Source organism: Bacillus rossius, chromosome 10 (assembly GCF_032445375.1).
Source record: "Bacillus rossius redtenbacheri isolate Brsri chromosome 10, Brsri_v3, whole genome shotgun sequence".
Taxonomy (NCBI): Eukaryota; Metazoa; Arthropoda; class Insecta; order Phasmatodea; family Bacillidae; genus Bacillus; species Bacillus rossius.
This window is the reverse complement of record NC_086337.1, coordinates 29818162-29890250: the sequence shown is the minus strand read 5'-3', so window position 1 is coordinate 29890250 and position 72089 is coordinate 29818162.

Genomic DNA, 72089 nt, shown 5'->3' with positions numbered 1-72089 from the left:
TACTAAGGAGTTTGAATTTATGCTGAACCCTAAAAATGTATCTCTCAATTCAGAGCGAAACATCGGTACACATTTCCACTGCAACGCTGCTTAACTTTGAAAGCCAACATTGTTTGTAAAACGCACGTGTACAAAATGATCGGTCTTATATAGTTTTTTTTTTTCTGTAGCATGCCTTTCATGGAGTACTGGGTCTGACACGCCATTTTGACAATTTCTCCTTTCTTTCCGTCACAAACAATGTAAATGTTATTTCTAAACAATTTTAATTAATGCATCTCTTGCATTTGTTGTTCTAATACAAATATTTTCACCAAACGTGTATTCACTTTTTTGTAGTATCTTGGATGGAAAAAGTCGCGCAAGTGATGATAATTATGAATAACTGCACGCATTTTTTACGCCCATCACGTTACACTAAGTGAATATCCGTTAAGAATATTTGTGGCAGCAGAAAAAAAAATGCACGAGGGACAAAGTGTAATCTTTGCAAGCTCTCTTGAGCTCTGTCGATATCTGATGAGATTTGTTGAGCTCTGTCAAGCTCCGTTGAGCTCTGTCAAGCCCTGCCAATCTCTGTTGAGTTATGATTCTAAATTTACAGAAATAGCACATAACTATTAGTATAACCAAAAAAAAATTTTAAAAGTTAGCGAGTGTATGTATAACAAGTTACCTCGGTAATAAGCAAATCCATGTGTTCTCATGTTACAAATACACGTATAATACAAAATTCGGACACAAATTTAAAAGCAGAATTCTTTAAAATAATGCCGAAAGTGATAAATATACGAAAATTGTGTTTTCAACAACATTTCTGCTCGCAAATCACACCTCAGTTTCCACACCCACCGCTAGAATTCGCTGCAGGAGCAGCTGAGTCGAATATAGAATCATTCCATTTGCAGACAGAGATTTTAAACTATATAATTAAAAGGCTCATACAAAAGCGAAAACGACATGAAAACAAAAAAAAAAAAACCTAACCCCTGGCTTTGGAAAGGATTTTTTTTTCGACAAGGAAGTTTATTGAAATACTGCGCATCTTGTTAAAAAGTTAATAATATAAATTTTCCCTTTGGCTTTGTGAACTTTGGTTCACGCCATCCGCTTCAACACCGCGACTGTTACACACATTTAAGTTCCTTGACTTCCGTCGCGTTCCCCGAAATTTCTCCCAAACAAATGTATAGTACCGAGAGTTAAGATGTTACACGTCCAAAATAAAAAAAAAATCAACATGGCGTGTTAAAACCGAGTCTTTAAAGGTGCCTGGAAACGAAATTCGATCTTCGCTTCACCCCCCTAGCACAAGTGCGGACGTGAAAGCGCGCGGGCACCCGAGGTCATCCCTGGCCACGCGACAGAGGTCAGAGTTCGAGGGGCGAAGGGTCCAGTCATGGCGCGGACCTGCCGGGGTCGGAGGGAACAAACAGGTCCAAACCTGTTCGCGAGGGTCGCTCCCGCGGAGCACGAGAGCTGCTGTCGTCGCCTCCCGAGGGAGAACACAGTGCAACATCTCCGAAAGTGGGCTGGCTGGCAGCCGACTAAAGTCGCCCCCGAAACAACCAGTGCCACCCAAACCATCGCGGACAGCAATGACCAAGCCCCCAAACCCCCCCGAATGGTAGACTTTTTCTACTCTGTCCAACTCTTCTTCCAGATCCATCCTTCTGTTTTCCCGTAAGCCTCCTGCTTTGATAATAATGCATGAAATTTTGCGTCCCGCATGTCAGAGCCCAGGGTTTTCCCTGTGTCTATGCAGGTTTTACCTGGGGCCCAACTTATCTAGTTTTTAGTCTAGTATTGTCAGTGAGGAGAGTAAGTCATGGCGCCAATCGCTGCCATGGCTGGCCAATCCCCCTCCTAGCACACGATGCATGCTACCTCTCCAAGTCTGCAGCATGGCTAATACCCTGCATGGTTAGAGCTTATGGGCTTGGGCCTGAGACACAGTCTCCCTCCCTAACCCGGAACGCTCCCCAACACACTTAGCTTTAGTTTAGGTTAGGGAAAAAAATCATCTCCGACCCCAACCTGAAGGCACCTCCAAATCCGGGCACTTCGTGACAACGTGGTTTCAATTTACACATAATCACTCCCCATTTCGAATCTTCGGAATGGTGAGACTATATCCTTAAAAATTCGTTCTAAATTCTAATTTCGTTTATTTCCTGCCAATTTATATTTTTATAAATTATAAAAAAAAAAAACACCAGTGCATGACATTTCCTTTGAATCTTATTACGAAATCAGGCAGATACAAAATCAATTAAAGTAACAAAAAGCATGAATATTCACTTCACATTTAACTGATATTCAAGTTCGAATCGAAAAATAAACACAAATGTAGTTATCGCTGTTATTTGATACGACATTTGACAAAAATTCTCATAATAACCAATGCAGAAAGTCCTGCAAAAATGAGTGACTGCAGAAAGTAAACTTATGTTACAAATAATAGCCTTTTATTATAAAAACATTAAAATTAAAATATTTTTGTGGTTGAAAATTATTTACTTCAAATTGTGGATTTTGCAGTAAAATATTATTTATTTGCTGAATCCTTAAATAATTTAAGATATTTTTGTGGTTGAAAAATTATTTCCTTCAAATTGTGGATTTTGCAGTAAAATTTAATTTATTTGCTGAATCCTTAAATAAATCATACAACTCGTATCATTGAATAAACACACGTATCTTTAAAATCATGATTATGTGAATTCTCGAGCAAAAAAAAAAAATTATCTTAACAGAAGTTGCGTTGCAAGTTGCGTTGCATAAATTTTAAGATAGTAGATGGTGCAAACATTTCCCAGCAAAACTTGGACCACAAAGTCCAAGTATATGAGCTTCCACTTGTGAGACTCCAATTGCTACAATTGTGTTTAAATTATTTTTAGACGGTTTTCCTTTCAGACAGGCAATCAAGTGTCCTCCCTTTTCACTGTGGCCATACCATTTTGAAGTAGTTTCATGTTTAGCTCACGCAAATGTTCGAGCTCTCTGTGTCAAGGTTACTGAGTGGGTATTTCAGTTAAGAGATTTTCTTTCTACGTTTCTGTAGGTATCATATCCAACTTGTAATTATTACAATTTCTGATGCAGTCACTTATACATCGCCTATGATTTTATCTCGATTTATTCGATAACCTTCTGCGGAAAATGTTAATACCATTTTTTTTATTATTCATTGATCTAACAGGCAACATAATGGTTGAAAAATCTGTACTTAGTAACATGTTTTTATCTTTCTGAGCGATTTTTGACGCGCAGATTTACATTGCTTACACAAAGGCTAAATGTTTTTTTATTATTATTTGCACATTAAACTGTTCAGGCTATTTGATTTTGCTACACTCGCACTAAATAATAGAGCTTACTTGGAAATTATTTACCAGCACATAATTTACGACTACACGCTTTTATTTATTCATACACTCCTCTGAGCGCAGACATGTTTTAATTCTTAACTTTATTTCAGCTCTTACCGGAAAGTAATTAGCTCCATTCCTTTTCAATATACATATATCTATTAGTTATAACCAATAATTAACATGTTCTGTGCCAGAAACCATAGAAAATTAAATTAAATTTGCTGACCAACACAAAGTATTTTCTTTTTCCTAACGGAAGCCATAGTGTGCCTTCCGGATTATCTTAATTATTTTTCGTTTTAGTGTCCACAGACACCAAACCATTCTTAACGCCAAAATTATACATACTCGATAACTGCCGTAATTTGGCACAAAGCATTCTCAAACTTGTACATTTAACATAGTATTAGATAATCTCGCTCGAGTTCAATAATGGGAAAAATTCCACCAAAGGGGTAAAGGTATGGAAGATTTTTCGAAAAAATAAAATCGCATTAACTTCCAAAATAAGACAAATATCGCATCCACTCGAACGTATTATAAATTGTAGGAGTAACACCAAAAAACGTTTGTCTAAATAAAATGTTAATACGACCAATCATAACTGCAAGGGCTGAAAAAAATTCGTAGCTCTCTTAGTAAGCACACTATTGACTCCTATCAAACGGTATAATTTTTATCTAAAACTTTTGTCTGAAACAAATTTTTATAAAACGAACCTTTGCAGAAAATGCGAAAAAAAGACGGTAGAATAATAATATATCGTAATTCCCGTACTACTAATCTATCAAATCCTTTCTTATTTATGGTAAAGTCTTAAAATATTATCAACAACTTTCGTTCGAAATAATTTTTTAATGCAAGTGGTAACAAAATCAAGGGCTGAATGACAAATTTTATAACTCCCTTTGTAGACGCACTATCGAACCCATTCAAATAATTTGTAAATCGCATCAATATTAACTAAAACTTTGGCTGAAAATTTGTTTGATAAAACGAACCATTGCAGCAAGGGGAAAAATCTCTGGGGTAAAATAAAAAAAGTAATAATTTCAGTGACTTGTTCACTAAATATATCCATTAGTTTTTATTCTAAAACCTAAAAATATTATCTACATATTTCTTTCCGAGTAATTTTTTATTCGAAGAATTATTATAGAAAGGGATGGTAAAAATCAAGTGTTGAAGAATAAAATAATTCAAAACTCCTTTAGAAGGCACATTATCAAATCCGTTCAAATTGTTTGTAAATCCTTTATTTTTATTTAAAACGGTTGTCTGAAATAATATTTGATAAACCAAAACAATTCAGCAAAAACAGTGGTAGAATAAAAAAATTCATAATTTCCGTACAATGTACACTATTAAATTCGTTCGTATTTATTGTTAAACATTTCAATTTTTTTTACAATTTTCGTTGGAAATAATTTTTATAAGTCCAATAATTATAGCTAGGGGTAGAAAAAAATAACGGTTTAATGTAAGAAAACATGCATAACTCCCTTAGTAGTCACGATATTAAATAAGTTCAGATTATTTATAAACCAAAATACTATCAAAAACATTTTTTGATATAACCAACCATTGCTGCAATGATGCAATGAACCAGAGTTAAAAAACGAAAAAAAATTCAGAATTCCCCTTGTAAGCATACAATGAAATCCTTTAGAATAGTTTGTAAATATTATAATTTTAATCTAAAATATTTGTCTGAAACAATTTTTGATAAGACCAACCATTTCTGCAAGAAATTGACATAAGAAACCAGGGGTATAATTAAAAATAAATAAAAAATTTTACAATTAAAACTTTTAATTCTATTTTTATTTATTGTGGAACCTTTAAATATTGTCTACAGCTTTCGTCTGAATTAATTTCTCATACGATTAACTATTACTTCAAGGGGTGGAAAAAAACAGGGTTTGAATAACAATAAAATTCATAACTCTCTTAGTAGGCAAAATATCAAATCCGTCCAACTGTTACTCCCTTATTAGGTAAACTATAGAATCGGTAAGAATTGATTGCAAATCTTCTAAAAATTATCTATTCTTTGTTCTGAAACATTTTTGGTTGGACGAAACATTAATGCAAGAAGCTGAAAAACAGGTGTTGAAATTAAAAAATATAAATTAATGGTCCGTACTGTGTTCACTACTGTAACCGTTCTTATTTTTTTAATTTCCTAAATTTGGTTAAAACATTTGTGTAAAGTAAATTTTTATGTAACCAACAATTACTTCAAGGGGTGGAAATAACAAAGATTTAAAAACCAAACAAATAATATTTTTCTAGTAGGTAAACTATAAAATGTGTTATAATTTATTGTAAAAACCCTAAGCATTATCTGAAACTTTTAGCTGAAAAATTTTTGATGTGACTAACTTTTACAGTAAAAACCGAGGGAGAGTTAATTTAAAAAAAGTTAGCATGTACTTATTAACGCATGTTAGAAGCTATACTTACTTGGCGTAGTAAACGATATCTTTAATTATGTATGTAAATAATTAATAGAAATAAAATAATACAATTCTGGAATTATATATTAATTATATTGGTAAAGCATAAATTCGATCAAATTAAATGTTTTATATTATATTGTCCAGTATTCAATATCAATCACTAAAGTATAAGATGTAACCACATATATAATTTTTATGTGTATGTAGATTTTTTGTATGTAGCCTTTATTTTATCCTGTGAAACTTTCGTTGCATAGTGCGCCGCAGTTGTAAAATTTCACTCTCATCTTTTTTCATAGCGCGTACAAAGAAGTAAAATTGAAAAAAAAATTAAACTTCCTTACCATTAAATTTGTTTGAATTTTTTTTAAAGCAGTTTAGTATTATCCTAAGTCTTGGCCCAAAGCAAATTTTAATAGGCCACGTATTAGTGCAAGAGATTGAAAGATTTTGTTTGAAGGTCAAAATAATTCACTACTACCTTAGTAGCCATAATATTAAAAATCGTTCTAAACTATGCAATGCGGGATGCATTGAGTTAAAAACATTCGAAATATTTTCGTTACATGTAATATAAAACAAAGGTTTTAAGACCATTTTTGAATATTGTGCAGGAAGTTTTTTAAATGTTCCAGAAAATTGACGGAAGTTTCCAGACAATTTTTAAATAAGTAGGTACTTATAAATATACCTATGCCTGTAAGCTGTGCCGGAAGTATTTTTTCCTTCAATATAAATTCACATTAAAGTGGTCATTTTTTTGTCATTTTCAGGATTTCTCGAAAATTAACCATTGCACCTTCTCTCTAAATCATTCCCATTTGCATGTTTCCAGGTATTCACCTTCGATGGAATGGCCACGGTAACAATGTATACTCGCTAAGGAGATAGCAAATGTGTCATCAAGGTTGCAATATTGGGCCTTAGCTACGGTAAGTTTTCTTAATTGGCAGTCTGTTGCAGCATTGCTAAACCACGTAACACTTTTTTTTGATAAAATTTTTGGAAACGTTTTAATTAAAATTGTCCTTAATATTTAGATATGGCCATTGAGTTGGTGTAAGAACCTATATATATACATAGTCCTTTATATTTAGATATGGCATTTGAATTTGTGTAAGATCATATATATATAATATATAGAGGTTCTTAAGGGAGAGTTTTAGACAGTTGTATGCATGTGTTTAGTCTGTAAATATTTTAAAGAATTTAAACATAAAACAATTGGTATAAAAAAGCAATAATTTAAGGCTAAGAAATGCTCTAAAAAAAATTAGCATGCAGTTTTTTTTAAATAAATAAACAATAAATATAAGTAATTTTAACTGCCTTTGAGATATCACGTTGTGCTACAATTTATCATAAATTTTCGTATAATTTCTTATTATTTATCAGCCTACATGAGTGCAATAAATTTGAACTTTTATTTAGCTAAAATATGTAGAATAAAACAATTAAGTTATAATTTTTTTTATCTAACTTGGTTTTCATAATGGTTTCTCTATACGTACAAATTAGTAAAAAAAATCGTTTCGCAGAAGTATTGAGAAATTTTCTGAAAGTCTAATTAATATTGTAGCTTCACTTTCTGTATTAATTTGAGGGAGTTTTACACGTGGTTTTTAACGCCTGGACAGTTTACATTTTTTAAATGAACAATGAGAATTTATAACGTGTTTGTTAAGAAGATTTGTTGTGTACAGTACAATATTATGTTATTTAAACAGTTTTGAAACTAGATATGCAAATAAAAATGTAAACTTAGGGTCTGTTATAAATTTCATCTGGAAAGGATTTAAAAAATTAAGAAAACGTTTTAATTTTAAGTCTCAGTTAAGAAACTATTTAGATAGAGACAGCGGACTTTAACTTCATTGCTATTGCTAAAAGAGTCATTAAAATACTTTTGCGTTAGCACAATAGGGTATTAGAATGATTTAAAGATTCCACTACTCAAATTGTTTTGCTGAGCTCTCTCTCTTTTACACAGTATTTAAGAAAACAGTGTCATTTGAGCAACGCGTAAAAAAACATTTATTATGTTTATTCATTGCGGTGATGAAATATCAAGTTTCGCATATCCTTCTTAATAAATTATTTTCTGTACTGTTGTAGATGTTATAGAAAAACCATCAGCCACAACACTTTCAATGGGACACATGTTATCAGTATTAATTATCACCATACTTAAATAAAATATTTCCACCTTATTATAAATATGAACAATATTTAAAAACTAAGTGAAATATTTTATTGTAGATACAATAGTAGTATTATACAGTATTTTAGATATAAAGTTATAAAAAGATTAAGCCAAAAGCTTTCAAAAAGGTTTTTAATAAATTAACAAAGTATTATTCTTGCAATAACAAAAAGTGGCGAGACATATATGTTCTATACACTGCTTTCCTAAATTTAGAAATATTTTTAATATTATTAAATACACTAGACAGTACCTGTTGTTAAAAATATAAATTTTGAAGGTAAAATATTAAGCAAAATATTAGCTTGAATAAAGATTTTCCTGAAGAAAGTCAGATTTTTAATTTGTTAGACATGTTTAAGTATCTTCAGTAGTGAAGCAATTTTATTAGTTTAAAAATTATGAAGAAACTAAGCGTCAGACGTAACGATTCACAGCGTAAACGAATATTATTGTACAATAAAACTTTATATAGATTGCGAATACTAAACTAAACAAATAAGGTTTTTGGATCCATAAGATTGTTTTTACTGACGTGATTTTTTAAAATATTATCAAAGAGAATTTATATTTAGCTATTAGAAAAATTTTTCCTCATTTTATTTTTCAAAAATGTTTTCATATTTTATGTACATTAATGCTACAGGAACATGTTATCATATTTTAAATATAGGTAGTTTTTTTAATGAGTGATTATAATTAGCAAATACGTTTTTTTTTCTAGTTGTATAAGGCAAAGGAAATTTACGTAGACATTTTGCCAGAGGAATTAATTGTGTATTTGAGCAGTCTTGCGGCTTGAAATATCAGCAGTAATTAAGATTTTAAAAGAAATTACTGCATGTATGATTCAAATAATGTATTTTATTTAGTAAACTAGAATACTGTGTTGATATTTTAATCAACTACAAACACTTTCAGAAAAGATTTTCATAGAAAACTTAAACCAGCGGTATAAAATTATATCAATAATTTTGCTTTCAGTGAAATCGTCAATCTTGCCAGTATTGGAATTTGGTTTAAAAAATATCTTGAGAAATCCAAGATTGAGGTTTTACCTATTATAATATTACAAGTAGCTTTAAGTTTTTCAGCCTGATGCCAACCAGAACTTGGCCAAGTCACATACTGTGGGATTGTATAAATACATATTAATCAGTAAAATCGAAAGAAAAACTACATCTATATATATTTTTTGCAGTATGACAATAAAATTTATCTCTCGATTGAGACACAGATACATATTCTGCTTTTGTCTTTGCATTTCTAAAGATTATTTTGATGATTAAAAGAAGTTATATCAAATAAGTAAACAAAGTTTTGTTTTGGTACTACAGTAAAATTATTCATAAAAGAATTTTTCTTATTCACAGAGGCTTTTCCAATAATTGTTAGTAAATTTTTCTTTCTCTTTTTTAATTTTTGATAAACAAAATATCAAAAAAGTTGTTACATTACTGAGCACGGCAAATTAAATACTGTATCTTTCTCTATTATAGTAATTGATAGTTGTGCATACTCGTGTACTTACTTCGTATAATTGTTTATACTTCTGTACGACTTTACAATGCACGAAACCATGTGAAATGTCTAAAGTTCAGAAAATTCTTCGTCTGTAGTGATCTTAATAACAACTATTTTATTTATTTACTTATTTATTTATTCAACTTAATTTTAGTACTTACAATTAAGGCGTGTACGACTTCTCTAAAACTGTACCACGGGACAAAAACAATGGTTATTAAATTATAACTCGGAAGAAAACTGAAATTACATACTACCAAAATATAAATTACTGCAAATACTGATGAATCATGAAGCTGCATACGTTTTGGCTAATAAGATGGGCTCTTTTGTATTTTATAATTTTTTGTGTTAGCAGTTTTATCTGAAGTAGGCTAAATTGTTAAAAAGTAGGTGGTGTGTGTGTTTACTTAGCCACAAATATTTTTGGGCGTTAATAAAATTTGGCTCTACTAAAAGCTTGAAAATAAAAGATGTGTGTGTATTATATATATATATATATATATATATATATATATATGAGTGGATCATGGGTTTAGAAGCGTGATTTCAATAAAATGAAGATCCATTGCCATTAATTTAATATATTCACTTAGTAAAGAAATGAGTTCCCTGAAAACTGAAGAATTAACATACCAACTACAGATATGCAGTAAGTAAACATTTTGTGCCATCATTATTTAAATTATACCCGATCACAGAAACTTTATCAATTCAGTCTTATGTATGTACATAAAGTCAAAATTTACAAGATAACTTAAAAAAATACGTTAGTTATTCCAAGTTAATTACGCCAAGATAAATTGGAAGTTACTTACACGGAGAGAGAAAGAAATACATAAATGACAAAAGTATGAACTTTTATAAACAAAATAAATACCATTTTACAGCTTTATGATTTTAATTTTTTTTTAAAGGAAATTGCTCTGTTTAAATTATTTGTAACAATGAAAAAACCTTTCTGAGCAGCGAAAATCACCACAGCATTTTTTTAAAAATAAACATTATAGTAAAACCAAATATTCAACTTTACTTTCTGAAGATGAACTAAATAATATTAACAAAATTTTCATTAATAATTTTTAAATGCAAATTTCAATTTTTTATTTCTAAATTCCTAACAGTAAACATAATATCTTTTCTGAAATTTCCATATATTAAATTATATGATTTTTTTAAGAATTATAAACAAGATGAAAATTGTTTATTAATTTCAAAGTAAAAACAAAATATTACTAAATTATTTTTTCAAACTTGGGTTTTATAAGTATAAATACATTAAGCCATAATGATTTTTTTGAAAACGTAAAAATAAATTTTTCTTAACCAGAGACACAATTTATTTTGCTGATATAACTAGTAATGGCTATTTTTCGCAGTAAATAGATGAGAAAGTATTATAATACTCAAATTTAGTATAATCAAAAGGGTTTATATTAGTTTATAAACAAATCGTTAACGCATGTAAATTTAAATTAAATATTTAAAGGTATTATATTTAGCATATGTTTATAAACACTTAAAACAATTATTAACGTTTTCATTTCAGGTGATATTTCCCAGATTAGCTGCTGTAACACATAACTGGGGAATAAGCTCTTATGTAACTAAATAAATGTAAAAAATTAACTGTATAATTATTGGGCATAACTTTCTATTTGAAAGCTCCAAAAAAAAAGAGGCAAACTAATGTTCTTATGGCTTTAGGACAAAAAATAAAAAAGAATGTAGCGGATACACTAAAAATATATATTTATTTATATATATATATAGGGGCTACATTCTTTAAAATAAACTATTTCAAATAATGGTTTTACAAAGCTTCTTTAATAGATTTCTCTCTTTCTCACTTTCTCAGCACACATCATAAAACTATTATAACAAAATCGCAGTTAAATTTGTAATGGAAATTAATGTTTGTTTATTTATTTATGATTAGATTTTACACAAACCAAATGAAATAAATAATATCTTTTGATTGTATTTAAAGTGTATATTTTCCATTGTACACAATAAAAATCTTTGACTTATGGCTGTTTTTGTTTCATTACTTTTAATGAAGTTTATGTGTATATATCATATTTATTGCATAATTAACTGGTAAGGTTGCATTTGTAACATTTTTCGGAGCAGTATGGATAAGGAGAATGAAGTGGAATATAAAAAGGAACTTTTAGGTTCAAAGTCAATTTTACTGGCTTCTATGTAATACGTTTTAATTCCTTTCACAAAAGAATGATTTAATTTTACCTAGGCATTAAAAATCCTCAGAATTTTTAATGATTCATAAAAAAACTTAATAAAATTAAATAATTTTTTTCTGAAAGAAATTAAAAACATGGCACAAAGTAGTCACCTACTACTCTTTTAAACCCATATATTTCCAGTTATTTATTCCATTAGGTTCTCCTGTGTTAAAAGCAAATATAATTTTTTTACTTGGAACAGGGCATATCCCTTCTCAAGCACTGGGTTGGTCACTTCATTCTCTTGTCTTAACTATCAAATAAGGCATGTTCCTGCAAATGTTATTTTTGTAGCCTTCTCGCAATCGTTGTTGAGTCACATATTTTCTTGCTGGACACTTACTGAACTTAATTTTTTAGCTGTAGAAAGTCACGCAGTTAATCATAATAATGAAGCCTTTTTAAATTGGTAATAATAAGGAAACATAAAAGGAAAGAGTGCTATCGTAATAAATTTACCGTTAACTTCCACAAATGAAATACATAACATTAAACCTGGACCACCTGGACCAAGCTTTAAGCATGGTGCGTTTGATTAAGTAAATTAAAGAAACCTGAGACCACCCACTAGTTCTGTCAAATAATAATTCCTATTTCAAAATGAAAATATTGGATATTTTTGAAATGTAACTAAACTTGTGATCAATGCCTGAAAGTACTTTGTGTGTGTCAGGTGGAAGTCATGTTGTGATTAAATGATCTCGCAGATCCATTCATGTTCACCGGCTCTGCTGTCGCTGTGTTCCAGGTCGCCGCCGATTCAAACTGCGCGCGCAAGGGTCGCGCCGAGCGACGGCAGCGCCGCAGCTTCCCTGGCCCTGGCAGCCACCGGGCGAACTACCGCGATTCGCCTCGGGCCACCCCCCCCCCCCCCTTTTCCCTACCTAGAGAGTCGCCGCCGACCGACTATCGGCGCGGAATCCGCGCTTTTGACGCCGGTGACGATCGCTTTCGCCGAGTCGACTTCGTGGGGGAAAAAAAAATCGATCGTCGTCGATGATCACGTTTGTACCTGTGCGAGTTAGGGAAGAGGAAAGGGTGTAGAAAAGTAAAAAAATAAATGTTTTTTTTTTAACGTACTGATAGGCTATTAAGGTTGCAATCACTACGTCACTTCTGGATAGTGTTTATGCCGCAATTGTATGCCGTAAAATTATAGCTGTAAGAAAATCTAAGTAACTGAAACTAAGAATTTTTTTCATGTTATTTTCTCGCTTCTATAGCCAAACTATTAAAAAAAACCTTCTATTATTTGTAAAAAAAATAATTATAGGCTTCATGTTGCATATTACTTAAAGTGTGAAATTATACATTAATTTAATATCAGCAGTAATTCTTATTTTTTTTAAATCAGAACAGTTATTTCAAAGTTTCACTTGAGATGCAATAACTACTCCTTCAGGACAGAGAAATGATTAAAAATGACAAACGACCATCCGGAAAAAACGTGCACAAAGTTGGTTTTGTTGGTGGGGGGGGGGGGGGGGGGGGGTTGTGGAAGAAGGGGAAGGGGGTGGTACGGTGGGTGTTTTGAAACAGGAAAACGGAAGAGGACGCGTGAGAAAGGGTGGGACAATATGACTATTGATAACGTCCCTTTGGATGTCTGGTATGTAACGCGAAATGATGAATATTGGACGAACTCGCTACTCATTATGTCGGAGGTGTGTGTGTGTGTATGTGTGTGTGTGTGAACTATCCACCTCCTTCCAACCCATCCACAGACCTTCTCCTTTTTTTACAAACTTTCATAAAAATTATGAAATCCCAACATTTGGCTGTATGTTTTTTTTACCCTATCCTCCCGGCGAGATGAAGGATTTTTTTTTTTTTTCGCGGGGATAGGAGAGCGTGGATATAGACGGGGCTGGAAATATTTTCGAGGGTGGACTCTAGGAAAGTGTCTCTGCCCATCCGTACATTCGTACGAACCTACTAGGGGAGCGGCGAAAAAAAAAATATATATTTCTCCCATCTTTTTTTTTTCCCTCCTTTTGGTCATCGCTCATGTTTTTCCATCCCAACGACCCAGGCCTCTTCGCGCAAATGTCTCACTTCTATGGACGGTAATTTTTCACGGAGGGGGGTAAAAAAAAAAGGAAGCGAGGTAGGGAGAAGAAAGAAATTACACATTGCACATGCATACTGCGAGGCCACGTGGTATAAAGCGACCGGTCTAATACCCCTTGCGTTTCGCGCGAAACCTCTTCGCTTCTTTTTTTTTCCTTCTTTCATTTTTTTTCCCACGTTCCTTTTTTTTTTATTTTCTCTCACGCGCGCGCTGCCGGCGTCAAGGTAGGAGGTTCGCCCGGGCGATAAAAGCCAGTAAAAAAGCTGGAAAAATGTTTCATCGAGGCGTGGTGGAGCGCGCGCGGCCCAATGGGCGTCCCGGACCGCTTCGATCTCGCCCCGCCCACTGTGTTTTTTTTTTACGTTCCCCTTCTTTTTTTTTCCCTATCCTCCGTCTCTCTTGCTCTTCTCTCGTGAGAGGAAAAGCAAAAAAATAAAAAAGGGGGGAGTAGCCCGGACCTCTTCCTACCTGCCTACATATATTACACGGCGATATTCCTTTTTAAAACTATATCGTGTTGCCCTTCTCTCGGCCCCGACTTGCATGTACCCCACGGTAATCTCGCCGGCCGCGCCGGAGTTTACGGTCCTGGGCGGAATGGTTTGGAGGGGGTGAGACGGCAGGGGGTGGGAGTTGCCGAAGCAAGAGTCCAAACCTTTCCACCCTACACCCTTCCCGAAACCCCCTGGAAAAAAAAAATATATAATTTTTTTTTTTTTCACCATACACCCTCGCGGAACACGTTGGTCTAGCTCTTAGTGCCTTGCCCGAAGGCTGGAACTTTCACGTGCGCGTCCTCACAATCCACCTCCCCCCCCCTCCCTCCCTCACTAGCCCAACACCACCTCCAACCCAAGTATAATTTAGTACAGACACGCTCCGAATAAAATTGATTATACGGGTCAGCGTATTTTTTTTTTCCCTTCCTTCCCCCGCCGCCGCCTTCTTTCGCTGCAGCTGAGATGGAGAGAGAGAGAAAAAAAAAAACCTCCGTTTATTTTTCGCGCACGGTTTGGCAAACGGCCGCTGCCTCTTAACGCACGCTAGCGAATTGCCGGTGTTCTGGCCTTGGTTCCATTTGAATTGTAAATAATTTTATGTCGGCGACGGTTAAATTGGTTTTAAAAAAAATTAATACGATCCGAAGTCAAACACATTTTGTGTTCGTGGAACGAAGGAAAAATTTGTAAGCACGAAAAAAAAAAATTTTTAGAAACTTATTAATTTTTTATTTAATTGAATTTCAGTTTATTGAGGCAAAATCGATGCGTTAAGTAATGGACCAGGAAGCCTGCTTGAAATTGGTCCTGAAATATTTGCTGGACATTAACGGGGTTGTATTTGATAACGATGGCTTTTGGAATCAATCCTGTGAACTATTGAACACATCTAAGGTAAAATAAAGTACAGCCTATTAGCTACTTTTTTTTAGTCACATCAGGTCTAACATGACCCCACAGCACTTGCATTGTAATGAAAAATTTTACTGTATTTTTACAAAAGATTCCTTTGGAAAACAGTTACCAACAAATATTTTGTTAAAATGCAAGAAAGATATTAACACATGGCTGTGGTTATTTTAACGTATATGAAATAAAGTTTTTCGATATAGTACTGAGTATTTATTACGAAAAATTGGTGCATAGTTGTATTAGTTTCAATATACCATGGCAAAATTAATCGAATATTCAATTTGATAATTATTTAGTTTTATCATGCTTGTTAATGTGCGTAGTTAAAACTGGAAAGCAATTCCAGGAGCAAGTTTACAAATAATTTAAAACTATTTGAGATGCTGGGACAGCAGAAAGCACAAATGGCCGACTGAGAATCCGAACCCAGTGCCACTACGAGCGTTATTATTATTATTATTTTTTTGGTGGTGCCAGTTGTGTTCGCGTCAGTGCAAAACCAATTACAGCGCAAGGCGCGAGCCATGTGCCCAAGTTACGCCGTTCGGGACGGGGGTCGGAATTCCGCACGATCTCACGGGACGTACGTATACCACTACCTACATTCATGAGGGTCTTGCGAACCGGTCCGGATATAGGGATGCGTGCGAAACGGGTTCTCTCGTGACTGTGGATGCTTCTGCAGAGAACGAGATGCCAGACCTGGAGGATCTTGTGCTGTACCCGAGTTACCTCCCCTCCCCACCCCCCGGCCACCAAATCCTTTTTCCACCCTTCCCAAATAATTAAAAAAAAAATACCTGCAAAGCTATACTTCTTCTGCATGTATACATAAATCTTAACCTGAAATAGTTTTTTTTTTGTAAATGTAACAGAAATATTAATTTCAACCTGCATATTTTTTTTTTGTAAATTTTGTACATTCACATGAAAACTTATGTATCACTACAAAATTTGTGTTCGCAGTGGTATACTGGGATCGAATTCTTACCCGGGCATTTATGCTTACTGTTGTCCCAGTAACCCCAATAATTAAAAGTATAATTCAAAAACCGATCCAATATTAAGAGCGCACTTGCATAAACCCAATAATACAAAATAAAGTCCAGTGATTGAATATTCAATTCTCTTTTCCATAGTTTAAAAAAAAATTTCTGATTTAAACTACAATTCAAATATTAAATGATCCATCAATTTTCGTAAGAAACAGTCAGTATTATCTAAAAAAAAATATTTCCAATATTTAAAAAAATAAACAGAGCCATGTGCGTTCTCTTGGTATGACAAAACCTTTTCTTGGCAACTCGTTTCCAAATGAAACTTTTGTGAACGTAGAGAAAATAGTTCGCTGTGAAGGATAGTTTACGACAAACGGGAGGGACAGCGCAGCTTTCCTCGAGTTAAATAGAACCAACAAAATGGTAAACATTATCGGCGTCATGTTTTCTAACACAATTTTTTATATTATAAGTAAACCCAAAGACACCCAAATTGCAAAATTTTCGTTCGCTGGTTTCAGCATTAAAAAAGACAAAAAAAAAGTTACTTATGTGGTTTTAGCTATTCGTTCAATATTATAAAATTTAATTATATAAACAATTATTCACGTGTAATTATTCTTTATTTGCTCGGAAATAAAACCACGTGTTCGGTCGTAAATATTTCGTTTTGGACACAACTGGACGAACCTCGCTCGCTCATCGGACTTCATCCTGTCAAATTTCCGATGCATTCCTACTAAAAAAAAAAAAAAAAATGTCACCCTCAACGTGCCTAAAGAGGCATAACTTAAAAAAAAAGCAAACGAAGAAGCACTAGCGCTGTCGAAGCACTTGCAGCCATCACTGTGGCTGAAGCTCCTCATGCCCTTCCCTCCGCTCCCCTCGCCACAGTCGAGCACGACGTTCGAACGCTATCGGTCCTTTGCGTCGCAGACCGCGCAAGAAGTGATTGATGCGCTGTGTATCACGGGGCTCGCCCATAGCCGTAGCCACACGCACACGCACACGCACACGCACACGCACACGCACACACACACACACACAAGTCCTCGATAGTGCGTCGGCGCACAGTTCACCTCGACCGGGCGCGCAATATACTGACTCCGCAATTCGTCTGATCTCCCGCCGAAACACACACACACACAACAAAATAAATAAATCGAGGAAAACTGTCCTTTATTGGTTCTTACCCACCGCTACAAAAAACAAAAGAAATAAAAAATACCTGGAATGGGCCAATTTTTGTTTATGAATACGTTTGCCTGGCCCAAAATACGTACATTGGAAAGTAAGTGGCGCTTTGGTTTTGCCACAGGAAATTTTGTAACTTACCACATGTAAACAAGATAAGATCAAGGATAAACAAGTGTAGTTGAAATAACTAAATTAAAATTTTATATTTCAATTGTAGTAAACACTAACCATTTTTTGTTAAACTTATGCAATAAAAACAGAGGATTCACAAGTCCTACTTAAAAACAAAATAGATCAGTTAATAATAATTATTACAATGTTCAAGAAAGTAAAATAATTTATATTTCCAACTTTTTTTCTTCAAAATTTTCATTACACTATTAATTAATATTATTGTTATTATAATGCTTCAGTGCCCCAATACTTCAGCTACTAAGCAAGAGAAATTATCAAATTTCTCATTAGGTGGTGTTTGAAATGGTAGCTACCAAGTCTATTAAAACAATTTGAAATTCCCCTTAAAAATTTTTAATTATTTTGTACCTTTTCGGGGATTATACTTGCCAAAATGAAAGGTGTTATATGGTTTTCAATGACTTAAGTGTAATAAACATTTTAGGAGTTTTTTGATTGTGACCTAAGCGTACTGCACTCTAATATGAGCACAAATGCTCTCGTCTTAGCAAGATAAAACTAGAAGTGAATCAAAAAAATTTATGGATGCAAAAACTGTGAAGATAATAAATCTGTGAAAAATAATATGTGTAATGATTTAGAAATTTAAAAATATTTATTCAGTCAGGTTATGTATCTTATTAATGAGAAAAATACAAATGAACCGTCATAAATAATCAGTATTTAAAATTTACTGAAATAAACATTTTAAATTAATTCAAGGATTTATTACCCTTTTAATTATTTTCAATTAACGGCTTAATTATCTTAACTAAAGTAAAATTTATTTTATTTATGCCACAGTTTTCAAGCATTTAAAATTTATGTAATTTTTAAATTTTATACTTTATTAAGAATTAGTACATCAGATTGTAGGCAATATACTGGATTTTATAACAATTTCCAACATTAATAGATACAAATATAATTTAACAAGAAAAAATTGGTGGTTTACAAAATGAAAAGCAGCAACAGTTCGTAGTATTAAAAATAGACCTCACGAAAGTCACCTAGTAGTTTAAAATATACAATAACTTATAACATACACGTTGGCATCAAACATAAAAAAAAAATATTAATAATTTACTCGAGAAATTTTGTACACACAGAAATGGGGTTTTGAGAACTGTAAACAAAAATAAAATATTTAACCTTTTTGGTTTTTTAACTACATCTAAACTATGTATCATACTACTGGTAAAATATTTTTAGGTTGGCACAAAGTCATTTTTTGTAGCCAGGCAAATATAAAAAAGATTTGCTATATGTTTTGTCATAAAATGTTTTTTTAATATCATAGCTATATTTTTCAATAATAAAAAGTTATTACATAACGATCTACCTAATTTATACAATTCGTTGCTTAAAAAATAGAAACCCTATTCCAATATACCTTTCAAAATTATTTATTTATTTAGGCTTATATATTATTTTATAGAAAAATGTCACATAATTGGTATAAGAAGTATCTTCATTTAAAAGAATAATAAGGTAAAATTAGAATTTCCATTTTTTTTCGACAAATTCCTGGAACATCTGGAAAATTTTGTAAACCACAGTAATATTTAGAATACTTAGTTAAATTACAACATATGTATTCCAAAATTATTGATTATTTTTCCGTGCTCCCAAAATGTTTAGAGTATTTTCCATTAAATGTATTCAGTATTTCTGTAAAATCTTTGGAAATTATTAACAAGAATAACATAAAATTAAATTGTAAGTTGATTGGTAAAGGTAGGTTTGTTCTTTACTGTGGTTCTAGTGAAAACTTCCATTAAGATAACAAACCCATTTTGTCCACAAGCTAAGCATTAAACAAATATTTTCGCCGTTGTACTAATTTTTGCTTATATCACAAAACCTTTGAATAGAAATATTATAGTGAGATATTTTTAGAAAATTTACAATAATTTTAAAATATTTGATATTAAACCTATTAAAGATAGTATCAACTCTTTTTTTTTTACTTCTAGCCCCAGTGTTTAAACCCCTTGCAGTAATAGTTGCTATCAACAATTGTTTCAGAAAAATGTAATTTAGTAGGTACATTAAATTCAAATATATTTAATTGTGTGCATGATAAAGGTCTTATATATATTTTTTACTCTAACCCATGTTTTTAAATACCGTTGGAAAAAACAGTTAATCTTGTAAAATGTTTTTGACAAATATGTGTGATAATACTTAGAAGGTTAATGGATTTGATAGCATACTAGGAAGGAAAATTGTATTTTATTGTTCTGTAATCCCCGTTTTTGAAACCTTTTTATTAATATTAAATGTAATATAAATTGTATAAGAAAAAATGTAGATATCATTTAGAAGTTTTAAATATCTTCAAACGGATTTGATAATGTATATATTAAAGAAGTTATGATTTATTTATATTTTACCTGAAGTTTAATAAATCCCTTGAACTTATGGCTAGGCTTGTAGAAATATTTCCAAGCAAAATATTTATATCATATCTAGAAGGTTTTAAAAAAAAGTAAATGGATTTGATAGCATACTTACTAAAAGAGTTATAAAATTTTTGTTACCTCAAACCCTGTTTTTTCTACCCCTTGCAGTAATTATTGGTTTTATCATCAATAATTTTGACTAGTGTTTTGAAAATAACTCTTGCGGTGTAGAATAAATGAAAATGAAATGATATTTATCATATTCAGAGATTAATTTTGGAAATAAATTTTGGAATGTCAGATTTCGCCCATTAACAAACTTAAACGAGATTTTTCATATCTCTACTTTATATTACTTATGGGATTTGGGTCTATGGATAATGAAACAAAAATAAATGTAAAATTGTTCTGGAAGCCGCACCATGGTACTGACTGCAATTTACGGCCTTTCTAAATATATTTGGTCTGTGTTGATAAATAAATAATTAGCTAAACGACAATACCTTACAAATATAATTTCTTTAAATAAAAAATTACAATATAAAAATAAATTACCAGGCCATAGTTTTGTCAGTCTATTTAAAGAAAAAAATTGAGACATATGTAACATATAAGCTCTTAATTCTTAGCCATACTAAAACATTTAAAATGGTTTAATGACGCTAATAAATCTACGTCTCAAGTATAAAGTAAGGAGGTAGTGTACATAAAAAAATACATCGTTATTCAAACTGGTAGCTTAGAACACTTATGCTAAAAATAAAACTGCTCATTGTAAAATGTATATACATTGTATTGGTTTATGAAATAATAATTTTTACAGCTGTTTACATTTAATGGAATTGAAAATATTTGTTTGTCTAATCATATTTTGGTCTAATTATATGTTTTAATGTTTGTTTGTTGGTATGTGTTTTCGTCTTTATGTCTGTCTGTTTCATCATTATATAAAAAATTCAAATGAAATAATAATATATTTATAGTAGTAAGGTTTTTCACTAACTCAACCGCATGGTCAAAACATATATTTTATTTTAAGTTGATAAAAAATATAAAAATATATTTGATAATTTGGTGAGAAAAGCCTAGTTTGGTTTTGTAACAAAAACTATAATTTTTTTGAAGACTTTCAAGTAGCTGTTAAGATATCTAGTTTAAATAACTCAGATTAAAAAAATATATTGTAATTATTTTTGAAAGTGTTTTAGTCATGAACGTCAAAAATAATTTTATAAATTGAAAGTATAATTACTTTCTTTTTATAAAACAATTATAAAATTGAGATTTGAAAAGGAGGCATGCAATTTTGTTAGCTATTAAATAATATTCATACAATAAGATACATATATATTGTTTCAGTTATTAATCAAACAATATGTTATTAAGTTAAAATTTTCGCATAAAATGGATATATATAATATATATTCAATTGTTGGAGTTTATCTTTAGAGGGTTAGAAATATGAATTTTGTTTTATAAATAAATTTCCTACATTCGTTTCTACTACAGGACGAAACAGGAAAAGCAAAAATCAAAATTTATCTTTTCTTTTTTAACTTATTTTTGACTTTTATTTTTAATGAGTTAGGAAGAACTGGTTTAGTTTATAAAATTTGAAGACATTATAGCGGAATCTGTTGAATAAGTATACGATAAATTTATCATCATAAAATATATTTTCAAATAGGTATAAGTTCATATTGCCTATGGTTCAAGTAATAAACTTGGTTTTATTGGGTTACCAATATCGCTATTTTTACAAACTGGTGTTTACGAATGTTTACCTACTCCCTTCACAAATCGGAATGGAAAAGAATAACATTCTCAATTTTATTTTGAATGAAAGAAGAATGACGTGAAAATTCCGTGAGTTTTGTTTCACTTATGCAAAACATAAAAATAATCCACTTATATTTAGGGAAGGCCGGGCCATGTTTACACGGTGTTATATGATATATCAATTTATTTTGGAATTTTTCTAAAAAAAATTTCTTGCATTAAAATTACTCCCAGACTTGAAGTTATCTCTTGGCGTTATATAGACAAATTTTAAATTTCTTAAATGTCATCTCTAAAAGTGGAATACAGGTTAATGGATATATTTCCGGTGCGTAAACCAGTCCCAGTTGCGGGGTAGGTTTAAATCCTCGTATGTTCTATTGATGATTTATTGCGATCAAAATTTTAAAAACAAGCCACATTTAACTTAATATGTAATGTAATATCTTAATAATAAAGAAAAAATATTCAACTGTATAATTATTACCTATACGGGGCAGCATTAATATGTCCTAAAAAAAGTCATTATCATAATCACTATAATTGAGCCATACAAAAATTTGAGCACCTCCTGAAATGCAGTCTTTATTAGCACACATTATAAACTTATTGCAACACAACCACTCTTCCACCAGGTCTGACTCATAGGTAGCTTCCAAATTTATATGCATGGATATTTTTCAGTATCATTCTCTAATTTTTTTAAATTAGTATTTTTTTTAACATAACCTAATATTCTCACCTATGATTTTTCGAGAGTATATACTAAGGCATTTTTTAATCTTTCGAACAAACGAGATAATTTTTATTATCAAAATGAACATTTTTGTTTTTAAGTTTTTTTTATTTTTCTCTTATTTGACTTGTTCTGTTCTTCTATGAGAGCTTTCTTGACTCGTGTTAGTATGACTGAATTCCTTTTTTAATCTACATTTTTGGGTTTCCTCGCTTGGAGCTATCTTTTTCGAAAAGACTTCCCTGTCCATGTGTTTATAAATTGAACTTATTTGTTGTATCCCTACTTGCAGAGGAATGTACCGGCGAAGATGATTCAGAAGTTTTAAGGCTAGCAACAAAAGAAGACGAACTGGAATAGTTTCAAAATAAATTTTTGCAGACAGGAGATCTTCTCACGTTGGTTGGATTAAGCGCAGATTGCTCACAGACACAGGAAAGCATACATGTAATACACATCAGAATAAAAAATATATTACAGCTCTAGAGGCTTGAAACCCTGAATTTGTATTTGGGAAGTTGCTGCTAGGAAAATACTTGTGGCTATAATAGAGGACATTGTCTTATATTGTAATGGAATGATTGTTAGCATTCATCCAAGCATCACACATGTTGTTGACATACTTCTATAACGGACAATAAACACTACGGCCCAGCGGCTGTACTTTATAGCTGCAGTGAGATTGGAATGGATTTCTTGTTAACTTATTAGACATGTGAAAAAAAATTATTAGCAAATTTGAAAACCATTATCTTCAAACAATCCACCGTGATTGCTTGGCATCAAACTTCACAACCTACTTGGCCATCACTTCAGAAACTGTGGCTGAAACCTGACCCTTGGAAATATAACATAACCGAAGAAGAAAGGTCCCCACTTCGTTTACTGATAAATCCCAACTTACTAAAGACCCTCTTTTTTTGCTATTGCCATTTATCAAATTTGCCTTAAAACTCTGCGTGCTGTAACTATTCAACTTTTGCACAGATGTAATGCCAGTTTCTTCCACTTTAAAAAATATCTGCGGGACCTACTTTAAGTCTTTTAAGATAGTTGTAAGGCTTTCAACAAAAACGCCCATGCATATGTACGATTTAATACTGAAGCACGAACTGAGTTTCTAGCCTGACAGGTTTTCACTTCAAAAATTTTTTCTTCCGCTTTCATAAGGAAAATCCTTCGAAACTCAGTTGCCAACGATGCCACTTGTAAAACTGCAAGGCAGAGCTCTGTAAAATTTCAAATGGTGCAAAGCTCTGCATAGTTATTTTACAAGTGATATCATTGGCAGCTGAGTTTCCAAGGACTATCCTTGTTGTAAAAGGACAAAAATGATTTTTACAGTGAAACCAGTCTGAAACCTGCCATTACATTTTCTTCCCGGGATGGAGTGAACCTACTTTTGCCAGAAAACACATAAACGTAACAATCAGACTAACATGTTTAGGTGTGAGCCCAAAAATGTCAGATGCTTTCATGAGATATTTTTCTTGCATTACCTTACTATTCGGTTAAACGCAGATAATGTACGACTTCTATATTACAAAGTCTTTTCAAGGCTAACATTGTATGTTATTTATATTTTAAACACAAATTTTGGTTTATCCTTTTGGACTGAAATGTTTAAAACGTTTTTTAACATTGTAGAAAACAATTTTTGTTGTAAATACAACAGGAGGATGATGGGAAAAGTTTACACAATGTGTTTACGTGCCCCAACGAATGTGTGTAAAAGTGCCCCGTCGCCATGTACAAAGTATAGGTATTTGTAATTTAAAGAATTTTGAGAAATTTCACATCTCATTCAAATAGTTTGATATTCGAAGTAATAAATAGTTTTTCAGTATGTACAAATACATTTGTGTATTTTTAAATTTAAGATTTTTTGACCTCTTAAAATTAAAAAAAATTCCGTTTGAGAAAAAAATGCATTCGTCATTCTGGGACATCACATTATGCAATAGCATAGCATATGTTGTCATATCACCCGCAATAAAGTATCTCTGGACTGATCTAGCTAATTGTGCGCCCTACCGCAATGTTTTATTTAATAAAAGATTATTTTGCAAAAAATTACTCATTTGTTAATGTACCCCAGTCTTCCCTTAGTAGATCTTCAAATAGACTCAAAAGGCACTTGTGAAATAGGTAGGGACTAGAAAAATTAGCGGTTTTCATGATCTCAAGGATAGACTCCACGATCATCTATGTACTTACGCCAATTACACCAGTTCATTTATTCGAAATTTATTTTATTTTGGTTTTTCATAAAACCAGAGTCTCTTCAGATAAAATGTGGTCCAATTGCTAAAGCAGCAATGGGGTAGACGTATTTGGATTAATTTCTATCTCGAAATGATTCCGCGATGTTTTCCTGTCTCTACAAATTGGAATAATATTTCTATACCAAAATAATTGAGCCTCGCAATAGGTAATCAAATATTTTTCTCTCTTAATAGAGTTGTATGAATAAAACTTGTATACACCCAAAATTTGATTGCCTAATTTGCTTACTTAATATTTAGTTATGTAAAGTCAAAGACTTTTTAACATAGCTACACGCATTTAGGATGGATTTCGAATAAACGCTAAGTACTAATTGTAGGCGTTACTGTGGTGCGACTTCCGGAAAATGTTTACATAGTTTTTAGTTTCATGGTCCATAGAAACCACACCATCACCACAATAAAAGCTTACATTCACACACAAACACACACGAGTATCACTAGTTAATGTACTGAATAATGGACGACCATAATTTTGCACCCATCACTTCCAGGCTGGTACATGAAATACCGTTAATGGGGGAAATCGAAACAAAGGCGTAGAAATACGGATTCGTTTTTTGAATAACAGAAAAATTCCCAAACTTCCTCAATAAGCCAAATATCCCATCCGTTTGAAAATATTAAACCAAAACAAATTTTTGATACATCAAACCATTATTGGTAAGGGTGGAAATGAACTTGGTTGAAGGACAGAAAAATTCGTAGAAGGCATTCTATCAAATCTGGTAACAATTTTTGTAAAACTTATAAATATATATTAATAAAGGAGAAAGTTTGTCTGTCTGTAGTTCACGTAGCATAGAGACGATTAGGCTTAGAGCCATCAAATTTTGTAAATGCATTCTCCAGACAGAGTCAGTTTGCACCTTTTAGAGATTTTTTTCGATGTAAATCTTGGTTTTTATTTAAATCGAATTTTTTTAAAGTAATTTTCGATCACATTTAAACGATGATACCATGGCCACGTTGACGATGCTACCTTTGTCTTCATGGCAACAGCTTCTGCTTTGGTGAGGCCTCATTCACGTAAGGTCTTAATCCAGGTTTTCTGTAATCATCCCTGCCATCATACTGATACGATAAGGTTAAAAATGTTCAAATATGTATTTATATTTATTCCCTTTAATCTTAGTTTAAATTTTTTTATGAGTTGATTTTCAAGATATGATTAAGATTTTTTTTGTTCCAGGCGTGGCACTGCTTATCTAAGAGGTGTGGCAAGTATAGAACCTAATGATCAGTGCGGGAATGCATATTTATTTATTTATACTAGGAGTAAAATAAAGTAGATGATAACAAAAATTTATTTATATTTAGGTACCCATTTGAAAGTCATAATATGAAATTTGATTTATAATGTGTTAAGTATTCATTATTATTGTCCAAATTTTTATATAAAATAAATTTCGATACGACGAATTTTTATTGTAAGAACTGTAAAAAAAAAAGTGGATTTGTAGTAGATTATTTTTTTTTAATTTCAATTTGCAGGCATAGTATCTGTTCAACAATTTTGTAAATCTTATTAATATTACCAAAATATTTTATCTAAAATAGGTTCTCTGATAACTACAACCGTTAGTGGAAGTGACAGTTATATTTTTTTTAGTGATTAGTTCTACACGAAACTTTTATATTACTTCACGATAGCGTCTAGTCGCAGAAAAAGCATTCTTAACTTATGACATTCAAAATTTCCCTTCTTTTAAAAGCTGCTATCTGATTGGCTGGCTGCTACGCTGAAAAACAGTTACCAGACGTAGAAGACCATAAACCAAGCATAAACATTAAATTAAAATTATAATAAAAATCTTTATTTGTATACCTAATATAATTATTGACCAATACTATGACCTGTATTAAATAGTTCATTGTTGTAATCGTAACATAGCCTATCTCTTTGACTTCTAGATGAGTCTGGAAAATAGGCTTGCTACAGAAGATTTGTAGTCAGTGTCTGTAGGGTCGTTGGTATGAACACCATTTTAAGCATAAAAATGTTGTAAAAAAATATAAATAATAATTATATGTCAATGTTAAAAAAAAAGAATGGACGAGACAACTTGGTCATTTCGGCTCAATGTATAGTAAAAAATCTGTTCAAAATTTTTGTCAATCTTCCTAAAACTACAAATATATTTTTAATAAAAAGGTTCTTTGACAACATCAACCCTTAGCGCAAGGGGCAAATATAAATTTGTTTCATTTTAAGCTCATGGGAAATAATGGGTACGTTAATTTAATGAGATATGTTTCACAATCATCCCAATACAAATCTAACCACCTGGACCGTGCTAGATTCAAGGTCACGCCTTTTTTAAAATTCATATTGAGAATATTTAATAAATTAGAAGAAAATGCTGGATTCATATAAAACATTTAAAACATTTTGGCTGCATGGAGTATGCGAAATTGTTTGGTATATATTACTGTAAAAATTTTTGTGCTTTTTGCAAGGAAAATTCTTAGAAATTAATTTGCCTACAATATCACTTGTTAAACTGCAAGCCAGGGCTTTTTAAATTTTCAAATGTCGTTGGCAACCCCGTTTTCAAGGACTATCCTTCTAAATGTACAAAATATACTAAAAGTACCTTTTGGAATTTCGGAAATGTAAAGAAGACTCTGTACATACAGTTTTTGTTACTTCTCAGAGGTTTTTAGAATGCTGCGGGAGTGTCCAGCACTTTCCAGAATAAATAAAAACTTCTTAATATATCAGCACCTGTCTGCTGCACTAAAAGGAATATTTCATAATGTTATACTTCCAGCACTGAATTTTGCGTCAGCGAAACTACGGGTTGTCAGCGAGTATGTCATTAATCGTAATATTTGCATATTAAAATAAAATTCGAAGCTTTTTTTGTAGTTTTGTCGCTTAAGGATTAAATTACAACAAAACCTTAATAATAGTTAACGAGTTCTAAACATTTGTTCACCCATGTAAGTGGGTAAATAAGTTTTTATAGTTCCTTAAATACGAAATAGTTAGTATGTATAATATATTCGTTTAATGGAATATTTGAAAAAATTGGCCCAGACAAACAATTTGGCATAAAATTGAGGAAACACTTTGTTGGTAAGGGGGAGGGGAGTGAACCCGAGCATTAATGGCAACGGTTTTAAGGTTGAAGAATAATTTAACACAATATTTTGAGTAAGATTAAACTTTATTTTTTTTAATATAATTTTTCGTATATTGAAAAGCTTTAAATATAGCTGTGTACTTAATTATTAATATAAAACCATGTATTTTATATGTGCTATATTTGTTCAGACATTTTCATGATTTTTGTTTTGAATGTTACTCAAATGATTTTGTTCAACATCACAATGTTTTCGAGTTAAGTGATTCTTTATTAAATAAAGTATATTTGTGTTTTATTTTATGCCTTATGAATGAATATATTCGCCGTGTGAGTTCTATAAAAAATGCAGCTCTAAAGACAACCATATCAACTAAATGTCACTGTGGAAATTTTAATGTTTTTTTTTACAGTTTTCTTATAAAATTAAAGTTCATAAATAACTCACTGGTGCCTGGCTACCATGGAGATAAAATGCTAAACTACACAAATCAAAAGTATTTCTATGTCTGCTCAATGGAGATGAAGGTGGAGCTGCAGCTGACACAATCTTTGTTTTATTCAAGTTAATAGTAAGCTTAAATATTATACATAAATTCGTGATTCGAGGGACTCTAGTGCCACTTCATGCTACTAGAATACAATTACAGTCAATGTATAAGTAATGTTTTTTTTAAATTTATGTGAAACTGCAGGTAAATTTGTAAAAGCGTTGGAAGGCCTCAAGAAAAAATTTTGTTTTCTAAACTGGACGTATCCACGCAACAAAACACCCATTTTCGCCACAGAAGTGCAAAAGAAACTAACAGGACGCCAAATAGCAATGAAGTTACATCACTCGCTTCCTGATCGTTACAATTTTCGTGACGCTCTAAGCGTTACTTTTTTTCCCTTACGATCTGATGACATCATCGATTCTATTAAACATTTAAGTTCTAAGAACATATCACTTTAAAAATTAAATTTAAAAAAATATATATAGGTATTTTTGAAACTTTTCCTGTGAAACTTTGCTAGCATGATTATTTGGCACCAATTACATTAAACATTATAATGAAAATAAGGCATTCCTAAACTAAAAAATAATCTTTGATAAAAATGATAAGATATTTTGAATATTTACAACAATACTTAATTATTATTCTAATGGAAATAATTGACACGAATATTCTGAATAATTATTTTACATATTTAACCCTGGTTTTAATAAGAATTTCGTTTTAACTTTTTTAATGTATTTTATGATGCAATATATTTTTAGAACTTAATTCGATTTGTTGGATTTTATAGTAATTATGGGACATTATTTTTTTTTTGGGTTCTTTGAATGGTTCTATCACTGGGGAAGATTAATTAAAAATTTTTTGTTTGGACTAATTCTATTGCTGGTTACACTGTAAGTCATAATAAACTTAAACCACGGACCAAAATATGAATATACAAAAAAAAATTAATATCCAAACACACATAAAACAAGCTAAAATCAGTCGATGTAAAAAAAATTAAAATCAAAGCACAGAAAATACCTTGGAAGGAATTAGTCAAAAATTATTACAGCACAGATGGACACAGAGAACTAACATGGACGAGACAGTAGCAATGAGGACAGTAAACAAAGACAAAAACCACCTTTGTCAAAACAGTGACAAGCAGGTGAACCAAATGATGACATCAAACAGATAATGTAGAAAACAAACAAAAAACACAGAGATGCACAGGTGAACCCCAGTGATATGGCAAAACCAGTATCCTTCCTTAAGACTACAGTTGCGACGTTTCGGGAACTGAGATATGATCCATTCCTCGTCTGTGCTATCGTATTAGGGTGTCCAGAATATCAGTTTTGACTCATCGCTGGGTTCGCTCGTGCGTTGTGTTGTCGTTGGGTTGTCCATATTAAATATTTACTATCATTGTTGGTTTCTTCTGCTGGTCACTGTTGTCCGAAGAATGTTTTTGTATTAATTTAATGTCCTCGATGCTATTGTCTCGTCGATGTTAGCCCACTTTGTCCATCTGTGCAGTAATAATGTTTTGACCTATCTTTATATATATATTTCTTGTGTGCGTGTGTATGTCACTGAACTCCTCCTAGACGGCTGGACCGATTTTGATGAAATTTTGTGTGTGAGTTCACGGGGATTCGAGGATGGTTTAGATTCACAATTGGATATTTTATCTCGATTCTGAGTTAAGAAAAACTAAAAAAAAAACACGGTTTAAAAGCAAAAATTGCAACGCATTATTAGAAGCCATTAAGTTTTGCTATTGTAAGGAACTAAGTAGAGAGTAAGAAAAAAATAAAGATCCTGGTAGTTTATAGTGTCGCCATATTTGTTTCAAGTTTCAATACCCTTTTTGTATATTACAATTTAAATTGCAGAAAAAAATCATGTTTCATAGCCACACAAATAGTGAGGATGGTTTAGATTCACAATTGGATATTTTATCTCGATTCTGAGTTAATAAAAACTAAAAATACACGCTTTAAAAGCAAAAAAACTAAGCATTGTTGATAATTAGCCTCCATGGCAACGGGCTTTTGCATTGTTGTTGCTTTCTGCGTAACCATGGGAAAGGTTTTTGGTAACGGCAGTGGCGTGCCCAAGAGGAGGGGTATGTATAATGAGAAGATACAAAATGTCCAGCGTAGAAATACTTACCGCCATATCCATATCTCACAAAAAGTACATTTGGGCAGGACAATGTCTGTCGGGTCCGCTAGAAAGATATATAGAGAGATAGAGATATAAATAGAAAGATAGAGAGAGTTATAGAGATATACATAGAGAGATAGAGAATTAGAGAGATAAAGAGAGATAGAGAATTAGAGAGATAAAGAGAGATTCTTAGTATACGTTTAAAAAATTACAAAAAAAAATTGTTTGAGTCATTGCAACACATGCCGGGCATTATCTAGTTTCTTTATATATATTGACACGATAACTGCAGTAATTTTTCACAAATCACTTCCAAAATCATAAAAAAAAAGGGAAAATCTCGGTCGAATTCGTTATTGAGCAAAATTTCACCAAAGGGGTAGAAATGGGGAAGGTTTTTAAAAAACGGAAAAAATGCTTTAACTAAGGAAAAATATCTCATCCGTTTGAAAGAACTATAACTCATAGGAGTTAACACCAAAAACGTTTGTCTAAATAGATTTTTCATACGACCAACCAATACTACAAAAAAAAAAAAAAAAAACAAGAGTTGGAGAACAAACAAAAATTATAACTCCCTGAGTTGGCACACTACTGAATCCATTCAGATTGTTTGTAAATTTTATATTTTTATCCAAAACTTTTGTATGAAACAAATTTGATAAAACAAATATTATCAGCACGGGAATAAGAAACATTCAGGGACGGATTAAAAAAAATTAATAACTCCCTTAGAAAGCACATCATTGTCTTTTTTCAGACTTTTTTGTAAATAGTATAAATTTATGTAAAACTTTTGTCTGAAACAATTTTTGTTAAGTCGAAACATTTTTGTAGGGTGTTGAAAAAATAAAGGGGGATAATTTTATAAAATTCATTATTACCGTACCATTATACTAATACTGTATTATTTATTGTAAAAACTTAAAATATTATCTACAGTTTTCGTTAGAAATAATTTTTTTAACAACTTACCATTATATAGTGAAAAAAAAAAAAAGAAATGTAGAAGGACAAAAAAATCAAAACTTCTTTAGTAGAAACAATATCGAACCCGTTCAGATTGTAAATATTATAATTTTTTACAAATTTTTGTCTTTTGTAAATAGTTTAAGTTTAATCTAAATTTTTGTCTTTAACAATTATTGATAAAACGTACCATTGCATCAAGAGGATGAAAATGACAGGGGTAGGATTTTCAAAAAATAAATCACGATATCCGTGTAAATACATTATTATAGTCTCTCCGTTCTTTTTTAATGTACAATTTAAAATATGTTTTATAACGGTCCGAAATAATTTTTTGTACGAGCAACAGTCTTAGAAAGTAGTCGAATAAAACAAGTTTAGAAGGACGAAAAAGTGCATAACTTCCGTGTAGATTGTTTGTAAATCTTTAGTATATTATCAAATAATTTTGTAGAGAACTTTTTTTTATTTAACCAACCATTTCTGCAAATGGTGAAATAAAACTTGTTAAAGAACGAAAAACTCATAACTCCTTTATTAGGTAAACTACAGAATATATAAAAACATTTTGTTAATCTTCTAAATATTATCTAAATCTTTGGTCGAAACAATTATTGTTAAGAAGAACCACTACTACAAGGGGATGAAAAAAACCAGTATTTCGAATAAAAAAAAATAAAAAATTCCATACTATGTGCACTATTGAATTTGTTTTTATTTATTTTAACTACCTAAATTTTTCCAAAACCTTTCTCAAAGCAAATATTTATGTAACCAACCATTACTGCAATTGGTGGAAATAACAAAGGCAAAAGAAAAAAAATCATACATTTTTTAGTAGGTATAATATCAATCCATTATAATTAGTTTATAATTTATGTGTAAGTTAATACCTTTGGCTTAAAAAATTTTATGAGACAAACTATGGGTATTACAAAAAAATGGGGGTTTTGTAATTTAAAAAAATTATTCTTCTTTACTATCAAATTGTACAACTTTATTTTAAACTCTGTTAATATTATCCTAAGCCTTAGTCCTAAGTAAATTTTCACACGTCCACGTATTAGTGCAAGGGATAAAAAAATAATTTTTGGTCAAAATATTTACTACTACCACCTTAATAGGTATAATATGAAAAAAAAAAATCTAAGCTATTCAATGCCGGAATGAGTTAAAAACATTCTAAACAATTTCGCAGCATGGAATTTGAGAAAATTTTAAAGCAATCATTTTTAAATATTGTTGAACTTATAGGTGGTTATGTACATTAAGATCATAAAATATTTCTGGAGTTAATAGAACATTCCAAAACATTTCCTGAATAAGTAGGTAATTCGAAATCTACCTACGCCTCTAGGCTGTGCCGAAAGGGGTTTTTTTAATTTTTTATCTTTGCTGATTTTGGTTGTTTTCTGTGTGTTCCCATATTCATATTTTTATCTTTACTGAAATTTTTATGGCACATTATGTGACCATCAATGACGTATGACCACAAAAACTTTTGAAATCATTGGTATATCTATGGGATATACAGTATTAGATATTATCACAAATCAAGATAAAAAAAAATTACGTTCCTGAAAACTAACGGTAGAGTAAAATTTTAAACGTAAACCATGAAAATGTCTTAATAAAAGTCACAAATACAAAATACAATATTTTACATGAAATATACAGTCGCAAATGTCATAAGTGCATTACATTATAGGTATTAAATCTTAATGTTATTAAATATAATCTAACTTTAATTATTATGTTTATTTGTAATTTCTTTAACTTATATTATTTAATTAAGGATTCTCATTAAATAAGATTTTGCAAAAAGTTATAATTTATTTTGTTTTACGATTATGGCTTATAATTAATGGGTGTTTTTTTCTTGCAGCAAGTAAAAGTTTTTAAAACAAAAATCTTTTAAAACTACTTTATATAAATTTAACGAAAAAATTATATATATTTTTAAATTTAATTGGTGTTTGTTCTGCTGAATATACCTATATACGTTTTTGACAGCTAATGTTGATAATTTGAAGTAGATTAAAAAAATATTAATTTTTGAACATTTTTTAATCTTAATCCATCATTTGTAAGAATAAATAATGGGAATCATTTAAATTTAATTTTTGTCATATTTAAATTGAATAAAAACCTAGTTATTTAAATATGATGGCTATGCACACAGATGTAAGGTTACGGTTTAACAACAACAAAAAATGTACTCCAAACCACTTGTTTAGCCTATTGAAATGTTATTCCAATGTTTTCTATCCTAATGAATAAAAGGGATGTATGGTTACATTTATTTTATTTTTTGTTTTGTTCTTAATATGTGTACTAAGTAACATATAACATTTCAAAGAAATCACTAGGATTTATTTCTCAATATTTAAAAATGTGTTTTTATTTCTAGCACGTTACCTGCATAAATTTGTAGACAGAAGTAAAAATGTTTTAGGGAAATTTTAAAATTAAATGTAACTTAGAAATTTATGAAACTAAAACAATAACGGTATATATATTGACTTTGGATAAAAATTAAATTATATTTGCTATTGCTTAACACATTTCAATATTTTATCTGTGCTGTTATGTGTGTTTGCATATTGATAAATAATTTTAAAATCTTTCATATCTGTAAGACACTTTTATTCGTTCGTTCAAAATGCACGGAGTATGCAAAACGGATTTTATGCTCTTGCAATTAAAATCTTAAGTATACATTTTGTAAGATGTTACAAAAATTAAAATGTCATTAAAACTTTTATTGTTTAGTATTTTTCATGTTAAAAACCCTTTATTTATTGTTTGATTTTTAAAGTGTAAAAAATTCTTGGATTATACTTGCTCTTCTATTTGTTTTATATGAGCTAAATATTTTCTGTGTTAAAATTTTTAGTGAAAAAGATAAGTGCTGAAACTGATTAATAAAGATAAGTTCTTAAGCTCACGCTTAATGGTTTTTGAAAATGTATACTGCGTTTATTTGGCTTGTTACAAAATCCATGATTATTTTTTATTTTTTCAAAAATAAAATTTATTAATATGTCATTCTTTTTCAGGTGTATCTCATCCGTTCATTTTTCTTAATATGTAAATGTATTGTATTATTTTCTATTATATAAAGGAAAACTTAATTTGTTATACATTCAAACAAATTGTAATATCACAAATATTTTTGCTAGTGTTATATATCAGTACAATGACCTATATTTAGTAATGACTATAGAATTATGTTAGTAAAATTTTAATATGCATTAACTATACATACGTAGCTATTCAAACTTGTGGGTATAAACAAATTGAAATTATTACTAAGTATTATTTTAAACTACTAAAATATCATTATTTCGGTTTGAAATATAATCAAATGCGTATGATTCAGGATTAATTTAGTCATTTCCTTCCTTAAGAACTCACTGACTCAAAGCTTTATTTATTAAGTTGTTTACTGGTACTGTGCATAAATTATACCTTGTTATTCTAAGGAACTAATTTCTCAAATAGATGAGTTATAATGTGTTCTTGTGGAGATTCACCCAATATTTTATTCTCAAAGACTTATAATAAAAACAATATGTATTCATTTCATTAGAAAAACGGTAGGTATTAACGCAGGGAAAATTTATTTATTGCTGCATTAATTTTAATTTAACAGCTTATAACGAAATGTGTGAATATATATTTCTGGAGGCTAAAATATTCTAAATATCATTGGATAGTGATAGTACTTTTTAATCTTACCGGATTTTTTGATCCTGTTTTGTAAAGGAAGAAGACTGCAAAAATTTTAAAAGTTCTCTTGTAATTTTTCAAGAAAAATCTTAGATTTTGATACCAATCAGTAAATAAAAAATATATACACTGTTTGAAAACCAAGTGATAATATTTGTTCTCTGTTATTATATAAGTTGTAAATTTATATAGCATTAAATTATTTTTGAAATGTATAAATACCAAGCATTTAAATAGGATGTTCCAGAAAACTTAATTGAAGTTTATTTAAATGTTTTAGTTTTTTTATCAAATTGCAAAAAAAAAAATGTTCTAGTATTTTTTAATACATACAGAAATAATTTTGTTAAAGACACCAGTGATGTTAACGAATTCATTGACATTAAACTAATTATAATTCACTATTCTGTAAGGAAGATTTTCGTATGAAATGTTTACCATTAGTAACTGATACGATATTTTTCATTGTAACTTATATGATGATGTGGTCACCCCTAAGTGGTGAGCTTTCACATTCAGTTGTTAGCTTTCAAACTGTTCATTTGATTTTCTTGGGTGTTCTTAAAGAAATTGGTTAAATGGTCACTGCATCATGGCCGATTGATTTGAGGAAAACACAGTGGAGAAGTTTACACTCCTTCGTGTGGATGTACATGCATTAATTTTGTGCTGAGCATTGCCTTGGAAAATAAAACATTATTGTATGTTTGTGTGAGAAGGGTGATCGGATATATGTGTACCCAAGAATAATGATCTGATACCTTGTAATGCAAACTTATGTATCAGTTGTGCAAATTACTACATTGTTCGTTTGTTATCCAAAACAATATTGACTATTAGACAAAGGGTGTTTTGAAAAGTGAAAAATTGTCATATAGCTACAAACCCAAAAGTAAATATATTCAATCTGATTGCATGTAATTTGGAATCATAAGGAAAGAAAAATTAATATGTTTAAGTGTTAAGTTTTATGTTTTGCCCATTCGGATTATTTTAAAATATAATGTTAAATAAATAAAAAAGGTAATTGTTTGCTCTCAACTACTGTTAAATAATTTAAACGAACACTTATGTTAATTACACCTCTTATATTTAAATGGAAAATATAAAAATAGAATCTGGTGACATAACTTGAATTCAAGTGGTTATAAACCAACATTGTGACGCGAGCAAAACACCAGAAAGGCAGCTACTTACTAATGCATAGATTTAGATCAATTGTAAGTTCTCTGGACTAATTTGTGATCATCTCACTACGTCTTATATTGATAACTGATATCTGATTCATGATGTTTCTTGCACAGAACATTCTTTTGACGCAAGTGCTCAAAATAATGGTGTATATTTCTAGATACCGTTTATTTTCTAACCTCTGCAAATAACTTTGTAGAACATGAGCAGCTTTGCAAGTGTGCTCCGTTAAGAGTTTACAGCCTCTTCGCACTCAAAACATGTAGCAAAAACAGTTACGCTTATAAAGGCATGGTTCGTTTTTTTTCCTCTTTGCTTACAATTTTCAGAAATCTGACCAAAGTACTTTAATAAAAATGTTTGGTTCAACCTCAAACAGCTTCATGTAGACGTTCTTTAAATAACTCCTGCAACGGAGCATTTTTATTTATGTAGTTTTTTTTGGACATATGACATTGCAGTTTTGCACTGATTGTCATGGACAAATTCCGAGGTTAAAAAAATAAATAAAAATATGAAGATAAAATATTCACAGAAAACAAGACTGAATACGATGATGTCAGACAAACGGAACCAACGATGAAACTAAACAAGTATTAGGACAAAACAAAGAAGACAGCACGTACAAAGTTGTTCAACCTATAAATATGATACAGCACAATTATGCTGTGGAAGGAACTTAGTCATTAAAAATAATATAACAACACAGACGAACACAATGGGCTAACAATGACAAGACAGGTATAATGCAGGCAGACAACACATCTGGACAAAGCAGCAAACATATAAACGCAACGATGAAGATAAACAAGTAATATGGAAAACACAACGATGATAGCACTGACGAACACAGAATGTTTCCAAAGACCACAGTTGCGATGTTTCAGGAACTGAAATCTGTTCCCATCATCAGGCACAAACAGACTTATTTTTCCACGACAAACAGTTGCAAAACACGCAATGGCGTTTTTTCATTAAATCAGCTTCATGTAGCCAAACCCAAAAATAAAATTAAAGACTCGTTCTCATTATTTACAACTCCTTTACTTATAAAAGACTTTGGGTGAATTCTTCACTCAGCTGGTTTGTCGGCTGTTAACACAAAATACATAAATAATATGAAATACATGTTTGATAACAGTCTCAATCATCATGAAAAGCTGGGGAAGTGACTTGAGTTGAAGCATGTGCAACGAAGTCCCACTCCACATGCACTTGACAAGGGCTTTCAGAGGACTGTCGTTAATATAAGTGATTATGCCTGCATTTACAATGGCATTCCAACAATATTATATGTCGTAGTCATTGTTCACAAAATTAAAAAAAATTAATTTGCAAGAGTGCATCCTGTTTTGTGTCTTACGGTAATCTTTTTTAGTCCCCAAAAGTATCAATAACCATAATTTTTTCCCCTAAACTATTTTGTGTTCAGCAAAGACCGGAATCGTAAAACAAATAAATGGGGAGACGAGTGAGGTAGAATACAAGCCAGAATTGAAATTTGCTTTCTTCGTAAAGCTTAGAGAAATAACTTAATATTTAATTAACTTAGAATTATTGAGTTGATATTACTTTAGCACAAAAATTATATTAAAAACATTATTTTGGTAATTTGTACACTTCACCAAGCATAAAATTTTCTGGGTTTGAAAGATGTGTTATATGTTTACAAAAACATTTTTGGATTTCTCACATCACTATATTGTTATTGGGTTCTCTAAAATTTTCACGGATAAGTTGAACAGGTCTTGCCTATCTACGAAAAATGTGAAGACTCGTTTTAAATTTTTTAGATTCCATTCCACCACATACATATACCAGACCAAACCAATATTTTTTGTGAAAACCTGGCGTGGTTGTAATGCCCGTTCGGTTGATGGCATATGTTTAATACACATGGTACAAAAATTGTGATAACGTAAATAATTTTCTTTTATCTTACAGAAAATATTTTTTAATCACTATACAAATTTATGAAGACAAATAAACCTTCAGTGCTACAAATTTATTAAAAAGGATTAAAACATAAGTATATAAAACATAATTTAACATTTTATAAACCAAATACTAATGACGTCACATCTTTTTCCACATAATTTTTTCACACTCTCGCTCGTATTGTTAGTTTAGTGCTGTCGGGTAGATATAAGACTAATGTAATTTGTTGTACTCGTATTCGTGATGTACCTGTTAAAGATAATACTCTTATTTATTGTAACAAAACACAGTTTTTTTTAAGGATAGTTATAATTTCATTATATAGAATTCCTTTTCCGGAAATGGCAGCTAAAATTGGTTATTTAAAGATATCTAATAATTTTGGTTTATTTTATAGTAACACGAACTCTACACACTTGTATACAAATAAGTATGTGCCGAATGTTCATTTGCTGCTACTGCATTTTACTTACCGGCTGGATTGCATGTCATTGGAACATATGAACATTTTTCAATACTTACGTATTGGGTTCTTGTTTCTTGTGGGTTGTCAACATCACACGTGGTCCAATGAGAACGCAGTTCAAGTGTATACTGAAATCCGTTCCAGTTGCTCTTACAATAACCACGCAAATGATTTAAGTCTCTAATTGAATCGATGTTTATAGATAAGTTGATCACTTCACACTTCATATGCAGGAATATATTAATAAACATTTGAAAATAAAAATATAAAGGAACAATGAATATACTTAAATTAATTAGCTTGAAAATACATTAAACTAATCCTAAATCATAAAAAAATAATTAATCATTCGATATTTAAAACTTTCCTGCATATATTTTCTTTATAATACTCAAACCGAAGGAAACTTCGAAAAATATAAATTTAATTGAGTGAAGAATAATTCTCGTGTTACTGGGTAGCTATAATGATTTAAAAAATAGCGAACAAATTTTAAAACTTAAGTTACAATCCCATTTTTAGCTTATTAATCAAAATTTTGCCAATTATTTTGCTATGTATTTTGAGAAGCCGTGGGAAAATACACTTAACATTGTCAAAACGAGTATTCTGTTTGCGTATCATACCTACTGTGATCAACCGACTTGTTAGTGGGGTATCAAAATAATAAAATCTAGAACCTTGTCTATATGGGAAAATATTTAAAGTATTTGTTTTCATGTATGTGCCAACTATTTTTGGCTCGAGATCAAACAGTCATAGTTTTTATTCTGTTTTATTTATGTTATGGGAATGTAATTTGAACCTCAAAGATTGGTGACAAAATACATCATTTTGTAATATGTAATTTTTTATATTTCCAAGTATGATTTTCTTCAATAAAAATGATAATTTAAAATTGAACTTTTGTTTAAGTAAATATTATTTAATTATCTTAAAATTGTTTTCTTAAAGGATGAACTCATACAACACATCATTGCAATGGAGTATTTTTTTTTGTTATATCAGAAGCAGGCAATCCAATCACGATCACTTATATTGCTATTGAGGTTTGTTTTATTGTAATTATAAATGTATTAAATACTTATATCATATAATAAATCATTATAAATTATGTCTTCGTGATTTCATACGGTAGCATGTGTGTTTTTTGTTTGTAATTTGGACTGGATGATTTAACATAGCAAGGAAGGCAACATGAATGGCTGATAGAGGAATATTCAAGCAAAGAGTAAGCGGGTTTTCGACAAAGGCAGTAATGAGGGGTATCTCTGAAGTCCAAGATGAACTCTTCTCTATCAGCAGTAGTTTCTATTTATTATTATAAATTATTGGTATTTCACTTTTATAAATATATATTAATATCTACAGATGGTAACATTGGTAAACATTAAGAATGTATTTAGGCATATATTCATTGATAGTCATATTTATTTCAAAATAGTTTATTTCTTTTTATAAATTCACTCTATTCATTTTAAATGTGTTTGTTGCTGATAGCTACAATATCCGCGCCATTTGTATTGTTTATGGGTTTTAATTTGTGTTTGTGTTGTTTGTCTTTGTATTTGTTTTTTATTCGTATAATGCAACTATTTTGGACTACATTTGTTAAATACCTTACAATAAATAACTTACATATCAAGTTAGCAAATATTTAATAATTAATAAATAAAGAAATAATAAAGTTAGATTTTAGCCAAAATTTGACATATCAGCATTCGTTAGTAATTAAGAAACGATTTTTTTCTTTGAAATAATACCCATGGAAATGACTTGTCTGTTATTTATATTAAGGTAAGAGTTTGGAATAATTTATCTCCTTTTTATGCTGGTGTGCTTTTAAGTGGACTCTTTGATCAATATTGTTTTATTTTTACATAAATAATAAAATTAATAATATAACTAGCTCCAATGTAAGTATTCATTTTTTAACTCGATTTAAATCTACACAAAAATATATATAAAAAATGATTGTCATAAATTGCATAATCATAAGTTACTCTGTCACTAACTGGTTTAGAGCAAACTGAATGACACTTTAAAAAATAACTAAAGTATTAAATTAAAACAATATGATGGATTATTTTCCTCTTCTTTAACAATTATATAATCAGCACGTTTCCTACTTAAATGATTTTAGCTTGACGGGTGAAAAGTTATATTTTTTATAAACAAAATGAATTTCTTGAGAAAATTGTTTTGCTTTGCGAGGATGCTTACATATATTATTTTAATACAATTCTTTGTTATTATTAGGTGCCAGAAATACTTACATGAAAAGGTTTATTCTATTTATATCACAAATATTGTTAAAAGGTAGTCACTAAGAATATTTATTTACAAAACAAATTTATTTTTGTTTTGTTTCCACACAAAACTTAATTTTTATCTTGGAAATTTCTTGAAAATTTTTTGATTAGATAAACGTGACTAATTGTCTGACGATAGCCTGAACATAATTTTCTGTTCTGCACGAAATAATGAGTGATGAGTATATGGCTACAATTTAAAGTAAAAAAACCTTTTGAAAATTACCAATTTTATTAAGAATATTATTGTAATATGCAGTGTGGTGATTAATTGTTCATATGTGAAGAACTTGACTAAAGCTTTGACCGATCATCGTGTGTTATGTTGGCAGACTTTTTGTAATAGTATTCATAAACAGTTTTTTACGAACTTAAAACTATTTTGTGATATAATTTTTTGGCGTATCAATATACGAACATTCCGGCTTACCCATTTGGATGACGATTCTCACAGGAGGATATTTTATCAACGTCTGATTCTTCTAATATTGATGACTCCATTTAATTATATTTTAACAACGAGAAGTTTATGTTACTACCGAACTTTGAGAACTACTGCAGTTAAATTCTCATCGTAAAGGAAAGGCGTAAAATAATTTTCGTTGTAGGCATATTTTGCATGTGATTTTTGAACTTTTAGTGTGACTATCTAAGCTTAATTATTTCGTGTCATTTTATTAATTACTGTTAGAGAATGAATTAAGTATAAGGGTAAATCCTACCATAGAATCTATTATTCGTAGATAAGTAGCGTTTGATAATTGCTATAAAAGCTAGAATGCTTTTTGAGCAAGCATGTAATTATTTTTAATATGTATTTTAGAAATAGGGATTTGGTTTGATTTTGAATTATACCGAATTATTAGCAATAATTCAGTAAAAAAACATTATTTATGAGATGGGCAGTTTATTAAAATATAAGATTATTTTGTTGTATCCATGAATATATACGCTGTTGATCAAGACATGTAGACATAAGAATATTAGGCTATATTGGTAAAACTATATCTTATATAAATATCCTTTCCGACTTAATAGCTAATTTCTGTGATAACATTAAATCCAAATATATAAATTTGATTTCTTTTTGTTTGAAACATCAATATTTGGTATTATACAGGGTTTTATATTGTATCTATTTACTTCTTTACACGTACACACTATAAAACCGTCCCATCCGGAATAATAATAAGCCGTACACAGTATCTAAGGATAAATGTGAACAAAACAAAGTTTTCTGATAATCGCTTTCATATAATTTATTGTTAATTATAAAAAATGTGTTTCATAAAAGCATAATGCAGATAAAATATTTTTTTTACAGTGAACTATCTAATATTCATTACAAAGTACTTGGAATTTAAAAATCAGCTGATCAGGTTTAGAAAGTGTAATTATCAAATTTTATTTTTTTATTTACGATTGTTGTTAAGTTAGATATTACGTATGCTTGAATGTTACATTTTATTAACAAGGCGGTAAGAATATGTTTTAATACATCAATAACATTTAAATCCTCAGCTACAGCATTGTTTAAAATCACGAAAAAATATTCATGTGTGATTTTTGATGTTTTAACAGGCATAAATTTCTTGCAGGGTTTATTAAAATAAATGTTAAAGAAGGGCTTATTATGACCTGATTTTTACAATTATTTATTTGATTTCATTTTAGTTCTATGTAATCACTTAATTATCTTGTGAATTTTGTTTGTGTTTGTCTTATTTGTTATTTCGTTATTTGGTGTATATCTTTAGTCGTTATCCTATGTATTTGCTACTTAACTGGATGAATTTTTAAGAAAGGCTTGTGTTCTATTTCAAATAATAAATTTAAAATTTTCAATAGAGAGCCTTTACCAAGCACCAAATTACAAAATGTAAATTTTCTGGGACGGCTTACTAGTGACTGCTGTTTCAGTCAATCTTAGGAATGATGCATATTTTAATAGCAAAAATTCCTTCCGTAAAAAGAGACATTTATATATTTCATGTAATTCATTTGATTATGTGCTGTGTTTTGAAAGCAACATTAGTGCAAAACAAATTAAAATAGTTTATCATGATAATTATAAAACAAAGTTAAGTTTATTTGTAAACACTTTCAATTTTCTTAGTAAAATCTACTTTTTAATATTAAGTGGCTGCGTTTGGCTGTGTAGAAATTATTTATGATAAAAATCTGTATTATTTCATGAACCGGTTTACTGATCCTAAGTCAATTCTTATAATTTGTCAGTAAATAGTAGATCACAATAACTTTAAAGTCATCGGTTTTAGAAATATTTGCTATGATTTGAGAATGTAGAGATGGGTGTAAGTAGTTATATACCTAATTTTAAATGCCTTCAAAAACTTAAGGGGTTTCTTGGTTTAAGGTGGGCATAGTCTTAAGTATAAGTAAAGAAATTAACAGGACGTTCCTTGCGTTGAAAACGAAAATTAAAATTTAAGTCAAAATATTTTATCATCAACATAATAGGTTTTATAATATTTTAAATCATAAAAGTATTTTTTATTAGCATGAATATTGTTTGGTGTTAGAATGACTCAGAAATTATAATTAAATTTGATTTTTGTGCATTTTTTAAATGTGTGTTAAAGCAATGCAATAAGAGTTTTCATTTGTTAGTTTTGTGTTCTTATTCTTCATGACTATCTTGTTTATAATTAGAACCATATATTTCTTCACATGTTCAAAAATTTCTGCAACATGAAAATCAGAGCACCTTCAACTATAGTACAAAATATAAATCTGTAGTGCAATAATAAAACAATGGACAGATCATTTAATTTGGAAATACAAGAATACTGAAAAAAAAAGATTGTCAAGTGAAAGTGAATATACGCTATTTTTGAATGCCAGTGAAGAAAGGATTTAAAATGAGATATTCTTAGAAAGGCTAATAATTCTGATTTTAAAAACTTTTTATGATGAGTTTAACATGCATTTTTTCAACCAACCAAATTATTTGAACTAAGAAAATATTTTGACACATTAAGAGAATGTTAGAAACTTACTCAATTTTGCATATACATTTTGTGTTTTGTCGGAGATTCAAATCGATTCACTTGTAAGACTGTAGTTGAAAGTTAATAAAAAGTTTTATTACTTCCCTGAATTTTTTTTTTTAAAAACATATGATTTTTTTTTTACAAATATATGTATGTAGGCTATTGTGTGGTTGTTCGTTTTTATCTTAGTTGTAATTTTTTATATGGTGTCTGCTTTTTTTGTTACGTATGTATTTAGTTTTTCTTGGATGGGTTTGTAAGAAATTATTAAATAAAATAAAAAATTAATGAAAAAAAATAATAAAGCTCTTTTTACCAAATAACAAAGAACAAAATAGTAGATTTTCTGGGATGGTTAGCTAGTGACTGCTGTTAATTCAAAGTTTCAATTAATCTTAGAAGTGAAACATCATGAAGTATCAAATATTTTCCACGTAAATATTACGATAGTCAGTTATTTTATAAAATTCATTGTGTTAAGTGCTGTGCTTTAGTGAAAGTAAGAAAAAAATTTAGAAGAAAATAAAACCATGTATCCAAAAAAATAATGCAACCATTATAAGGTTTATTAAAACCACATAGAATTTGCTTATTTAATTTCTTAGAAATTTTAGGTATTTCAGCTTCATTTTATAACCTAATAAGTTACTGTATCCATCAATTCTATTATAATTAATATTTTTCAGTTTGTTTCTTCACTTTTCCAAATTCAAGCCAGAAGTTTTAAGGTTATTAAAAATTTAAAATATATATATAAATCTGTAGTTTACAAAGAAACTTATTTCGAGCTCAAAAAATATTTTAAAAAAATAAAAAGATAAAATATTAACAAGTAAACAGTGACAAAATAGCAATATATTTCTGTATCATGTTAAAATCATAAAATACAAATATATATTTTTATTTGTATTTTGGGGTATTTGTATTACCATTCTTTAATAAATGCAATTGGCTACCCTTGGAACAAAATCAACATTGTATTACATAATAACCATACCTTCGTATGTGTTTTCTAGAGACTGTGAAGACACTTTGTATTAATGAGCGTTTCATATTAACAGTTCAAGTGGTTTCTCTATGACCTACAGTTGAAAACAGCAAATGATTATGTCAATGAAAATCTTTTAAATCATGCTTTTCCATTGCCCGAATCATTCAAAGTATTAGATAGTATAAATATAACTCGTATTAAATTCAGACACAAAAGAAAATTGACAAAACTATAACTATAGGTTAGAAAAGTCAGTTTTACAACTATTTATCAAACTTTTGAAACTAATTTAGTCTGTCTTTGTAAAAATGTTAATGCTTAAACATATGTTAAAGTATAAGGATAAATAAAAAAAAATTTGAACTCAAACAATTTTAAAACCATTGAAACTTTGCATTCCTAATATAGTTTTTGATATTCGAGTATTTAACAGGATACATTCAATAACTTCTAAAAAAACATCACACCTTAAAACATGTTAAATATATCCATGGTTTTTTATACAGCTTTTCCTATAGATACTTTGAGGAGAGCGTATTATAAATTATCTTTTCTAATAGAACTTATCAAAGAGTTAGAAAATAGTAAAATAATCCTTAAAAATAATACTGATTATTAGAGTACTTTTACTTTGTCACTTTTTTCTCAAATATTGTACGGAAATATTTTAATCGTGAATGATGAAATACTTATCTTAAAAAAATTACATTTTTCCTTAAAAGGTAAAGGAGGTTAGAATAATTATGTTTCATAGTTATAAATATTTTAAGGATCATAAACTAGTTTTATTTAAAAATGTGTGAATGTGCAGAAATGATTTTTTTGTTTAGTTAAATGGCACCAGAAAATTAAATAAATTATTGCCGGAATGAAAATGTTTGCAAGAATTTTTTTTGCTTTGTTTTGAAAAAAAAATTAATGTCTTTACAATCTGCAGGAGAAGAAGAGGCGTTGATTGATCGGAGCTTAACAGAAACGAAAAGTTCAATGCCCAGAAGTGATTGAAGAGAAATAAGCAATAAATTAGCGTCAGATAACTGTAAAGCGCTTTGTTTTTTAAATTGTTGTACCTTCAGCGTGATCTTTTAATGTGTTCCTACTGTTTTCAGTTTTACTGCCAAAACATAAGTGAGTATTTTTATTTATCATTAGAGTTCATTAATTAAGTTTTAAGTTTCACTTATTATGCATATGACGGCCACGCAACACTTATTTAATCTTTAATAATGTTCATAAAACAGTTTTTTGATCTTTAAATGAAAAAATATTGCAATATTTTAAGAAAATTGTATTATGTGTTTAACACTGCAGACATATCTGAGTTATCCATTGCAAAGATGTTAAAAAAAGAATTAGAAAATTCCGATCAAAATCACCAAACACCGACTTATCCAAACTTTGAGCCTATTTCACTTCAAGCCTTATGAAAAGTTGGGCTGACAACTACGATTAACTAAACCACCGGACACAAAACGCAATTTCAGTAAATGAATTAGGATCTTGTCCTTATTTACGTTATTCCTTTGAGTTTTCTCCCTCAACCCCGTCACAAAGAGGAAACAAAAATATTAAATACCAATAAAGTAACTTCGAAACGAAAACAAAAAGTATAATTTCATTAATTTCTGTGAAAATCATTATTTTTTCTTCAGCTAACAAACATTTGAATTGTTATTAGCGAGTTTCTTTAAATGAAGAAACCTTTGAAATATAAAAAAATCTTGAATTAATAATTCGTTGCTTTAAAAAAAAAACTTGGATAGTTTGAAATTTTTTCAGATTCTCACAATAAATTACTGTCAATATTCGATTCCAAGACAATTAGTTTAATTGGAATGCATTGAAAATGTATTCAAATAATATTTTGTAGAGAGTCTGAAAACGATAATTTATGCAAGTAGCTGTTAGAATTAAAAATTTTTCGATATTAGAATTAAAGGAGTATTTTATTTTGAAATATATTATTTGGTAGGCTTGATTTTTTTGGCTTAAATTTATAACCACCACCTAAGTACTCGAAGCGATTCACTAAAATGCTAGTTTCCGTAGACTTGTGTTTCTGAGTGTAGCCACGTTACGAGTAACCTAAAGCATAATTCTGGCTAGTATTTTTCTACCTGCATAGCTGCACTTGCTATAGTAAGTTTTAAAAATGTAACAGTAAAAAAAGTAAAATTTATCTGCCTTGAATCTTTATTATTAATAAATAAAATTCAACCAATTATTTTTTAGTTTGTTAAGAAAACGTTTTGCTAATTTTTAGAAATTTAAATATTAAATTTACGGAACTTCATTAAAAAAATAGTGTGTTTTTTAAAAGTCTGAGATAAATAAAGCAATTCTCGATGCAATAAAATTAAGTGACTGCAGTAATTGCTGCAAGTATACGTGTGATAAAATTGTTTTTAGAAACAGGTCTTAAACCAAATTATTCCAACGGAATTTATTAAGATGACTGTTTAAATGTGCATTAATGCAATATTAGAAAATAATTGTTATAAAATTTACAACTCATTTATCTTCCTTATAAATAAAACAGTTTAATATAATTTGAACACACACATAACAACTTTAATATTCTTATTTTATCAATCAAGTACATAATTTTAAATGTAAAAATGATTTTACTTTATTTTAAATACCTATTTTAAAATATTTATTTCTAATGAATAATAATTTAAACAAAAGGGTAAAAATACTGTTACTATTTAAGTGTATTTGTTTACGTTTATATTATATTAATCCAATAATCTAAAAAAGAGAATAAAAAAATTTTCAAACATTTTTAAACTTAAATATAGTTGTAAAACATTTTTAATTTATTTCTTTTTAAAAATTATAACATATTTCAGTTTTACTTTTTTACGTGAATATAACGTTTTTTGGCAGGAGTATCAGAGTTGTGATTAAAATTGTAATTTTTGGGAAACAGACTGTAGCATACACAATAAAAGTCATAATTAACGTTATATAAGTTTGGTTTTTAAATGAAATGATTTTTTGGCTTAAGCAAAAAATTGTAAACATAAAAAAATTTAACTTAATTTTATAATCAAACATTATGAATGATTCAGAGCCAAACATTTTAATAAAAAGTTATTTTAAGTGTGGTAATTAAATTAAATATTTTTCCTTTAAAAATTTTTATTTCATTTAAAGACAGTTATCTAAGTAATTGAGATAATGCGGGCTTCTTTTAAAACAACACTGTTACAAATCTAATAATTTCCTAGTAATAATTTGAAAAGGACGAGTTGTGTAACAAGCACATTCCAACACCTATAAAAATTAGTTCATATTTATTCGTTCCCGTAGAGAAAATAACTGTTGTAAAAAAATATAATTTGATTTTACACTCATCATCCTAAATATACATTAATTTTTAAGTTTTTGTTTGCTTTAATTGCTAAAATTTGCTTTTTTAAAATATATTTATAAACGTCATAGTAATTTAAGTTATTTAACAAAATCATACGGGTACTTTGCTTTCAGAAACTGAAAAAAATACCTTGATTGTAATAAATTCTTTGATATGCATGGCGTGGTTCTTAAAGAAGTATTTACTTCATGACTAACCATTCTTGTTTGAATCATCACTAGTTTTGGCAAAATATATTATAAAACAATTTCTTTGTCAGAGCCCCCGAATAAAAAGAATAAAATTTCAAAACGTTGTGCGTTTATGAATACTCATTTAAATTTAAAAAAAAAATAGCTGACCATTTCAAATACCTTTCTTTATCAGTGGGGGATGCCAAGGCATAAATGAATTATTTCCTATTATTTATGCTTAAATACGTAATATCTGGTGATAAGTACTATTTGTGTGTTAGCATTTTCTTTTTTTGCAAATAAAGCGAATCCATACTTAAATAAACATTTTAAACCAGCTAATAAATATATGCCTTATTTTAAATACCTCACATAACCAAGAAAATTATGTAATATCCTTTTCAGCTTAGAAGTAATTACACTTCTAACCAATTTAAAGTTATAGCTATTCTTCAGATTATTAAATATTACCTTATACTAATCCCCAGAAACCAGAAATTTTTTTAAAAATTTTCAAATATTTATAACATCTGCTTTATTTTCGTACAGAAACCAAATTTCCATCCAGAAATAAGGCACATCCATAAGTTATGGGTTACAGTGTATGTCGAAAAGTTGCAAATAGTTTCTTCTATGCAGGAGAATGTTGTACGTGGCCATTTTAGTAGGCACATCATCGAATTGTTTGTAAATATTTTAATTTTTATCGAAAACTTGTGTCTGTAACAATTTTTTGATAAACTGTATCTACCATTGCAGCAAAACGGATAAAAACACAGGGGTACGTTAAAAAAACATTTTTAACTGCATTAGTCTTAAGTAGGAATACAATCTAATACTTCCAAATTGTTTGTAAATGTTATAATTTTTATCTAAAATTTTGGTCTAAATCAAAATGTAATAAAACGAACGATTGCAGTTTTCGGATCAAAAAATACAGGGGTGGAATTTAAAAAAAGTAATTATAGTAGCTGTACCACATACACTTTTGAATCCGTTTTTATTTGTTGTAAAACCTTTGAATAATATCTACAATTTCTGTTCGAAATAATTTTTTATCCTACGAACAAATATAGGAATGGGTGAAAAAAAGTGTTGCACAAAAAAAATTAATTACTCCCTTAGTAGTCACACTTTTAAATCCGTTCATATTGTATCTAAAGCCCAAAAATTATACCAAATCTATTTTCAAAAACAGTTTTTGTAATAAACAACCATGGCTGCAAATGGTGGAATAAACAGGGGTTAAAATACAAAATGTATTATAACTCCCTTATTAGGTAAGCCGTAGAATCTATAAACAATGTTGGTAAATTTTCTAAAAAATTATCTACATATTTGGTGTAAAACAATTTTATAAGAAGAACCATCATTGCTATAGGGTTGAAAAAACCATGGGTTTGAATACAAAACTAAATAAAACCTCCGTACCACATAGAAGATTGATTCCGTTCTTATTTGAACTTACTAAATTTGGTCTAAAACGCTTGTCTAAAGCAAATTTATGTGCAACAAATTATTTCTGCAAAGGATGGAAATAACAAAGATTAAAACCAAACTAATAATAATTTTTTTGTTAGGTAAACTATAAAATCCGTTATAATTAATTGTAAAAACCCTAAACATTATCTGGAACTTTTGGCTGAAACAATTTTTGATGAGACCAGCTATTACAGAAAAATTAGGATTGTACAATCATACTTCCTTACTATCAAATTTTTTTAAATTTATTTTAAACCACCTTAATATTATCCTAAGCCATGAACCAAAGCAAATATTTAGACGCCCAAGTATTAAGGCTAAAATATAATTTTTAAGGTCAAAAAATTCATTACTACCTTCGCAGGCATAATATGAGAAAAACGATCTAATCTATTAAATGCTGGATGCATTGAGTTAAAAACATTCGAAAAATATTTGCTGCATGTAATGTGAGAAAAATTTTATTTATAATTTGGTACTTTGGATATTGGAGAACATATAGTATGTTATATACATTAACTTTTTTTAATTTAACAGTAGTTTATAGACGTTTACAGAACAAGTAGGTACTTCTAAGTCTACCTATATCTGTAGGCTGTGCTGAAATGGATCAATATATGTTATAGACGCGTCGCGAAATAGCCAATAAACACAGAGTTTTATAGTATTTTACGTTATTTAAATGGTTCATAAAATAAGGAATTTTGATGTAATACAATTTTTTTAAACATATATGCTGACGTCGATGTGTTGTTTATAATAACGGTTTATTAGATAGATTTCAAAGAAATACTACATATTGTAGCCGTTACCATGGTGCGACTTTCAAATTTTTTTTATATAGTTTGTCGTTTCATGGTCCATAGACCCCATAAAAATCGTCAACTGAAAAGTATATATATATATATATTAGATAAAAAAATACAAGAATAATACAAAATTATTATGATTTCGATGTCGTAGCTATGAAGAGAGGTATGATTTTTTTTCTCAAATCCTTATTTTTTAAAACTTTTGCAGTAATGGCTGGTCGTATCAAAAACTTATTTAGACAAACGATTTTAGTATTACTTCTACGAGTAATAATATGTTCAAACTAATGTGATATTTTCCATATCATGGAAGTTACAGCGATTTTTCTGATTTTGAAAATACTCTCCCAGTTCTTCCCCTTTGGTCGGATACTGCCCTTTAACGAACTCGACCTAGAATTTTCACTACCTTATTTTTAATATCAGTTTGAAAGTGATTTGTGAAAAATTGTGAAAGATAACTTGTCTACTATATATATATCACATTCGTTTGAACATATTATTACTCTTAGAAGTAATACCAAAATCGTTTGTCTAAATAAGTTTTTGATACGACCAGCCATTACTGCAAAATGTTTAAAAAATAAGGATTTGAGAAAAAAAAAATCATACCTCTCTTCATAGCCACGACATCAAAATCATGATAATTTTGTATTATTCTTATATATTTTTTTTATCTAAAAAGTTTGCCTGAAACATTTTTTTATTGGACTAATCATTGCTGCAAGGTGTTGGAAAAAAAGGGGTAGAATTAAAAAAAATATATTCATAACTCCCTTTGTAGGTAAATTATTAAATACGTTTGAATTGTTTGTAATTGTTGTACGTTTTAACTAAAACATTGTCAGAAACAATTTTTGATAACACAAAACATTGTTGCAAAAGGTGTAAAAAAAAATTTGAAAAAAAAAAAAATTTCTTACCATGTTTACTGTTAAATCGTTCTGTTTTAATGTTAAACCTTAAATTACTAACTAAAACTTTTGTCTGAAATAATGTTTTATACGACCAGCAATTACTGCAATGAGTTGAATAAACAAGGGTTGGAGGACAAAACATAATCATAACTTCCTTCAGGCACAACATCGAATTCAATAGGATTTTTTTATATCTTATAATTTGTATCTAATACAATTTATCTGATACAATTTATTTATTAGACAAACATTTGCAGAAACGGATTTTAAAAATGGGATTAAAATGAAAAATAAATAAAATCCGTATCTTTTACACTATAAAGCCAATATTTTTTATTGTGAAACCTAAAAATATTATCGATATTTTTCATCCGACATTATTTTTACATGATTAACCATTACTGCAAGGGGTGGTAAATAACAGGGGTTTGAAAAACTTCCTTAATATGCACACACATATTTTGTTAACCATATAGTTAGTATCTAAAACTTCCCGCTGAAATAAATTCCTATACCACCGACCAACCATAACCGAGAGGGGTGGAAAAACAAGGGTTGAAAGTCAAAAATATAACTCCCTTAGTAAAGACACAATCGAATAGTTTCGAATTGTTTGTGAATCTTATAATATTTATCTTAAACCTTTTTCTGAAACAATTTTTGATAAGATAAGCATATGCTGCAAGGGGTAAAAAAAAAGGTTAAAATTTAAAAAAAATAATTTCCGTACCATCTAAATTGTAAAATTCGTTATAATTTATTGTAAAAACTTGAATTACTATCTACAACCTTTTTGAAATAATTTTTATTTGACCTAGTATGACTGCAAGGGGCAAAACAAACAGAGGTTGAATAACATATAAATTCATAACTCCTTTAGTAGGCACACAATCAAATCCGTTCAAATGGTAAATCTTATAATTGTATTTAAAACTTTTATCCGAATTATTTTTTTATAATGCAAACCATTATTTAAAGGGCTTGTAAAAAAACCTAGGGTCTGAATAAGAATATATATAAAACTTTCCTACCCAGCACATTATTGAAACCATTCCATACCTATCTGCAGCAGCTACACCTGCTTCCCTGCAGCAGATGTACCTGCTTCCCTGCAGCAGATGTACCTGCTTCCCTGCAGCAGCTAAACATGCTTCCCTGCAGAAGCTGTACCTGTCTACCTTGCAGCAGTTAAACCTGCTTCCCTGCATCAGATGTACCTGCTTCCCTACAGCAGCTAAACATGCTTCCCTGCAGAAGCTGTACCTGTCTACCTTGCAGCAGCTACACCTGCCTACCTTGCCGCAGTTACACCTGCTTCCCTGCAGCAGATGTACCTGCTTCTCTGCAGCAGCTACACCTACCTATCTGCAGCAGCTGCACCTGCCTATCTGCAGCAGCTGTACCTACTTCCCTGCAGCAGCTGTACCTGCTTCCCTGCAGCAGCTAAACCTGCTTCCTTGCAGCAGCTAAACATGCTTCCCTGCAGAATCTGTACCTGTATACCTTGCAGCAGCTACACCTGCCTACCTTGCCGCAGTTACACTTGCCTTCTTGCTGAAGCTACACCTGACTATCTGTAGCATCTACTCTTGCTTATCTGTAGCATCGCTAACACAGTTGGTTCTATATTATATATATATATATTGCAATTTTAAGATATTTTTTATGAAATGTTTTCATTACCTTGTAATTTTAACACCTATTTATTTTATATTTCCCTGGTATTCATATCCTTCCCCACTTTTAAGTCACTTTGAATTAATTCTGGATAAAACAAATGTTCTGATTTGTTTTTAAATGAATCAATCAACTTGCACTTTTTTCTAAATATGAATTATTTATAGCAGTAATTCAAATATACATAATTTGAAATGTTTGCCAATAGTATGTTAAATTATAAAAATCAAGTAGTACAAAAGTAGTACTGAAGAAAAAATAACATTATTTGTTAACTAATACCGACTTAGTAAATAATTAAATTTGCTTAAAATTATTAACGCTTAGTGCATCGTGAAAGCGTCACGTGTAAATCAATAATCTCAACATATGTTCATCTTAAAAAGTAAAGCGAGAAAAGCAATGCTTCTACATTAGTGGGGAAAAAATTAAATAAATGCATTATAAAATACAGTTTTACAATATAAATGCTGGGATATGTTAGCCCAGCATGCAGCATGCTGCTGATCCTGCGGATGTGCGTGATCCTTCTGAAGGACCTCAAGTTCTGGAGAAGGTGGAGGATGTAGCGAGGTACGTCATCGACTCGTTCGAGCTGTGGAGGTCGTGCGACGAGAAGAATGATATCAAGGCGCGGTAGGCGCTGCTATGCAAGACACGCAAACCACACAAAAAAAAAAATCTTTACTTCAACAAAAGATTCCTTTGGAAACTATTTCCCGAGAAACATTTCGTAATACTACAAGAAAGAAATTGTAACTCTGTACAACACATGGCAAAGGTTATTTTTGAATGATTAAATTTTTTTTGAGTTAATACTCAGTATTTGTTACAAAAATTGGGGAATAATTTTATATTTTAATTGATGTTTCATCCAATCGTAATTATTTCAAACCATGGAAAATATAATAGAATATTCAATAATGAAACTTTATTTTGTTTCACTATTCTTATTAATGTGCGTAGTTAATACTGGATAGCTATTCAGGGAAAGGTTTACAGATAACTAACTATTCGAGGTACTGGAACAACACAAAGCAAAACTGGCTGTGTAGGAATTTTAACCCAGTATTACTGTGAACACTATTTGGTTGCGATGTAGTTGTTTCAATGCATATGTACAAATTTAAAATTACTTGTAAATTTGCATGAATATTTCTGTCCAAATTTACAAAAAAAAAAAAAACTTTGCAAAGTACAGTAAGGGAAAAGTAGACAGGACTGCTGTCAACGGCACGTGTGCGCAACTTCAAGAGATTACCGAAAATAAAATATTTCAAACAAAAACTAGCACTATACAATTGCATAAACACTCGCATGGTTTGTATACACATCCCATGTGAGTGTAATATTTAAAATTCCAAGGAAAAGTATTTAAGAATTATCAAAAACAACATTCCTATATAAAAATTCTTGTCTTTATTATCCTATAACCCTTTATTTTTTATTTTACTTGTACATAAAAATTTTGTAAAGATATTGTTTTAAGTACTAGTCTTTCTTAAGTACACTGGCATTTATATACATTTAAGTAAATACGCAATATAATCAAACGTGGTTAATTTAATCTAAATAAAACGAATGTTAGACATAACTGTCAACACCAACTTGGTTGCATCACAAAAAGAATCTTTTAAAACTAATGTAAAACCTCTTTTTTTTTTTAACTTTTCACTGCTCTTACTCAATTTAAATACTTTTCACAAATTATACGTTTACGCTCGTAACTGTGTTTGTCGAGGATGCAGAGCGCAACACTGGACGATTTATCTGTTGCAACGAACAAAACAAATACTGACAGCACACACTGTTATACTTAAAAATACATTTTCCTTTTACAGTATATTCAATTTATTATGTCATTACAAATTTGAGAGCTTTCATAAATAAATAATACACACACCACGCTCTCTCACGTACGTACTGCAAACCAACGATATTGCTCCATGTCTACGCCAGCGAACCTAGCGGCAGATATTTTTCTTGTGTGGAACTTGCCCATAAGACAGCGTATTTTCTTCCTAATCTGTAGTAGAATTAACCTTAGTCAGGATCAGACAAAGTAATGTCACAAAGTTGTATTTACAGTTACTAGTGAAAGTTCAACTTTGTCAGAGAAGAACAGCGGCCAAATTTCTTAGTTTAGGCAGAAAATTGAAATTTTTTTTACGTAAGCACATTGCAAAAAACGAATCTAGAAGCTAGTTGAAAACGTGCTCCTCATTCATAAAAAAAATAAATTGTCAGGATGGTATTGCCTTGGAAGAATGCCTTTTGCCAACAGCTTTAGCTAAACTCGAAAACATGTCCCTGATTGACCATTAGAAATTAAGCCCTACATAGGCAAGTCTATAGAGGCCAGGGAAACTATGCTACCTCAGGGAACAAAATTTTCCCCTGTTGATAGCAACTGCAATGCCAACCGAAAATTCTCATCAACGCAACATTTCCCTGCAAGAAAACTTTAACATAATACAGTGATAACTTGAATGCGGCCTATTCTGATCGCTGACGGAATAATTCCTCTGGCCCAGCGGTTCCCAAAAGGTGGTCCGCGGAACCCTGGGGTTCCGTGAGTCTGGACGAATGTCACATAAAGCAGGCACAATTATTGCCAAATAACTTTCTTTGAAAGGGTTAGGGTTCCGCTGAAAGAAAAGTAGATCATATGGTTCCCTGGCCGAAAAATGAAATTGGGAACTGCTGCTCTAAAGGAATGACTTCAATACGACAGAGAATTGCCAAACCCTATCCTCGAACACTTAAAGGCGTAATTAGATGTCGGAATGACTTTTAAAACAGTTGGAATTTTTCCAATACCTTCTGTGCTGGCGGAATAGCAATTCCTATAGAGATTTGAGAGCTGATGGTTCTCTGGAACTTTGATTTGTGGAAAATAGATGCTTCATGTAAAATGTTGTGAACCGGTGGTCGGGTTAGGTCAGCGACATAACTTATTCACCTCCTTATAGGTAGGCCTATCACCGAGTGGAAGGTTATATTTGGTTGAGATTTAAATTATTATTTTAAAAAAACATAATTTTAGTTATAAACTCAAATGGAATGGGTTTACGAAATTTCTCAATTTATTGCATTTAATAATTGCAACGAGTGTCATTAAAACTTATAAAATTCGCGTATTCGTGTAGAATATTTTGTAAATAACTAAAAATTAAAATTTTAAGGATGTTATATTTTTATTTTGTGATTCGCAATGCCAGACATTATATTAAATATAAAATAAAGTGTTAGTAGTATAAACTTGCAAAAGTTTGCTACTGTGACGTTACAAAGTTTTGTATCAATAATAAAATTTTTGCTGTGTAGAATTTTGACACTTTTTGTAAATTATTTTGTTATGATAATAAATATTATTGCATCGTTTCCGTAAAACTCAGTTCGTTTTTCATACTAAATATTGAAGAAAAAATGCGTCAATATTTGATTAAATAATAACTAGTAGGCTGATACAGGCTATGCACATTTATTCGTAGTAAAGTAAACATATTCTGGGATTGAGATGCACTCTAAATGAGTACTGTTGTACATATAATATTTATGTTCAGTAACAATTGATTGTGAAAATAAAGGTTTATCAATTATTCAGCCTTCCTATCCCACAAACCTAACAGAATTCCTGCTATGTAGACAGACACATGTGGATAATATCTTTTAAAACATCACACACCAATACTTACGCACACGATTATTATTTAATAAACAATTTGACAAAAAATTATAGTTCTGAAAGTTATAAAAGTGTAAATTTTTCTGAGAAGCAGCTACACTAAAATATTACTTATTTTCTCCCACAATATTACCAAGAATTTTACAATACAATTAGTTTTTTGTAGTCATTATAAATATCAATTTTCACATCCATAAATAGTTTTTTGAATCAATAAACTATGCACAAAATTTATTTTCATCTCTTATTACACAAAACATGATTCGAGTTTGCACTAAATAATCTGAAACTAGATATTAAAAAAACGTGTCTTAAGTAACAAAAGTGTTTTTGAATTTAAAATACACGAATATAAATAAAAGAAATTGTAAAAAATTATGTTCTAGTAGTACTATTTTCTACAAGAAATGAAGTTAAAATTTTCATTGCAGATGCTGTGGGTAAAAGTATCGTGGCATAAGTTTCTAGCATGGAGGCTAAGGCAGCAGTTTTGCTGGAAGCTTTCAGTGGCACCTGTACGAAATCTTCCATCGTGGCACATGGGCTTTTATACACACAACTTCCACCATTCCACCTCTACCAGCAAGAATATAGATGAATAATAAATAAAATACACACAAACATGTCGTTCACTGGCCTTCTACCAGTGACATCAACACTAAAAGCAATAATGCCACATATCCAAAGCGACTTTTCTTTAACTCTACATTGTTGTTTCCATGGAGTTAGGAACTATCAGGAGACGGCATGTTGTGACGTAGTTGAAGCACTTTTTAACCTTGCCATCAACATATTGTTCCTTCCAAAACATCGCAAAAATGGTGCTTGACAACGTCAGTTGATGGTTGGTAAGTATGAATTAAAATCTCCAACGTTATAAACAGTTGCTTTCATAAAAAAATAATAAGGCGTTCAAAAGCGTTTCCACAGTGCAAACTTCAGCCAGAGTTTTGTGCCTCTATCTGCCACTAACTGAAGAAAGAAAACGGCTTCAAAGACTTACCATGTAATCATGCAGGCGTGGACACCCCTTGCTTGATTCCGATATGAGCTATAGCAGTTACAAGAATAGGCATTCGAACTGTCTACAGGGATGAAACTATCGGATCATTCCTCTAGAGAAATTATTTCCACTGCGTAGTTCAGACAGATCACAATGCTACCCGTTTTGTTATAACGACAAAAAAGGAAGATAATTTTAAAAGGCTGTTAACATTTCATTTGCAACCAATAATATCTTTTTATACTTAATTAGGTGCGTTTTGAAAAAAAAAAATTAGAGTGAATTTTTACGATGCAAGTGTAACATGCAACGAAATTTTCACATAGTGAAAAAAAAAAATACTACACAGAAAAAAAAAGCTTCATACAACTACAAATTATATATTTTAAATCTTATACTTTAATGATTTGTATTGAATGCGGGTCCATAAAATTTAAAAAGATATATATGTATTGGGAATATTAGTGAAATAAACTGTGTCTATAAATTTTTCCAAGTGTATTTATATAAGAGAATTTAGGTTATACTTCTTTAGGCGCGCTATGAAAAATGATGAGAATGAATATTTACGATACGCGCGAATACCAATAACAATGACATGTTGTCAGACCTAATGTTTTTGTGTTTCAGATATTTATTTGGAATTTATTTAATGTGATAAACAAAACAAAAAGCATAAGTTAAGACAAGAAAAAAACACGTGAATCAAAAGGAAAACTAACATGACACTACAAAAGCAAAAATATTCATACTTAAGTGTGAAAACTGTATGTGTTTATTTATAGATTAAATAAGTTTTGTGCTTTTCGTGAATAAACAATCTTCGAATTTCTTACGACGTTAATTATGAATAAAATATCTTATATTCATTTAGGCCCATAAATTTTAGGTCTTAAAATCGTGAAAAAACAATTAACATCTCTGATATCACATACATGCAAACGATTATTACATACTCTGAAATTATATTGCCAGAATAATTGCAGTACTTCATTTAACTTTATAATTAGGAATTATACATGGACGGTTGTCGTAACTTTTGTTTAAGAAAGATATATTTTTACAGGAAAATAATATTGTTGAACAAACCAACTATTATTGGCGATAAATATTGCTCCTAAAATGATTCAACATGTATTGAAAATATTTAATTATGTTCTTTCAATTATACTCGAAATTCTATACAAAACATAGAAAGATTAAATATTGCCTTTAAAAATTTAATACCTGTTTGTAACTGTCAAAAAGTATATTTAAACTTATTGCCTTCAGAATTCACGTTCTTTGTCTGTGTTAGTTTAGTACGAGTTTTCATTAGGGTAACTTTCGTTTTTATATTCAAACTAAGCGTCTGAGTTTTAAGATAATAACTGTAGGCACTTAAGTATTAGGGACTTTAGACGAAATAGTTAAAGACTAACGATAAAATTAAGTGTTCAAACAAGTTCATTTTTTCTTTCTTTTGAATTAAAATTTATATTTTTATTTTCAGTGAAAGTTAAAGTACTTTAACTGCAATACACTCTAATGTAATCAACCATTAAGGATTTGATAGTGTTGTTTGAGTTATTTATTATGCATTTAAATTTTTTTAATTTTTTTGTTTCTTCAGTAATAATATAATGAAATTGAATTAATACTACACTGTTATCTGATTTTTAAAAATATCAATATACATAAATACTGAACATAAGTTTCAAAGAAAACAATATGAAAAATATTTTACTGAGTAATTTAATGAAGGAGAAATGGTATGATTTACAAGACTCAAACGTCAAAATTAAAGAATAAAACATTAAATTTTAATGGTGAATTTTCAATATCAAATTTTACAAATTGGAAAATTTAACCGTCATGGATATTGGTAAGAAACTATCCAAGAGTTTTCCGAGAGTGATTTTGGACCTTTAAAAATAAATTTTTTTTAAACATTATCACAATAGTAAAGCAAATCCTACCTCATAACAAAATTATTTTTTGTGTTTTAAGTTGTAGTTCAGAAACTATTTTGAAACATATTTGTTTTAATGTGACTTTAGTACAGGACTGTTATTTATGCAGTAACCAAATGGTATTTGTCAAAACTTTAAGTATATTTTATCTTTTTTAATTAGAGTTGGGTAAAAATAAGCTACTTTATTTTATGATATTATTAGTCTAAACATAGCAATTTTATCCAAACAAATCTGTGTATTAATATAATTATTCATTATTTTTTAGGCCTGAATTTAGAAAAATTTCTTGAACCTTGAAGATTCTTAAAATAAAAAAAAGAGCATGACAGAATTGTGTGAGAATAACTTCTACTTTAAATTAACTTTTAATGTGTACCATATTTTTCTTCTTTAATAAAATACCGGCAATCCTTTAAGTAACCTCAATTAATGATGGCTGCGCGTGCTGTAATATACATTAAATTTGAGTATTTTAATGGATTTTAAATCCAAGAAATATTATTTACAGTTATTACGCATTTCTATAACTCTCGTATACTAAACTCAGTTTCGTACAATAAACATTAAAACAACTGTTACAACAACAGAATAACAATGGAAGTTTTAAACAATGATTTTTACAGAGTGAATAAACAGCTGCGTATACTAAGACTCGTTAGTATATCCCGATATTCTGGAGATAAATAAATTAAAAACTTATTTTGTTCTAATTTGCTGAAACATTTTCGTATATTTAATAACAACTTCCATTTTCATATATAAAACAAAGTATCTTCAAAGACAAATTTATCATTTTTAATATAAAATATTCGTGAAAATTTTAATATAATTTTTGCTGGAACAAGAAATAATATTTAGACAAAATTGTATTTAATACTATAAGGCTATTCCTAAATTTATAAAAAAAAACATTCAAACTTACATGTAACAAAATTTTACTGTACTATGATCCAGAGATATTAAAAAAAAAAAATATTTAAACTGATAAAAATAAACAAGTGAATTAAATTTAAAAAATATTTAGAAAAAATTATCAGGAAAATGTTTGCCAAAAACTGTTTTTATTGATTTAAAAGTTAAGTTTGCCAAAAACTTGTTTAATTGTTTTAAATGTTAAGTCAAGCCATGAAATTACACACGTAAAAGTAAATAGAAAATCCTGGTCTTAATTTTTCAAAAAATTGTTAGGAAATAGAAAGGAGGTAGGCATTATTTGATACTACATGAACAGTTTTCGTTCTTTAATCAACCTCGGGAGTTATATACAATTATAAGAAATAAAGTAAACTATTCTTCTATGTATTTTAGCGTAAGTCAGTCCCCACAGGGAAATAAATATTTTTCTGGTTTCTCTCTCTCTCTATCTCTCTCTCTCTCTCGCAGAACTCACATTTCAGTGTAGAAAACTGAACAGGATTTTGCGTTATAGAATAAGGATTTCGCCTCACGTGAAAAAAAAATCCTTGTGTTACAGTGTGGGTTTTACGCACACATGTATAAAAGTGTTTGCATGAGAGGACTCATGCCAGCCAACCAGCTTCGTACGCGGTGTTATGGACCGGGGGGAGGGCATGTGAAGCTCTGTGCCGAATATAGCCTGCTGCTTGCACGAAAAACGGGACGCCAGCTTAAAACGGAAGTTGCCAACCCCAGTACTCACGCTTCGTAATGAAAAGAGTATACATATGAGGAAAATATTTTTACCTGTAGACATAGAGGGTTAATTTTTGTTTGCAGACAAATCAAAACAAACATGATTCTTCAAAATGCAATATTTCTTTTGAGTTTTTCCACTTTGTAAATGAATCAATGCAAGAACTGATTAAAAATGATTTAGTACATAAGTAATTTTTAAAAAACTTATTTATCTTAAAATTTTAAAGTACGTAATTGTAAACTAAGCAAGAAAGCTACAGCGCTTCTCAAGCTAACCAAGCGTGATGTAATTATTGCGATATGATTAATAAAAATACCGAATCTACATACTTGTTCTACTACTTGCTGAAGTTCTACTTCTTAAGAGGTGAAAAACTGTAAATATGGTTTCACATTAAATATATTTTACGATCAAAAAATTATTTAAGATATTTGCAATGATTCATTAACATTACTTAAGCTTCCTTCTCTTATTCAACGTTCTCAGAAATATCACATCTTAAGTTGTAAGAGGGGTTATTATTAATATAAAAATAAAGCTTCTGGAATACTCTAAATAAGTATTGGTAAGAGAAATTAAAATTTAATAAAAAATTAAGTTTATTAAAATTATTTTGGATTTCACATATTGTGTAAAGAAAGGGATCTAGTTTTTTTTTGTTTGTTTAACGGACACTGCCATATTCACTTAATTCTGAATTTTTTAATAGGCATGCCTTTGGCAAATGAGGAGAGAGGAAATTTTGTTTAAGTAATTCTAAGCATTACTAAGAATCAATTAAAATAATGATAAAAAGTTTTACAAATGTTTCCACATTTAAAATTATGATACGACTGTATCAAATATCTTAAAATAATGAAGGCATTTGTAATATCATAAAATAATTTAACTATTCTAAGCATAATTGTTTAAACATAATAAATAAAATGGTAATAGCAACAGAGAGACAAACTATACATTCTATACTAGAATAAAAAATACTTATGCATAACAAATTTAGTAATATCATTCTTTAACAGTTTTGTTAAGAAAATTTTTTTTTCTACCTGACAATTTACTGTGTTTAATTCTTTAGTTTAAAAAATTGGTAATTATTCCTTTTTCTTTCAATGGTAAGACAACAATACCGTGAAATTGTGCCAGCAAAGCTGTGGGTTGTAAGCTAGTGTATGCGTGTATATATATTACATGGAGAATATTATTATCTCTTAAAATATTGTAGGTACTATTGAAAATTACAAGATGTGTTTGCATTTTTTAAAAAAAACATAAATCTAATTTTTATAAAAATGCTTTTTATATACGTACAATTTCCAAGTAGAAAAATTTTCGAAAGTTTCCGATAGATTTTTGAGAAACGCTGTTTACAAATAAATCAAATAACTATACCAAATAACCTGTACCTAATGCATATCTAGACACCTTCGATGTAAATTAATAAAGCTGTAGAATTTAAAATTATTAGCTTTCCCATATACTAATACAATTATAATTATTTTATTTTTGGGTTCCTGCACTTTCACTCGAAAATATCAAATATTTTGTTAAATGTTTTCAACTTTTAAAATAAAATAATGAGTTTATTATATTCCTTAATCAGTTTACCGGAGAAGATTGACTTTGCAAGCAAGTCAAATCTAAATTATTGAAATTATCAGGCATATTTTTAAAAGGCATTGTTTCCTTTAAATATGTTTTTTGAACAATTTATTTCATTTTTGCCCAGTTGTAATTTAAAATAATTACATGAAAGTTAAAAATAATTAAATGTGAAAGTCAATGTACCTTTTCTTTTGCAGACTAAGAACAAATGTATAATGAAGTTATGAAATGGTTTGTCTTAAATTGTATGCATGGTAAAATTGTTTGATTATATAAATCTATTCTTTACTTTTAATTACCAAACATTATTGTGCTAAAGCGATAAAATTAAACAATCAATATAACATTTTATTTATCACTTATTTACACAATATTTTATGTATGGTTGAAATTTAGAAAAGTATACTTTGTCAAACTCACAAAAATGATTTTTCGTTTCCTTTTTAATACATCTAAATATTTAAAAAAACAAAAACCTTGGAAAGCTATCTTTCTTACCTGTAAAAGTCCCTCATAATATTTAATTTTGACAGCGTTTAATATTTTCATTATTTAATACAAATGGTTTTACTTTTTTGCATAGAAACAATTTCTCTTAAACATATTCTTTGATGTCGACTAACATTTAAGTGAATGTATAAAAATATATTTTATAAAAAATGAATGATATTTTTTACGAAAAATGTATAAGAGCTTTAACTATGATTAACAATTTAATCGTAGCAATATTCCGTGACAGATCTGCAATTATGTAAATGAAACATATTTTGGGTTTATAAATTGTGAAATATTTTTTGTTTGTCTTTGACGTAGCATTTCAAGCATATATATATATACAACAAACTTATTTTCAATTGAAAAAAAAAATTCTCCCGTAAAATAAAGGGTCTTAGTATGTTATAAAATAAAATTTTAATTTATCACTAGTAACTAGTCATTTTTTTTTTTCGAAATTATCTGAACGCTCGCTAGTCTGAAATAAAGAATTCCCTTGCTAGTAGTGGTTTGCATGTGATTGGCGGCCGTCTGCAAGAGAAGCCATTGTACTATTTGGCTGGGCCATTCAGGACGCGTTTGCTCCCGCACTGGATGGCTATGATTGGTATGCTAACAGTAGTCAGGCACCTGAAATAAACCCAGCCGACGACAAAACACAGACAATGCTACGTAGTTTAAACACACAGCTGGTCTGAAAATCTTTTTTCGCGAAAAGTACATGGCCTTTCTAGAAACCGGAGACACACTCCTCTCAGGCGAGAGTATTAAAGGCAGAATAACTTATAAAAACCTCATAAGATAACTCTACCCTAATGATGGCGACTGTAATGTCGACCGAAACGCCGGTGACATATTCGTCTTGGACGCTGTTACAATTCAGAAGCCAAGCTACTTCAGATATTAGCCGCGAAAGCCAGACTATTTATAAAAAAACATGTTTATTATAAGTTTTCATGTTTAATTTTTAGTAATCAATATCATTCATTATACTTAAAAACTAATAATTGTGCCTCAGAATTTAATTAAGTTATAGTACCTACATACCCCTTTTTCACCCTTTAGGTGTTGAATTTCGAAAAAACAAAACTTTTGGTTGGGAGTCTAAGTATGTTCATTATTTGTTCCCGAAATCATTAACTAGGCTTAATTAAATACGAACTTATAGTTATTAATCTGTAAAATATACTTACTCCTTTTTCAACCCTTATCTACGAGTTGAATTTTTCAAAATATAAAAATTGTGGTAAGTTTTTTTACGTTCATTATTGGTACCCAAAATCATTCATTAAATTTAATTAAATTCGTAAATACAGTAATTAATTTTTAAAACATACTTTTAAATTTTTAACCGCTTAGGTGCTGAATATCACAAAAAATTAGTTATTTTAACTTTTTGTATGTTTATTATTGATACCTAAAATCATTCATTACGCTTAATTGAGTTAGATGATATAGTTATTATCTTTTAAAACGTACTTACACATTTTTCATCCCTTAAGGAGTTTAAATTTGTATAATATAAAAATTGTCGTGGGTAGTTATCAAATGTTCATTATTTGTACCTATTATCTGTTCTTAAGCTTTATTAGTTTTAGAGATGTAATTAATAATCTTTAAACCAGATTTACCACTTTTTCACCCTTTTTCACCCTAGTTTCTGAATTAGTCAACGAACTTTCCATTTTAAAAAATTCATCAAAATCCGTCTAGTAGTTTTTGAATAATGCTCAAACAAACACACAAACATACAACAATTTTAAAAAGTATATTTTGAAGTTCTCAATAATGTAATTTGTAGTTTGCAATATTTTTTTCATCATTTCATCAAATGTATAGACTTTCTTTCCTCGAACAGTTTTATTATTAGTATAGATTTTAATGGGTTTTATACATACGATAATAAGTATCTACTCGCAAAGTTCTAATTATAATCGTACAAATTAAAATAACTTTTTAAGGTTTTCAGTACGTCTCTTACTAAGCACACAAACGTGTACCCTGTGTGTAGCTTACTATCTTACGTTTTCCATACGGTTTTTTGGACACACTCCTACCTATAAAATTATATAAATGGGAAATTTACCATACAAATACTGTACGTTTTACATAAATTTCGCTTGTTCCAAAAAAAAAAAAAATTAAAAGAGGTATAATGTTTCCATGGCAAATTTTCCATACATCTGAAAAAAATTAATAACTTCGATGACACGTTTAAAAATAATAAAAAATAAAAATAATGCTAAATCAAACTGGAATAAAGAGTAAAAGATATATTAATAGATATATAGCGTTACATAGAGATAAACTTAAAAATAAATTACAAAAAAAAAATTACAAAGCTGCATTGCAACGCATTCCGGGCGTTAGCTAGTAGCTAAGTATATAAAACTTTGTCAGGAACAATTTTTTGATACGACCAACTCGTACTGCAAGAGGTTGACATTTCGCAGAAATGGACTCGGGCGATTTTATGTCCATCGCCAGTCTGCGGGCAGTTTTTTTTTTAGTTTTAAATTAATTTATTTCAGCAATAAAATACATAGTTACAAAAGAACACAACAGCCAAGAAAATAGCACGCTCCAGCTGACTCAGATATTTTCGTGCTCAAAAATAAACGCATGATACAATAGAAACAACACAAAAGTACAAGAAAAATCATCATTAAAAATTCCAGGAAAAAAGTATAAGAAACCCAGAAGCACAGCAAGTAAATAGTGGACAGTAATGAATTAAAAACGACCCGAAGTAATGAAATAACGTTGGAGGGTCGGAAAAAACAATATTAAAAGGCAGTTCGCCTGCGGGCAGAAGTGGCGCGTGAGGTGTGAGGGTTTGTGCTCCCGGGAAGCGCGTGGCGTACCTGGGCCCCTGAGGGGTTCGTGTTGACGGGTCGTCGCCCAGGTGGCCGTCGAAGGGGTTGTCTCAGGGGGGTTGAAGGTTAGGAAGGAAAGGGTGGTTCCGAGTCTCCAGGTGCTGCCTCGCGCCTCTCCCCCCAGGCCTGGAAACACACACACACACAAAGATTTAACACAGAAATAAACAAAAATATTTGTGTACTTACGTACACGTGTTAGAAATTATACTTCTTTTTTTAATTTAAAACACTGAATTATTTTGAAATTTTATTCTAACAATAAATAAATAAACACACAGTATTCAATAATAATATAAACATGGGTATAAAATTAATTAATTAAGTAAAATAATCTAGATTAATTTTAATTTACAATATCAATCAATAAATATGAAGAGTGTTTATTCTAATCTATTTATTTAATTATTTATTAATGGGATAACCTCACGTATTTTAAAACTGAATATATTCCATGGTAGTTTCACTATCGTAAAGTTTCATTTGGCACACCAGTACGTTTGTTATCTACCTAAATGTATACGAAAGTGACTATATACTGGTTTATGTTCGTACACGTGGGGTCCGGCCTTCTTCCTGCGAAAAAAAAAAAAAAAAAAATCCGTGCACGGTGCGCGCGCATCGCGAAAAGTTCGCCCTCATCATTTTTCCCATAGAGAAGTACAACTTCAGGAATATTCGCACAAACGCTGGCAGCGCTGGCAGCGCGCCTGGCGGCGGGTGTTTGACAATGCTACGCTTCCTGCGCGCGTCCGTTCCGTCACCGAGGCTCGCCTCCTCGGCCCGGCGTCGGGCCGCGCCGTTATTTATTCACGCCGTGCGTCGGCGGTTGTTTTAAGGTCGGCTGCCCGAGTGCATGACCAGGCGCGCGCTCTCTCTCCGAAACGAAAAAAAAAAATCCCCCCCCCCCCCATTCCAAAGTTGGTTCAGCACGGGGAAATGCGCTGATAGTTAACTCAGTCGGAAACCAGTATTAATTATTTTAAATTGATTTTTTTTTGCACCCAAACAAACAATAAATGTCATAAATTTTAATAATACTAAAAACTTATGTATACATATATTTATAACATAAAAATAAAATTAGAAAAAACTTGAGAAAACAGTTATAAAATATAAAACACAAATGAAACTATTTTTTTTTCTTTTCCAATTCTATACCACAAACATCGAAAATGTTTACAAAATCTATATAGTTTTATAGTGGTGGTTATTTCAAAATAATTAACATGAATTTATTTTATTATGTTAACGATTGAATTATGTCGTACTTTAGGAAAGAAAATTAGGACAAGTCTCTCAGTAAACCCTCAATAGTTTTTTGTACAGAACTTGAAATAAACTGCAATTATTTCAACAAAACTTATTTCCATTGCTAACGTAAAGCCTGTTAACCATGTTCGATAGAGTGCAATTTTTTTCCCCGTGGTTTTTGTGAGAACCGAAACACAAGTGTATGGAAAACGTTTTTCGACTACAGGTTCTGTCATTAATATTTCAAAAAAGTAAGCTTTTCTTTACGTATTCCACAGTCATGCATAAATAAACTTCTTAACTCGGTAACGAGCAAACTCATGTGTCTTATGTTGCAAATAAACTTAAAATATTAAACTTGGACACAAAATAAAAATATAATTATTAAAAATAATGCCGTGCAGGATAAATATATGGAAATTGTGTTTTCAACTACATTTCTTGACGTAGATCATGCGTAGTTTCTGCACCCAACGCCAGAATTCGCTACCGTAGCAGTACGCCGACTATTGAATCATTAGATTAGCAGAACGAAAGGTTAAACTTCATAATAAAACGGCTTCGATAAAAGCGAGAATGACTTGAAAAAAATAATACTATACATCGGCTTTGGATATGAATTTCTACAAGGAACTTTATTAAAACCTTGCCCAACTTGTTAAAATTCATTAAATAGTTAATGTTTTTATTTTACCCTTTTTGGTTAAGATTGCGATGGCTAAGATTTTTACACATCAAAAAATATATAAATGGCAGATACAAGTAATTTTCACAGATATATAAACGAGACAAATATTACAAAAATATAATCCTACAAGACGCAGTGCAGCCTAGCGCTTTGTATTAAATAGGAGTTTAACTCGCCAAGAGCGGGTACAGTAGTTTTTGGCAGTTTAAGAGCTTATAATGCGATATCAGTTAAAATATCAAATAAATTGAATGATACTTTGTAGTTTCATTTAGCTAGGAACATCGATCCGTTTCAACAAGTCAGGCCACTTGATAGCTCAGAAGAATTGCCAAATGTCTCAAGTTTATCACCGTGCTGTTTGGTTTTACTAATGAAACAATGTCAGTTAATTAAGTGACAAGTGTAATAAAAAAATAAAACTGGCCTGGGATAAAAAAAAGTCACACAGAGCAAACAAATATTGTTTAACTTAATCTTAATTTTAAAACATCAAATCTCATAGAAATATGTTTATTATCTTGCAGAGACAAATGTCAAGTAATTTAAGTGAGTCCTTCAATCATCTAGGTTGTAATTTTGTAAGTGAATGCATCAATTTTAATTTGAATTTTAATTAATTTAGATATTTTTTCATTACTTTTATATAACTTCTTAAAAATAAAATAGCTAACGTGGACATAATTTGTAAAAATTTACTAACAGTCAATTATTGCCTATGTTAATTTTGCTGACAATGTATGAAAAGCCATAAATGAATATTTACAGTGTCTACATTTTAAACAAAAATTTTGAAATTAATGACGTTTTAAAAGTTATTGCGAACTGTGAGTTTTGAAAACTATCATAAAAAACTTATTTACTGAGAAAATACAAAATTAAAGTATATATTAACAAAATAACACAATTTAAATCCCAATAGTAAGAATTATCCTAATAGATGTTGGCTAAAAACACTATTATATAAACATTTCGCCCGTTGTATTACTAAAAGTAAAAAGAGTAAGTATAGAAAAAATACTAATTTTAGTAAACGTTTTTAAAATATAAATGTTAAAAATTATATATGATCAACTAATTAAAGCTCTTCTGTCAGATAAAATCCTCAAAAACAATTTAAATAGCGAGGAATAAACTTAACATATATTTTTATTTTACCTAAGATAAAATTAAGAATTATCATTATATCAAATAAAATAGTAATAATCTACGTAGGCTGAAATTCAACTAATGATATTGGTTTACAGATTATATGGATGACTTTGGACCATTGAACACAGGAGTATCGAAATACAGGTTAAGTAATTGATAAGTCTCACTAGCCTGAAGAAAAGGAACAGGGAAGAGTTTCCTGATCACATACATACATGATTTACGTGTCTTCTAGTTGTCAATAATGCAAAGATTTGTCATTCCTTAACCAAACATGAATTTCAATATTATATATATACTAGCTGACCCAGCGAACTTTGTTCCGCCTTAGAGGCAATAAATGAGCCGATTTTGGATTTTATTAAATTCAATTTTTTATTAATAAAATAAATATAAATAAAAAAATCAAGTATTTTAATGATTCTTTATTGGCCATGTATTTTGGTGCATGGGTTGCGCTCTTCATTGAAGCACCTTGTGATAGACGACATTTTTTGTTTTATTATCAGGCGCAAGAACAAATAACGCAGATGGTCTTCCAACCCCTGAACATGCCACATATAATTGACCATGGGAAATACTTGGATTTTGTTGATTCAGACCACAAACTTTCAAGGATTGGCCTTGTGATTTGTTAATGGTCATGGCGAATGCAAGACGGATCGGAAATTGAAGTCGTTTAAACTCAAACGGCCTATCGGTTGGGATCATCGGAATCCTCGGAATGAGAACTTCCTCACCTTCGAATTTTCCTTTGGGTATCGTCGCGTAAATCACGTTGTTCATCAATTTACTTACCACCAAACGCGTTCCGTTGCACAGTTTTAGGTTGGTTTATGTTTCGAAGCATGATTACTACGGAGCCAACCTTTTGTCGTAAATTGTGCGGTGGTAATCCAGGCACATCCAAGGAGTTTAAAAATTCAATAGGATAGTTGGTGGCTTCATCTTCATTTGTTACACAGTCAATAGATTTGAATGAATGCAGTGTACTAATGATCTCATTCCGAATTAAGTAGTTTAAGTCATCTACATCTTTATTACATTTTATTGAAAAAAAAAACAATATATTTTTTCCAAAAAAAAATTGATATTTGTAGGTACTTATGATAGTCTGACTGCGAGTTTGAGTAATTTGAATGACATTAAACGCCATCTGGTGTTTCAATAAGTAAATTAAATAATTCGCTAATTTAATAGTATAATATCGGCGGTCAAATACTATTCAAATTTATTTTTCTGTTACCGCCAAGCAATACTTAAACTTTTTAAATTTTTGAGGTTAGGTGTCTATTTTCTTTAGTGATTGTTGTTTGGACATTGATGCTGAAGGTTATATTTTACTTTCAAGAGAATTTTGTAATTTAGTAAAAATGATGTTGATCTAATTACTCAAACTTTTTGAACTTTTTAAAATGTTAGGATTAAAAATGATTATTTTTTTGTAATAGTGTATTTCAATAAAGCATGTTTTCAGTTTTTTAAGCTGTAAGTATCGAAAGTTAGAATTTTTAAATACTGATGATTCCAGTCACGCAAAAAAAAAAAAAAACAATTACCATATTTTATTTTATTTGAAATGATCTTTAAAACTTAAGGACATAACGCGAGCGAAGCCGCGGGTAAAAGCTAGTAATACATAAGAATAAGTATAGTATATTATTATTCTACTGTATTGTATGCAAGTAAAAAAATAAATAAATACCTTGAATGTCGGATTAAATCCTCGTTCTTCGATAATGTATTCCCCAAATGAGGTCATTTGGAAACAACTATTGTATTTTTGAGTGTTTGCTAGAAAATGTCGTGATTCGGGTGTTTCGCCACGAAGCAATGAATGCAAATGCTCAGGTGGCGGAGTCAATAATGACAATTTCACTTTCCCAATAAGGCAGCACAATACTGGCGTTTCTCCGGAAAACTTCAATGCGCCACAAAACTCGCAAACAACGTCCATTGGCCCAATGCGAACGCTAGTATGCAAGCAGTAATCAGTGCTGCAATCGTATCGAAACGCTGCTCGAATCAAATCAGTACTTCATAAATTT